The 69,622-nt window shown below is 33.7% G+C and overlaps 12 protein-coding genes and 1 long non-coding RNA gene across 14 annotated transcripts; 8 read left to right on the top strand and 5 right to left on the bottom strand.

Annotated features, from left to right (window-relative positions):
* Positions 1-3,600: 3,600 nt before the first annotated feature.
* LOC123908246 (lysine-specific demethylase JMJ25-like) lies at positions 3,601-6,104 on the bottom strand. Of its 2 annotated transcripts, XM_045958821.1 has the most exons (5): positions 5,876-6,104; positions 5,212-5,742; positions 4,924-5,076; positions 4,376-4,439; positions 3,601-4,296 (listed from the first exon to the last, which is right to left on the bottom strand). In XM_045958821.1, exons 2-5 carry the CDS (start codon positions 5,300-5,302, stop codon positions 3,678-3,680), a joined length of 927 nt encoding a protein of 308 aa, XP_045814777.1. In that variant the 5' UTR covers positions 5,303-5,742; positions 5,876-6,104; the 3' UTR covers positions 3,601-3,677. The 2 variants fall into 2 exon arrangements, with proteins under 2 accessions (XP_045814777.1, XP_045814779.1); XM_045958823.1 differs by having other exon boundaries at positions 4,924-5,070; positions 5,212-6,104.
* Positions 6,105-8,060: 1,956 nt separating this feature from the next.
* On the top strand, positions 8,061-10,596 carry LOC123908247 (lysine-specific demethylase JMJ25-like). Its single transcript, XM_045958824.1, has 6 exons — positions 8,061-8,377; positions 8,512-8,848; positions 8,958-9,041; positions 9,183-9,327; positions 9,835-9,898; positions 9,978-10,596. The coding sequence occupies exons 2-6, from the start codon at positions 8,843-8,845 to the stop codon at positions 10,594-10,596; spliced, it is 918 nt and encodes a 305-aa protein (XP_045814780.1). The 5' UTR covers positions 8,061-8,377; positions 8,512-8,842.
* LOC123908248 lies at positions 8,842-14,285 on the bottom strand. The gene is made up of 4 exons (XR_006809593.1): positions 14,003-14,285; positions 12,163-12,231; positions 11,799-12,059; positions 8,842-11,525 (listed from the first exon to the last, which is right to left on the bottom strand). It is a non-coding gene; the product is annotated as an uncharacterized LOC123908248 (long non-coding RNA).
* Positions 14,286-18,479: 4,194 nt separating this feature from the next.
* On the bottom strand, positions 18,480-21,200 carry LOC123910031 (probable RNA-dependent RNA polymerase 5). Its single transcript, XM_045961056.1, has 8 exons — positions 21,082-21,200; positions 20,721-20,943; positions 20,413-20,639; positions 20,028-20,176; positions 19,508-19,679; positions 19,224-19,362; positions 18,998-19,131; positions 18,480-18,918 (listed from the first exon to the last, which is right to left on the bottom strand). The coding sequence occupies exons 3-8, from the start codon at positions 20,530-20,532 to the stop codon at positions 18,679-18,681; spliced, it is 954 nt and encodes a 317-aa protein (XP_045817012.1). The 5' UTR covers positions 20,533-20,639; positions 20,721-20,943; positions 21,082-21,200; the 3' UTR covers positions 18,480-18,678.
* Positions 21,201-27,462: 6,262 nt separating this feature from the next.
* Positions 27,463-30,629, top strand: LOC123908964 (glucan endo-1,3-beta-glucosidase 13-like). Its single transcript, XM_045959717.1, has 5 exons — positions 27,463-27,582; positions 27,897-28,145; positions 28,437-28,442; positions 30,084-30,332; positions 30,503-30,629. Exons 1-5 carry the CDS (start codon positions 27,516-27,518, stop codon positions 30,535-30,537), a joined length of 606 nt encoding a protein of 201 aa, XP_045815673.1. The 5' UTR covers positions 27,463-27,515; the 3' UTR covers positions 30,538-30,629.
* Positions 30,630-30,970: 341 nt separating this feature from the next.
* LOC123909480 (pentatricopeptide repeat-containing protein At4g16390, chloroplastic-like) lies at positions 30,971-33,351 on the bottom strand. Its single transcript, XM_045960321.1, has one exon. It carries the CDS (start codon positions 33,268-33,270, stop codon positions 31,201-31,203), a length of 2,070 nt encoding a protein of 689 aa, XP_045816277.1. The 5' UTR covers positions 33,271-33,351; the 3' UTR covers positions 30,971-31,200.
* An 11,432-nt stretch (positions 33,352-44,783) lies between these two features.
* LOC123904632 lies at positions 44,784-45,545 on the top strand. The gene has a single exon (XM_045954268.1). The coding sequence runs from the start codon at positions 44,784-44,786 to the stop codon at positions 45,543-45,545; it is 762 nt and encodes a 253-aa protein (XP_045810224.1).
* A 1,615-nt stretch (positions 45,546-47,160) lies between these two features.
* Positions 47,161-47,880, bottom strand: LOC123904631. Its single transcript, XM_045954267.1, has one exon. It carries the CDS (start codon positions 47,878-47,880, stop codon positions 47,161-47,163), a length of 720 nt encoding a protein of 239 aa, XP_045810223.1.
* Positions 47,881-51,078: 3,198 nt separating this feature from the next.
* LOC123910050 lies at positions 51,079-51,857 on the top strand. The gene has a single exon (XM_045961077.1). It carries the CDS (start codon positions 51,170-51,172, stop codon positions 51,734-51,736), a length of 567 nt encoding a protein of 188 aa, XP_045817033.1. The 5' UTR covers positions 51,079-51,169; the 3' UTR covers positions 51,737-51,857.
* Positions 51,858-53,902: 2,045 nt separating this feature from the next.
* Positions 53,903-54,915, top strand: LOC123910051. The gene has a single exon (XM_045961078.1). It carries the CDS (start codon positions 54,025-54,027, stop codon positions 54,580-54,582), a length of 558 nt encoding a protein of 185 aa, XP_045817034.1. The 5' UTR covers positions 53,903-54,024; the 3' UTR covers positions 54,583-54,915.
* A 710-nt stretch (positions 54,916-55,625) lies between these two features.
* On the top strand, positions 55,626-57,358 carry LOC123908940 (peroxidase 7-like). The gene is made up of 2 exons (XM_045959686.1): positions 55,626-55,913; positions 56,423-57,358. Exons 1-2 carry the CDS (start codon positions 55,638-55,640, stop codon positions 57,170-57,172), a joined length of 1,026 nt encoding a protein of 341 aa, XP_045815642.1. The 5' UTR covers positions 55,626-55,637; the 3' UTR covers positions 57,173-57,358.
* A 1,134-nt stretch (positions 57,359-58,492) lies between these two features.
* LOC123911091 (two-pore potassium channel 1-like) lies at positions 58,493-61,461 on the top strand. The gene is made up of 3 exons (XM_045962437.1): positions 58,493-58,825; positions 59,841-60,812; positions 61,082-61,461. Exons 2-3 carry the CDS (start codon positions 59,902-59,904, stop codon positions 61,227-61,229), a joined length of 1,059 nt encoding a protein of 352 aa, XP_045818393.1. The 5' UTR covers positions 58,493-58,825; positions 59,841-59,901; the 3' UTR covers positions 61,230-61,461.
* Positions 61,462-63,772: 2,311 nt separating this feature from the next.
* Positions 63,773-67,536, top strand: LOC123909739 (microtubule-associated protein 70-5-like). Its single transcript, XM_045960620.1, has 11 exons — positions 63,773-64,078; positions 64,692-64,777; positions 64,904-64,969; positions 65,064-65,234; positions 65,315-65,485; positions 65,564-65,719; positions 65,811-65,957; positions 66,112-66,183; positions 66,264-66,839; positions 66,980-67,128; positions 67,233-67,536. The coding sequence occupies exons 1-11, from the start codon at positions 63,982-63,984 to the stop codon at positions 67,249-67,251; spliced, it is 1,710 nt and encodes a 569-aa protein (XP_045816576.1). The 5' UTR covers positions 63,773-63,981; the 3' UTR covers positions 67,252-67,536.
* Positions 67,537-69,622: the final 2,086 nt, after the last annotated feature.

Below are 69,622 nucleotides of genomic sequence, written 5' to 3'. Positions count from 1 at the left end.
CCAAGCACATTGAATTGGACTGTCATGTAGTTAGAGAAAAATTGCTAGCAGGACTTATCCATTTATTACCTGTTTCATCCAAAGAGCAGGTGGCTGATATATTGACTAAATCCCTTCATCCTGGCCCTTTCCACACGCTTCAAAACAAGCTTGGAATGATTGATATCTATTCCAGCTTGAGGGGGGATGTCAAAGTTGAAACTTCAAGTCAACATAGTGATTACTTGGCACACAAGCAAGCTTCACAATCCACTTGATGAGATGGCATAACTGCCATAACTACTTTTGTTTCATCCTATGTAGATTAGTTATTTTTCTGTTTTGATCTAATGGCTAGGATTGCTAGATCAATTAGTTTGTTAGATGATAGTTACACTTTGAACTTGTATATATAGTGTAACTCACCATTGTAAACATTCATTCTAGTTTTGTGTGAATAAAGCAATTTACTTTCTTCCCTACATAGCTTAAGCTTCATCCTTCATTTTGTTCTTCAACAATGGTGGTTAATCATCACTTTTCACACCTAAACTCATAATTTTGTTTAAGGGGCTATTTTACATGTTTATTTATGTATAACTATGTTCATTTTGTAGTATTGTATTGTACTGGCTATTAAGTATCACTTATTTTACTAGTCTCTAGACACATGTGTTTAATTATTATAAAAATATATTTAAATGTGTATATATATTAAAGTATAGGTATAATTTTTTACCTATATAATTTTCCCTAAATAATTTTCCCTAAATAATTTTATTAAATTATTTAAGTTTTAAATCCAATACCCGAACTAAAAAAAATTACAAATATGGATATATTAAGGTATAGTTATAATTTTCCATAAGAAATTTTTTTTAACTTATTTATTTAAAAAAAAAACCTGATCTACCATTATAAATAAAAAAAAACTTATTTATTTATGCATTTTCAATTTCTTTCTCCTTTCTAACTCTGTCGAATAATCTTTTGATTCAAGCGGAAAATGCAACTGCCTGCTACCAGTGGGAATGAAGCGACAAATGCAACTATTTTAATAACGTTTCCCACTAGTGGATGATTAGTACAAAACCGGACCAAACACATACAAAAATATTTACCTTGTGTATCATATATCAAGCGGAAAATGCAATTGCCTGCTACCAGTGGAAATGAAGCAAACAATGCAACTGCAACTATTTTAATAGTCTCCCACTAGTGGATGATTAGTACAAAAACGGACCAAACACATATAAAAATATTTACCTTGCGGGCGGCCCGCGGTCTATTTGGGCCAGCCCATATATTTTGGGGTTTTATCGGGCCGGGCTAAAAAGATATTAATTCGGGCTAGATTTTCAAGGCCCAACCCGGGAAAAAAGCGGGCCATTCGGGCAATATTAATACACTATGAAATTGAAAGTAATAATAGACTAATAGTAAATATACTTGAAACAAATATTTTTGATTGTGTATACAATATTAATACACTATGAAATTGAAAGTAATAGACTAATAGTAAATATACTTGAAACAAATATTTTCGACATCAAACAGTCAAACGTGAATTGCCAAGTGATAGAAATAAAAGTTTAAACCCACTATGAAATAAAAATACATGGTACAACTCTCCATTTGAAAATTTGATCCCATGCTCATATATACTGAGGTGTTGCCCATGGCAAAGCATACACAGATATATTTTTTAGTGAAATTGAAAGGCTAAGAAGAATTTTTAGCTTGGACGATTACCTTTTTTATGCGTTTATATATAGGTGCAGTGCAGAGATACCAAAAGACACGATTATATACTCTTTTACTAAAAAAAAATGATTATATAATTTTTATTCTAATTATAATTAATTGGAGTCCAATACACTATAGTATATCCTGTTCAGCTTGTGATAGTGAGGAGAGGAATATGAAAGAATGTGTGTAAATTCATTACTATGCTCAATGAAAGAGGTCTGAGCTTTAATTTTTTTTCTTTCTTTCTATACCTTAATATTTCCTTTCTGAGTATCATATAAACATTTGGTGTCCATAAAGGCACAAAAGACATAGTTTCTTCTGTTATCACTGTCCAAACACTAATCACGTCCATGACAATAATTTTTTACGGGAAAAGCGTGTCTTGCTTTAAGTAGACGTTGATGTTCAAAATGTCCTTGGAATTCTTATGAATTATAAAACGGATAAGGAATCTGTTTTAGACAAAATTTGGTAGGTGATACTCATTGGCCTATATAATTCATAGGTTGACTTTGGATATAGATTGTGGCATACTTGTTGAAATGGACCTATATTCATACTAAAAAATGGCTTCTTTTCTCCCCGCCACCCCCACCCCCTCCCCCTTTTGCAACTAAATAAAAAAGTTGGAACACGTTTTTCGATTTGCCTTGAATAAAAATTTCAAAACGTATTTTCTGGAGTTTTTATTCAAGGGCATCGATTATCTTCTGCTGCCATCTATTGCAAGAGAGCAATCAATAGTTGTTGATTGGTTAACTATTAATTCCGTACATCCATCTGTAATCAGGTGTCAGCATCATGTACCCAGTATATGGACCGAAAAGGGTTTAGTTTGCGGTTGCATATTGCAAAATGCTTTGGTTTGTACTCCACATACTGGGCGTACTTACATCACCACTGATATATTGGATTTGGACGGAAACTCACCACTGGTATGTTACCTCACCACCTTCATAATCAGATCAAATATCGTACCGTAGTCGCCCCATTGTTTTGCTTCAATTATGTGGAGCATCATCATCCAGATCTTGTAGCAAAACAATTTGAGGCCCTTGATCAAGTTGACTTGAATGATGTTGGAGCTGATCTGACAGAGATTAAGTTCAAAGAAAATAAAGGCGATAAACTGATCGATTTCCAAAAACATTATAAAAAAGAGATGCTTCAATGGAAGGGAATTGATAACCGGTTAGTAGAAAACTACCATCCTTCTCAAGCATCTTCTCCACAAAATGCACATAACAATGGGGATGATCCTTCTCAAGCATCCTCGCCACAAAATGGAAATAACAATGGGGATGAAGATGCAGGGCGGAATGTCAATGCAGCAAATAACAATGGGGATGATCCTTCTCAAGCATCCTCGCCACAAAATGGAAATAACAATGGGGATGATGACAATGCGGATGAAGATGCAGGGCGGAATGTCAATGCGGCAAATAACAATGGGGATGATGACAATGTGGATCAAGATGCAGGGCGGAATGTGAGGCCTCGGAAACATCGTGGCACAGCGACTCCTCCATCAGTTATTTTACATGGCACAAGAGCAAACCGGGGGGTAAACAGATATAGGTAAGTTTAATTTCCTAGTTTTGTGTGTTGCGTTGTGATGTTTTGATTTGCACAAGAGGAAATATAATGATAGAGTAATGATTACGGAGTATGGTAATTAGTCTATTACTACAATTTATAAGTAGTATAGGGAAAGCATGATGACAATAGCTATTTTGAATTAGAGCTCTCTCTTCTGCACTCAACCGGCAACTCAAATTAAAAATGCAAAAATTACTATTTAAAGATAATAGAACAAACCAGATATGATTTACCCTAGTCTGGAAAAAGAAAAAAATAATAATGGAATTTTTTGGGATGCCAAATGTGTGGAATTTTTTTTATTTTTCTTGAGAATGATAATAACATTGAATGTCAGGCAAAATATCTCAATGTTTAGATTGAGAAATCGCACAAACCTCCATTAGACTTAAGCAATCAGTGACCTTCACTTTTTTGTGCTTCAGACAGATTGCACGGCTCATGCCTGATGGTTCCCATAATGAATTAGATGCACCTCCAAGCACGTTCCCGACAATTACTGGCTCCCCTTTTCTCCAGTGCCATTGAAAATGTAGTAAATCCTCAGGATGTACATTTTTAGCCTTTGGACAATATATATCGTTGTCGCTTGACTCTTCACGAGATGCTGCCTTACGATTCAAACATGAATGCAAGTTCTTATGAGTTTTGTCTACAATCATGTAATGTTTGTATTTGTCTACAATTTTTTCTGCTTCATCTACCAAATCAACAATGTGACTTGGAGGATAGAAACTTTTCAGTTCAAGAAACCCATCACAGCAAACTCTGTCATCACTATCCTCATGCCTATCAGATCTTGGGTGTTTGTGAACCCCAGGCTTGACAGTAACACATGACTCAATTGGATCAGCACCATCTCGAAGCTGTGCATCACAAAAGTCATGACAACAGGCGATACAAAAGTCACATTCGCATGTCTGACAGTGTTTGTGGAGGGCAAATATTGACGTCTTGCAGTTGTCACTACAAAAGAAGGGTTAAATAAACAACTATAAAACATGAGGATAACTACAAGACAACAATAGATTAAATAATTCCCAATCAGTACAACCGCTCTCCATCCAAGTCATCTAGCTTTGATATACTTAGCTCCGAGAGTGAGAGCCCTGTAACGTACATCCCAAAATCAGGTTAAAAACTGAATATATATGGGATGAAATTAATAATGCTTAGAAATTAGCATTAACTAGGGCATAAGATTAGAGACAAACTGGAGCTATAATCCAACAAAACATACAGTAAAAAGCAGGATATCAAATAGGTAAGTAATCCAAAGGCACACAGACATAGGGTTCAAAAGTCAAAGTTTATAAAACAGACAATTCTACTGGTAGGTGGTTATAACCCGATCAAATTTAGCTCAATATCAGCATCATTTTCGGTTGCCTTCACCTGACAACCTACGCTTTGGGGATAGGTGGTTATAGACATGGTATCAGAGCCTCTTTGACTAAGTGGTCTAGAGTTTGATACTGGTCACCCCCATACTTCTAATAAAATTTGATTGAATTTCAGCACAAGGTAGGTGGCCTGTGCAGAAGCCACTACATTTATTCACGAAACAACATAGATCCATACATGAAAATATACCTTGGTTGCTAGCCTCTATCTCAATTTCAGTCATTTCTTTCTGACTCAATTGTTTTAAATATGGAAGAAGTTCTTTAAGCAGATATAGGGAGAGCTCATCGTCAACCTTCATATCTTCATTGGTTTTTGCATCTTCATTGTTATCTCCTGCATCTTCAATACAACCACTCATGGTGACATAATAGTAATGAAACGCATCGTTTTAAAGATAAAAAAAAGAAAGAAAAGGGTGATTAAATATTATGATAATAAAAAAAAGGATTAGCGAGGTAAATGAAAGAATTATACCCTCCTCATGAGCAACTTCACTTTCTTTTGAACTCCATACACATTTTCTTTTCCTTCCACAATGCTTCTCGTGATTGTCCACGACTGCCATATAATGGATGTAAAGCACAATGTAGTATAAACTGAAGTAAATTGCAGTTTCTCACGAGTTCCTCTAAACCCTTAGGTTACTGGTGTATAGAAAAGAATATTACCATCATCCAAATTCTAGTGTTCCACCTCAACTGGTTCTTTCATTAGAACATATTGCACTCTTTCGGGTATTATACCATCATCCAAATTATGGTGTTCCACCTCAATTGGCTCTCCTTCTGGAACACCTTGTACTCTTTCGGGTTGCCGTTTCTCTGAAAAAAGAATTATTTTAAGTAATTTGTATCAACACAAAGTAGTTAAACTGAAATAAATCTTAGTTTCATCATCCAAATTCTGGTGTAGAGAAAAGAATTATACCACCATCCAAATTATGGTGTTCCACCTCAATTGACTCTTCTACTGGAACACCTTGTACTCTTTCAGGTAGCCGTTCCTCTGAAAAAAGAATTATTTTAAGTAATTTGTATCAACACAAAGCAGTTAAACTGAAGTAAATCTTAGTTTCATATAAAGACAAATGTACAAATACAAAAACTATATTGTTTTAAAAAAAAAACTGTAGACATACCAGGTTGTGGTCTTTCATGTAACCAACTGTTGTTCGAAAGGTTGATATATTTTTTATGACTTTTCACCACTTGCCAATTTTTCCCTTTTCTACCACTTCTTAAGTACAATTTCCATTTGGGTCTTCTTCTATTCCCGGCACGTGCATTAGAATATTGTTTTTTAAATTTGTGGGGTTGAAAAAATGCAACCTCATTAAAGTTGATGAGGTAGATTTGTTCTAAGGGTGATATACAACTCGAAAGTTGAATATGCTTTCAGGTCCGGGAATTGAAGATTATGATATGGATTGTAGTTAACCTACAAATGCAACACAATTTTTAATTCCTAAATTGATTAAAGCTAAAATTTCAAATAAAAATATTGGCGTTCTTAAATTACAAGGCTTACCTCTTTAGCAGTAATTGTCTTAATTAAATCCGAATAATCTACCTTTTTACTTTTGTTCAAGGTAAATTGTTGTAAATGATGTGACCAATCATTGATCAACGGAAGTTGTTTATTTGCAAAATTTATACTCGATAGCAAGCCCTTGATCTTTGTCAGATGTAGGAATACAAAGACCTATCAAATCACAACAAAAAGAAGTGACACTTATTTCTCAATTGTTAAAAGGAAATACTTTTTTAATTGGAGAACAGAAATATAAAATAACTTTACCTGCAGGGACAATGCAATACCGTGCATATGCTTTATACCCACTTCATTAATATTTTTCATAGAAATATATAGGTGTGCAAGAGCAGCAGCACCCCAAGCATAATCTTTTATTTCTTCAACATGATAAAGCAATGGAAGATAGAGAGTATCAACATCCGTCTTCCAAGAACTACTGAATAAGGACGAACCTAGAACATATGCTCTAGCATGTCGATCTAGTTCAACTTGAGTTGCATTTGGCGGAACTTCCATAAACTTTTCTCTAAGAACAGATAACTTGATGGCTCCTCGAGTTGCACTTTGTTTTTTAAAAGTCAAATCTTGTCCAAAACATTTGTCGGACCAAAAAGCCGTGTTACCATCGATCCCGGTGACAGGCTTGCCAGTAATGTTGAGCACATCTTTCAAGCCAAAAACTAATTCTATATCACCAAATTCTAATCCACATGTCTCGGAATTGAAATGGGATACCACACATTCCAAAAGCTGGTTATCATGTTGACACTTTGCAAGTTCGCTTAAATGTGTAAAGAACAAAATGCTTACTTGTACTGAGCACTTGGAAAATTTGCAAAACTGGACATTAGACCAAAGAATTAAAACTCGTCTAGAAGATGCCGGTTTTACACATTTAAGCGAACTTGCAAAGTGTCACTGTCAACATGATAACCAGCTTTTGGAATGTGTGGTATCCCATTTCAATTACGAGACATGTGGATTTGAATTTGGTGATATAGAATTAGTTTTTGGCTTGAAAGATGTGCTCAACATTACAGGCAAGCCTGTCACCGGGATCGATGGTAACACGACTTTTTGGTCCGACAAATGTTTTGGACAAGATTTGACTTTTAAAAAACAAAGTGCAACTCGAGGAGCCATCAAGTTATCTGTTCTTAGAGAAAAGTTTATGGAAGTTCCGCCAAATGCAACACAAGTTGAACTAGATCGACATGCTAGAGCATATGCTCTTTATGTTCTAGGTTCGTCCTTATTCAGTAGTTCTTGTAAGGCGGATGTTGATACTCTCTATCTTCCATTGCTTTATCATGTTGAAGAAATAAAAGATTATGTTTGGGGTGTGCTGCTCTTGCACACCTATCTATTTCTATGAAAAATATTAATGAAGTGGGTATAAAGCATATGCACGATATTGCATTGTCCCTGCAGGTAAGTTATTTTATATTTTTGTTCTCCAATTAAAAAAGTATTTCCTTTTAACAATTGAGAAATAAGTGTCACTTCTTTTTGTTGTGATTTGATAGGTCTTTGTATTCCTACATCTGACAAAGATCAAGGGCTTGCTATCGAGTATAAATTTTGCAAATAAACAACTTCCGTTGATCAATGATTGGTCACATCATTTACAACAATTTACCTTGAACAAAAGTAAAAAGGTAGATTATTCGGATTTAATTAAGACAATTACTGCTAAAGATGTAAGCCTTGTAATTTAAGAACGCCAATATTTTTATTTGAAATTTTAGCTTTAATCAATTTAGGAATTAAAAATTGTGTTGCATTTGTAGGTTAACTACAATCCATATGATAATCTTCAATTCCCGGACCTGAAAGCATATTCAACTTTCGAGTTGGAAAGAAGGGTTTTTTGTATATCACCCTTAGAACAAATCTACCTCATCAACTTTAATGAGGTTGCATTTTTTCAACCCCACAAATTTAAAAAACAATATTCTAATGCACGTGCCGGGAATAGAAGAAGACCCAAATGGAAATTGTACTTAAGAAGTGGTAGAAAAGGGAAAAATTGGCAAGAGGTGAAAAGTCATAAAAAAATATATCAACCTTTCGAACAACAGTTGGTTACATGAAAGACCACAACCTGGTATGTCTACAGTTTTTTTTTTTAAAACAATATAGTTTCTGTATTTGTACATTTGTCTTTATATGAAACTAAGATTTACTTCAGTTTAACTGCTTTGTGTTGATACAAATTACTTAAAATAATTCTTTTTTCAGAGGAACGGCTACCTGAAAGAGTACAAGGTGTTCCAGTAGAAGAGCCAATTGAGGTGGAACACCATAATTTGGATGGTGGTATAATTCTTTTCTCTACACCAGAATTTGGATGATGAAACTAAGATTTACTTCAGTTTAACTACTTTGTGTTGATGCAAATTACTTAAAATAATTCTTTTTTCAGAGGAACGACAACCCGAAAGAGTACAAGGTGTTCCAGAAGGAGAGCCAATTGAGGTGGAACACCATAATTTGGATGATGGTATAATACCCGAAAGAGTGCAAGATGTTCTAATGGAAGAACCAGTTGAGGTGGAACACCAGAATTTGGATGATGGTAATATTCTTTTCTATACACCAGTAACCTAAGGTTTTAAAGGAACTCGTGAGAAACTGCAATTTACTTCAGTTTATACTACATTGTGCTTACATCCATTATATGGCAGTCGTGGACAATCAAGAGAAGCATTGTGGAAGGAAAAGAAAAAGTGTATGGAGTTCAAAAGAAAGTGAAGTTGCTCATGAGGAGGGTATAATTTTTTCCTTTACCTCGCTAATCCTTTTTTTTATTATCATAATATTTAATATTTAATCACCCTTTTCTTTCTTTTTTTATCTTTAAAACGATGCGTTTCATTACTATTATGTCACCATGAGTGGTTGTATTGAAGATGCAGGAGATAACAATGAAGATGCAAAAACCAATGAAGGTTGACGATGAGCTCTCCCTATATCTGCTTAAAGAACTTCTTCCATATTTAAAACAATTGAGTCAGAAAGAAATGACTGAAATTGAGATAAAGGCTAGCAACCAAGGTATATTTTCATGTATGGATCTATGTTGTTTCGTGAATAAATGTAGTGGCTTCTGCACAGGCCACCTACCTTGTGCTGAAATTCAATCAAATTTTATTAGAAGTATGGGGGTGACCAGTATCAAACTCTAGACCACTTAGTCAAAGAGGCTCTGATACCATGTCTATAACCACCTATCCCCAAAGCTTAGGTTGTCGGGTGAAGGCAACCGAAAATGATGCTGATATTGAGCTAAATTTGATCGGGTTATAACCACCTACCAGTAGAATTGTCTGTTTTATAAGCTTTGATAAACTTTGACTTTTGAACCCTATGACTGTGTGCCTTTGGATTACTTACCTATTTGATATCCTGCTTTTTACTATTTTTATTGTAATGTTTTGTTGTTGGATTATAGCTCTAGTTTGTCTCTAATCTTATGCCCTAGTTAATGCTAATTTCTAAGCATTATTAATTTCATCCCATATATATTCAGTTTTTAACCTGATTTTGGGATGTACGTTACAGGGCTCTCACTCTCGGAGCTAAGTATATCAAAGCTAGATGACTTGGATGGAGAGCGGTTGTACTGGTTGGGAATTATTTAATCTATTGTTGTCTTGTAGTTATCCTCATGTTTTATAGTTGTTTATTTAACCCTTCTTTTGTAGTGACAACTGCAAGACGTCAATATTTGCCCTCCACAAACACTGTCAGACATGCGAATGTGACTTTTGTATCGCCTGTTGTCATGACTTTTGTGATGCACAGCTTCGAGATGGTGCTGATCCAATTGAGTCATGTGTTACTGCCAAGCCTGGGGTTCACAAACACCCAAGATCTGATAGGCATGAGGATAGTGATGACAGAGTTTGCTGTGATGGGTTTCTTGAACTGAAAAGCTTCTATCCTCCAAGTCACATTGCTGATTTGGTAGATGAAGCAGAAAAAATTGTAGACAAATACAAGCATTACATGATTGCAGACAAAACTCATAAGAACTTGCATTCATGTTTGAATCGTAAGGCAGCATCTCGTGAAGAGTCAAGCGACAACGATATATATTGCCCAAAGGCTAAAAATGTACATCCTGAGGATTTACTACATTTTCAATGGCACTGGAGAAAAGGGGAGCCAGTAATTGTCGGGAACGTGCTTGGAGGTGCATCTAATTCATTATGGGAACTATCAGGCATGAGCCGTGCAATCTGTCTGAAGCACAAAAAAGTGAAGGTCACTGATTGCTTAAGTCTGATGGAGGTTTGTGCGATTTCTCAATCTAAACATTGAGATATTTTGCCTGACATTCAATGTTATTATCATTCTCAAGAAAAATAAAAAAAATTCCACACATTTGGCATCCCAAAAAATTCCATTATTATTTTTTTCTTTTTCCATTCTAATGCTAGACAGACTAGGGTAAATCATATCTGGTTTGTTCTATTATCTGTAAATAGTAATTTTTGCATTTTTAATTTGAGTTGCCGATTGAGTGCAGAAGAGAGAGCTCTAATTCAAAATAGCTATTGTCATCATGCTTTCCCTATACTACTTATAAATTGTAGTAATAGACTAATTATCATACTCCGTGATCATTATTCTATCATTATATATTATCATTATATTTCCTCTTGTGCAAATCAAAACATCACAACGCAACACACAAAACTAGGAAATTAAACTTACCTATATCTGTTTACCCCCTGGTTTGCTCTTGGGCCATGTAAAATAACTGATGGAGGAGTCGCTGCGCCACGATGTTTCCGAGGCCTCACATTCCGCCCTTCATCTTGATCCACATTGTCATCATATTTAGAATAATAAGAAACAGTACCTTTCAATTCTAAGGCATATACATACTTGGCTTCAGCATTCTTCAAGCCTTGCAACTCTCCCTTAATACTATAATCAAGAATGAGAGTGATGGATTCATCGTTTAATCCCAATTTTGACAAACAATAGACACAATCTTCATAGGGATTAACAATACCAAAGGTCGGACTGCAACGTGATGTCGTGGCAGCACTAGAAGGAGTAGTAAGGGTCGCTCTGGGATACCACCCACTAGAACTAGAGAAGATTCCTGGATACTGCCCACTAGAACCTTGGATATCATTCACACTCTCAGTCATACCAGCAGGTATAGACAGCTTATTCCTCCCCTTAAACAAAGTCGTCAATTGTTCCTCAAATTCATATCCCGCCAGGTTGATTTTATCCTGATAGAATAAAACTTATGATGAATATCTCTATTCCGTACATATCTGAGTTTTTTTAAATAAATAAAACATGGAGTTTTTGGAATTACAATTGATCTCTTTATTTTTTTCTTATTCGTTTCTATCATAACAAGATGGTCTTTGCCTAGACTAATAATGGATCAACTTTGTCTCAATTGTTTTCACCGTAAAACATTGATCTTTTAGATTCATTACTTGTCTCAATTGTCATGTCATGAAGATGAAGGAAAAAAACAGAAAAAAGAACCTTACCTTCTCAACTTTTTTTTAAAAAAATTCAAGTCTGCAGCTCAATTCTGTAGCAAGTTTCCACTTATCCAAAAACTGACAATGGGGATCCATTCGTTGGTTGAATTGACGTGCAAGTAATTCCCATCCTTTAATGTACTTCAATGGTGGCTTCGGATTATAATCAAACCAGCTCAAGAAGTATCCTTCTACTTTATGGGCATCAACTGTCAAATCAAGAAGTTGCTTGTCCAGATTGGAATTCCATCCCGGTTGTTCGAAAACCTTCAAAAATGAAATAAATAACTAGTTTTTATTCCCGTCAATATAAAGAAATTTCCAAAAACAATATTAGTACTAATATATATTAATTAATTGTCTCAAATACCTGATTCATTGCGGGAGAACACGAAGACCACGAATGGGAAGATGAAATAGGTTGCAATTTGCACTTCCTCTGAATGAAAAAACAAAAAGAATCACATTTTTTGACAATAATTTTCCATTTTCACAGTTCCAAATTGATGTTGTCTTTGCTCACAATTTTCCATTTTCACAATTCCAAATTGATGTTTGTCTTTGCTCACTCTCAATAGAAAAATCACCACCGTTTCTACATTTCGTGTGTTGCTATCATTTACAAAGAAGAAAGACAACATGAAGAAAGACAACATGCAGCAGGTAGGTGTGACAAATCTGGGTAATGAGTTTTGGTAAGGGCAATAAAGGAATAACAAAAATTAAGGGCAGAATTGATTTTGAAGTCAGAATCAAGTTTGTTTAGGATTTCTAGCTTATGTTAGAATCAAGTTTAGAAGTCAGAATCACGTTGTTGAAGTGAAAACCAAACATATTGGCAAACGAGTTTGGTTTGGCGGTGACAAGAATTAAGTTTGACATAATTGAGTTTGGCAGAATTGATTTTGTTTAAAAGTGAGTTGAATCAAAATTGATTTATGTTTGGATACATTTAGTAAAGTGATTCTCACAAATTCACGTTGTTTGGATAATTTAAGTCAAAATTGCTTTTGAATATGTAATTACCAAAATGGGTTTCAAATATATTTAAAATAAATAAATAACAACTCAATAAAAAAAATAGTTTAGGTCTTCATAATAAAATAAATAAATAACCATTTTAAAAGTATTTTTGAAAATGTAATTCTCAAAATAAAATCATTATTTAAAAAATGAAAAGTATTTAAAAAAATAAAGACCATCACTTCTTTTTAAAAGGAAACTAGTAACACAGCACAACTCACAAACAATATAAAAGATATAAATTAATGGGTTAAATAAGTTTTTAGTCCCTCTAAATATAATAAATTTCATTTTTAGTCCCTCAAAAAATTTTCTTCCAATTTTGGTCCCTCTAAAATTTCAGTTTTCAATTTTAGTCCCTTTTTTTTTAAAGTTCGTATATCATGTTCTAAATGGCGGTTTTTAAAAATATATCATTATTAAGACCTTAAAATATTATTAGTTTGCTTATTTAACTATTTAATCTTTAGTTTAACAATTTAATCTTTAATTTGAAGTTATAAATAAATTAACAAAAACTAAAGACTAAATAGTTAAATTATTAAATTAATTGTGTTTTATGGTCTTAATAATGATACGCAAACTTTTGAAAAAAAGGACTAAAAATAAAATTTGAAATTTTAGAGGACTAAAGTTCGAAGAAAAATTTTAGAGGACTAAAAATGAAATTTATTATATTTAGAGGACCAAAAACATATTTAACCTTAAATTAATTAATAAAAAAGATATAGATCAATTTAATTTGGGTGGGCCGGGTGACAAAAACAAATAGCCCATGATATACCTTCTTCAACCTAAGGTTTTCCACCTAATGTAAACAAACCAGCCGCACAAAAAAGACTAAAAGAGTGAGGGGTAACAGAGGAAGATGTAAGATATACATGCCACATACACTTCCAATTTCTTCAAAATCGATTTCAGCAAACATGAAAGCTCCAAATAGTAGCTTCATCTAGACTTGCGTTTGGAGAATAAAATCAATTCTCTGTCAGTTTGCCAAACATCATGTAAAAGAGAAAAACCACGTTTGGGAGGTTGAAACGTACGTTTATGGTGTTTCAACGCCCAACCAAACATATACGAAGAGAATTACCTTTTTTGAAAACGTGAGTTTGAGGACCAAACATGCAACCAAACATACAAACGAAATTGAAAATCAAACATGATCAATTGCTGAAAAAAATTACCTTTTTTGAATCCGGGTGAGCGGAGGTTGAAGAAGAGAGCGGAAGGGCTGAAGAACGTTTTCTTCCCCTTTTATGAATACTCATCTTCCAAGATGGGGGGTTGGGGGATTGGGGATTTGACCGGAGAATTAAGAGGGACGTTGGGAGAGTTAAGACGGGGGAGTGCTTTTCCCAAAACCAAGAAATTCAAAGCATTCATCTTATACGCGCGGCCATGATTCAAAGCTGAAGAAAGTTAAATCTCAGTATTGACCGTACGATGACTATGATTTGTAACCACAATAGAAACTTTTAAATTAAGGGTCATGCTAATTAATGTCCCTGGGGTACTTGTTAAGGAACTAAAAAGGGAAAGAAAAGAAAAAAAATTTCATCGAAAAAACAAAAATTTAAACTTTTAATATGTTAATTTCACAAGTTTCAAGATAATAATACTATCTTTAGTTACCTTAACCAGTGCCCGGGGGCACCGGTTAGCATTTTCCTTAAATTAATAGTTGGTAAATTAATAAACTCTTTAAAATAATAAATTTATCCGGTCCCGATTTGGGTCAATGTAAAAAATTGAAAAATTCGATAAAATAATAAGATAATAATTTCTCGGGAGATCCTTTATAATTTTCGGTCCCAAGAAAATCATAAATTAATAATTCATAGAAACTGAAAAAAATATATTACACTATTGAAATATGATTCAATAGTTGTCTGTTTTCCTTTAAAATTCAAAAGTCATTATTGATTTTCAATGCATATGAACACAGTAGTTACTAATTTACGTTGAGTCTCAAGGTTCGCTGCAACGTAATTCTAAGGGACATAGACTAATTTGCCTTTTTGTTTGGTATGTACAGTATAATTACTTAAAAACCCTTTAAATTAATAATTATTAATTTATCGATAAATTAATAACTCTCTAAATTAATAAATTTCTCCGGTCCTAACATTATTAATTTAAAGAGTTTTCACTGTATTATGTTACTCGTTACTTTTTTTTTGTCAAATAGTCTAGTGGTCAGACTCTCACACATTTAAAAGTGAGTTGAATCAAAATTGATTTATGTTTGGATACATTTAGTAAAGTGATTCTCACAAATTCACGTTGTTTGGATAATTTAAGTCAAAATTGCTTTTGAATATGTAATTACCAAAATGGGTTTCAAATATATTTAAAATAAATAAATAACAACTCAATAAAAAAAATAGTTTAGGTCTTCATAATAAAATAAATAAATAACCATTTTAAAAGTATTTTTGAAAATGTAATTCTCAAAATAAAATCATTATTTAAAAAATGAAAAGTATTTAAAAAAATAAAGACCATCACTTCTTTTTAAAAGGAAACTAGTAACACAGCACAACTCACAAACAATATAAAAGATATAAATTAATGGGTTAAATAAGTTTTTAGTCCCTCTAAATATAATAAATTTCATTTTTAGTCCCTCAAAAAAATTTCTTCCAATTTTGGTCCCTCTAAAATTTCAGTTTTCAATTTTAGTCCCTTTTTTTTTTTAAAGTTCGTATATCATGTTCTAAATGGCGGTTTTTAAAAATATATCATTATTAAGACCTTAAAATATTATTAGTTTGCTTATTTAACTATTTAATCTTTAGTTTAACAATTTAATCTTTAATTTGAAGTTATAAATAAATTAACAAAAACTAAAGACTAAATAGTTAAATTATTAAATTAATTGTGTTTTATGGTCTTAATAATGATACGCAAACTTTTGAAAAAAAGGACTAAAAATAAAATTTGAAATTTTAGAGGACTAAAGTTCGAAGAAAAATTTTAGAGGACTAAAAATGAAATTTATTATATTTAGAGGATCAAAAACATATTTAACCATAAATTAATTAATAAAAAAGATATAGATCAATTTAATTTGGGTGGGCCGGGTGACAAAAACAAATAGCCCATGATATACCTTCTTCAACCTAAGGTTTTCCACCTAATGTAAACAAACCAGCCGCACAAAAAAGACTAAAAGAGTGAGGGGTAACAGAGGAAGATGTAAGATATACATGCCACATACACTTCCAAGAGAATTACCTTTTTTGAAAACGTGAGTTTGAGGACCAAACATGCAACCAAACATACAAACGAAATTGAAAATCAAACATGATCAATTGCTGAAAAAAATTACCTTTTTTGAATCCGGGTGAGCGGAGGTTGAAGAAGAGAGCGGAAGGGCTGAAGAACGTTTTCTTCCCCTTTTATGAATACTCATCTTCCAAGATGGGGGGTTGGGGGGGGTTGGGGATTTGACCGGAGAATTAAGAGGAACGTTGGGAGAGTTAAGACGGGGGAGTGCTTTTCCCAAAACCAAGAAATTCAAAGCATTCATCTTATACGCGCGGCCATGATTCAAAGCTGAAGAAAGTTAAATCTCAGTATTGACCGTACGATGACTATGATTTGTAACCACAATAGAAACTTTTAAATTAAGGGTATGCTAACTAATGCCCTTGAGGCAAGGAACTAAAAAGGGAAAGAAAAGAAAAAAATTCTATCGAAAAAACAAAAATTTAAACTTTTAATATGTTGACTTCACAAGTTTTAAGATAATAATACTATCTTTAGTTACCTTAACCAGTGCCCGGGGGCACCGGTTAGCATTTTCCTTAAATTAATAGTTGGTAAATTAATAAACTCTTTAAAATAATAAATTTATCCGGTCCCGATTTGGGCCAATGTAAAAAATTGAAAAATTCGATAAAATAATAAGATAATAATTTCTCGGGAGATCCTTTATAATTTTCGGTCCCAAGAAAATCATAAATTAATAATTCATAGAAACTGGAAAAAATATATTACACTATTGAAATATGATTCAATAGTTGTCTGTTTTTCTTTAAAATTCAAAAGTCATTATTGATTTTCAATGCATATGAACACAGTAGTTACTAATTTACGTTGAGTCTCAAAGTTCGCTACAACGTAATTCTAAGGGACATAGACTAATTTGCCTTTTTGTTTGGTATGTACAGTATAATTACTTAAAAACCCTTTAAATTAATAATTATTAATTTATCGATAAATTAATAACTCTCTAAATTAATAAATTTCTCCGGTCCTAACATTATTAATTTAAAGAGTTTTCACTGTATTATGTTACTCGTTACTTTTTTTTTGTCAAATAGTCTAGTGGTCAGACTCTCACACATTTAAACGTGGAGAAGTGTGGAATCCGGAGATAGAACCCCTGCCACTCCAATAATTGTCCCTGATAGCTACCATTTAAGCTACACTTATGGGACACTCGTTACTTGTTATAAGCAACAATTACCTTTATCAAAATTCATTTTTTTTCAAAGTCATGCATTAAATACATTACATATCCTTATAAAACCATCTACTCCATCCGGTTCTAAATATAAGGGAAAATCCAATTTTTAGATTCATTGACAATCTAATGTATTTGATCTATATTATAGATTAGATACATTAAATTATCAATGAATCTAAAAAGTAGATTGTCTCTTATATTTAGGACCGGAGGGAGTACAATGGTTTTTCCATTCAACACCCACTTTTTCACTCCACATCATTTTCTCTTTCTTCCACCTAATCATTCAACACTCATTCAACTTTTACCCTCTCCAATAATTTTTCTATTCGACACCCTACCCCACCACTTTCTCTACCCCACCACTTTCTATTTCATATTTTTTTAAATTTAATTTTTTGTTTTTATGATTAAATAAAATTATAATTATCGATTAAAATTAAATTAAAATAATACACTTAACAAAATTTATTTAAATAATTTTTTTTTATTTTCTTAATTTAAAATGCAATACATCACCATTGGCATATTGTCAAACTAGTTTTAGACTGCGATTCTGTAAGACAATATTTTTTTTGAAAGCTGAAACAATAATATCCCTATGATGAATGTAGCTTTTATTTGAAGTCATTGGGAATCAATCCTGATTTCATCCCTATCATTGTAGGGTATATTAATGCTTATCATATATCAAGCGGAAAATGCAACTGTCTGCTACCGGTGGAAACCAAGCAAAAAATGCAACTGGAACTATTATAATAGAGTTTCCCACTAGTGGATGATCAGTGCAGTTGCATTGTTTGCTTCATTTCCACTGGTAGCAGGCAGTTGCATTTTCCGCTTGAATCAAAAGATTATTCGACAGAGTACGAAAGGAGAAAGAAATTGAAAATGCATAAAAAACAATGTATACTGATATACTCCCTCCGTCCCAAAATATAAGAGTCAGTTTGATTTGTGCACGTATGCACAATTTTGATCATTAATATTTTAAATTCTATGTTAGTAAAAGTTATAAAAAAAGTTAATTTTTACATACACTCTTGGGGTGGTCCAATTATCATATTGTTTCACAAGAAGTTAACTGAGAATATCAATTGCAATATAGTACGTGTATGTTGTGATAAATAGACATATATAGACATATTTTGAACATAAAAAAGTTATTTTGAACATCCAAGTACTAATACAAATTTCATTACAGCTTTGCAAAGTACAAGTACTAAGCAGAAACAGGATATATAAGTTGCACAAGCAGCTAAGGCACGCGCAACGCCACAAAAACAAACACAAAATCACAACAAAAGTCAAATGCCAACAGGGAGAATATACACACAAAGCACAACAACAGAACCAAACAGTATCATAGAACCAAGTCGATGCGTTTCAAGAACCAAATATCTCACGCAATGTAGAAGAACTACATATGAGAGTCTTCTGATTCTGTTTTTCTGCATAAAATCTAACAAGAACTGAGCCAGCAACCTTCCATGCAAAGCCACATTTCCCAACATCTTTTTTGAAAATGGCATTGTCATAAGTAACGTGATACACAGCCAAAGCCTCGTTATAAATATCAGTGATACCCTTTGAACCATTCTCTATGTTAATAGCATCATCAAATTTCTGAAAGAAAAAAAAGACACCAATCAGCACCTCGGAGAAATGAGAACTTCCAGGGAACAAAAAACTGAAAAATACTTACCTTCTTATACATCTTAATGACTTCATTTGCCTCTTCATTACTCATAATATGACTATACTCAAGATACAGTTTTTCCCACACATGCTTAAAGTGCCCCGGTATATCAACATCAAAGCAGGGGAGTTTTCTAATTTCTGATGGCACATAGATAAGAAGAAAAAGGTTGTTAGCTGATGAAGGTGAATTGATAATTAGCATAGCATGAGAGTAATATTGGAGTACTCACCAATCCCAGATATATCAGTTATTTGCCATCTGCAAACCTCGTCAAATATTGAACCTAAGATAGAGGTTGAAGTGAAAGAGTTGTTCCTATCCATGTAGTGCGGGTACAATTCTGCAGTCAAATCCATTGGAACTTGGATCTGCAGTTGAAAGTTCAAGTTAGGCAAAGTGGTACTCCGAATTGCAGATTCCTAAGAATTATTCAAAGTAGACAAAGGTCATCATGGTAATTGTGGTCATCCTGGTAATTGTAAATGTAATAATGTAATGTAATATAGAACCAACCTTTCGTCCACCTTTCTTAGGAGCATCTAATGCCTTGTAGTATAAATCAGACAATTTAAGGATATTAATTTTAACTTGTTGCACCTCCTTTTCATTTGTTACGTCATTTCTTAATATCAAAAGGCGGTCCATGAGTGCCATCCAACTATCAGCTGCAACACGTATTGTGCTACTGCAAAGAGGAGAAAATTCTTCTGTTAAGGGTCATAAAATTAAAACTAAGAAAACTGTTACTACCCTACTTGACTAATATCTGTGACAATTTATGTTCCTCTTGATAACATAGTATATATGGTAAAAACACTACATTGAAATGGCACTTCAAAGGCCAAATGTCTATGCTGATGATCTTACCTAAATTAACTAGTCCAAACAACATCATATACAGGCCTAAATATTATGCACAAAATTTTACTTTAGGAAAGCATGATGACAATAGCTATTTTATAAACAGCAAGATTGCATTATTTGATACTATTTCATATACACTTCATAGTAACATTACTGTCATAACACCCACCTTTGTTGGAACCGAGTTTCCAGACATAGCTTAAAAAGTTCTTCCTCAAGTTGCTCATGTGAAAGTTCACATGGCTTTATGACACAAGAACTCAATCTGATAGCTGGTCTTTCAATCCAAGGGTCACTCTGTCTAAAATATTGCAACAGCTGAAACATTTCAAAATACAGATTGTTAATATAAAAGAACATTTAACTACTAATTCAAACAGTAAGTGCTTTTATTATATAAAAAAAAAGTAAGTGCTTCCTAATAAGCAAACACCAGACAACAAATATATATGAGCAACAGTTTTGTGAAAATAAATCAATTTGTCTTTTTCCCCACTGCACAATTTCTAGTAAAAACACAAAGAAAGGTTTAAAACTGAAATTTAAATTGCAACCTGAGGATTTTTTGAAATCCAATATATGTAACCGTCAAAATCACATCCAGCTATCTCATGTGCAACGGAACGAGAACCGACACAAGGGAAAAAAAATTGCAGATTTTCCATGTCCAACATAAGATTCTAGTCCCTCCACAAATGTGGCCTGCATTATGTGAATGTCCCCAAAATGTAAACCTGGATTTCGATAAACTAGCACATTCCCGGTAATTTGGACATTTTCACTACAAAAAAAATAAAACCAGTTAACACAAAACTGATAATTTAAATTCCAAGCAGTAGACAGATGCAATATTTGTGCTTACTGAATAATACAAACTTGATTGGGTTTAAGGGAACAGGTGGGATCAACAGTCCCCATCATGTAGAAACAATCTTCCAAGTATAGTTTCCCTTGACTAAGCTTGTTCTTTTCCACTTTTACAAGTTTAGTCAAGTGATACTGTAGAAATGATTCATCAAGAGGGATCCCACCTAAAATCATTGCTGCTGCATTGAATCCATCCATCTCACCATGGTCGACAGAAGCTGCAAGTGCATCAACAAGTGAAAACCACTGTTAAGGGGATTCCGACGTATTTAAGGCACTAGAACAATTAAATTCAAGTCTCAATAACCAACAGCTTATCTTAAAATGATCAATGGACATATTAGTAAGAAAACTACCTGTGAGGGCAGTACCCAATTTGGTATAGATATGGTCTGCATCTTCTAAATTTCTTTTAAGTACATCCATGAAGAATTCATTTGGAACTCCTTCATAACTCAGCAATGCGATCAAATATTTAGATTATATTCAGGAACTCCGAATACCCCCTACTTAGATCAGTGGTTCGACCAATGAATCAGTACCTCACCGGTTTGATGTCCGGTTCGGTTAAAGTCATTAAACTGCAAATTTTATATTCTTTAACTTCTAGTTCTGATATGCAAAAAACAACATTTTTTTTAACTTGTTCAAAATTGTTCATTAACATACGTGCACCGTCAAACAAAGTCTTATATTTACGTTTAGGTCAGGGCATCACCGTATGGTGTTGCTACTTCCAAAAAAATATTATGGTCAGTTCATCACCGTACGGTATTAATACTTCCAAAAATTATTCTAAATTATTATTGTCAGTGCATCACCGTATGGTGGTTCACCTTCCAAAAAATATTCGAAATTCAAATATATTTTATGGTCAGTGCATCACCGTATGGTGTTTCACCTTCCAAAAAAATATTCGAAATTCAAATATATTTTATGGTAAGTGCATCACCGTATGGTGTTTCACCTTCCAAAAAAATATTCGAAATTCAAACATATTTTATGGTCAGTGCATCACCGTATGATGTTTCTACCTCCAAAAAATATTCTAAATTCAAATTTATTTTATGGTCAGTGCATCACCGTATGGTGTTTCACCTTCCAAAAATATATTCAAAATTCAAAAATATTTTTTTTAACTTGTTAAAAAAACAAATATTATTTTTTGCATATCAGAACACAAATTCACTTAGGTTGGGAACTCAAATTCCAAAAGTTGCTCTAAAATGTGCAACTCGGTTAAAGTCATTGAACTGCAAATTTTATATTCTTTAACTTCTAGTTCTGATATGCAAAAAACAACATTTTTTTAAATTGTTCAAAATTGTGCATTAACGTACGTGCACTAGTCAAACAAAATCTTATATTTACATTTAGGTCAGGGCATCATCGTATGGTGTTGCTACTTCCAAAAAAATATTATGGTCAGTTCGTCACCGTACGGTATTAATACTTCCAAAAAATATTCTAAATTATTATTGTCAGTGCATCACCGTATGATGTTTCACCTTCCAAAAAAATATTTGAAATTCAAATATATTTTATGGTCAGTGCATCACCGTATGGTGTTTCACCTTCCAAAAAATATTCGAAATTCAAATATATTTTATGGTAAAAAAATCATAAAATATATCCCAATAGTAAATAAGTATGAGTTTCATACCTTCATAGATGAAGGTATGAACCAAACTTGAATAAATATAGTACAACCACGGAGTTGAATAGCATAAATCATGATTTGGGATACCTTCATACCTTCATCTTAATGAGGGGAAGTGGGTTGACAATAGCTATATATTCAGGAAGTGGGTTGCCATGTGCATCAAAGTTTGGTTCTTCCATGTAATCAAAAACCTTAAAAGCATACTCCAAGTAACTACATTTTGCATACATTTCAATTAGGGAAGTTTGGAAAATGCGTGGAAAAGGGAGGGGGTCATGTGTTCTATGGCAATTCTACTGTGTAAATCACATTTTCACACTTTCTTGTGCTGCCCAGTTTTTAAACAATAATAATTCAAAGGTGATGCGTGCATAAAAATAAAACAGTTGCAAACCATGACACAATTTTTTTTTGTCAAGTAGCCTAACAACTTGAAATTTTATCTTAAAAGTGAATAAGTATGGTGTCTAGAGTGCGATATTCATATTCCTACCAACCGAATTACGCTCAGGGCGACATCACACCACTTTTCTATGATCACTATAATTTGGAAAATAAACGCCTTTCCAATCATATTTCAAAACTACCCACAATAATGCGCTTAGATGTGTGCATCATGAGCTGTGAAAACTTTAAATAACTAGTCATTTGATGCTGCAACAATTGTCAGCCAGCCAGTTTTTTTGGAATTCAAACACGGGTGATCAGTACTATATCGACTATGAATAAATTAAATATAACACATGTATATTCTCAATACATTAAAGTTTTGGATGGAGACGTGTCGGGTGTTGTAGCAAGTGTAAGATGAGGTAAATCTAACACTATTTAAAAATGTGGAGGTTTAACACTTTATATGCATCTCCAACACGTTCACGTACACACCTTTGAATTTGATCCAGAAAACTACATGCGGCAGTGGCAAATTAATAGAAACAATGAAGCAAATGAAATCCAAAGAAACCATTTTTGTGAGAATATCATTGGGTGAAAAAAAATTGAAAATAAGGAAATAAGAGAATCAAAGCAGCGTTAAAGAAATCGAGAAATACGGTGAAAAGATTGGATTTTAAAGAAAAAATCTTGAATTGGATTTAAAAATGTGGAGGTTTAACACTTTATATGTGAAAGAACTCGTAAACTTAATACTTATTTTGGGTAAAAGTCTTGGTGTCCAACTCATTTGTATATTTGTTCTAAGCTCAAGGGTGGATGATCTAACATTGAGATCTTTTAATTGTTTTGACTATTAGTTTTTGTTGCTTCTGGCAAACACTTATTATTAGAAATGAAAAATGCCACTCTATAACCTCTTTTGAAGCAGCAGCTACTTCTATTCAATTCAAACTAAGCCCCAACCAAGTACCTTTTTTCTTTATTGGGCATAGCATAGCATAGCAAAACACTAGTGACAGCAGCAGCACTAACAAGCCAACACTATTCTAGATAGATATAACTCAATGCGTACATACATATATATCCATTCAAGCAAAACGTGCTTTTAACTAACTTAATGGCCAATCAAAACATAATAGAATTTTTAGTATAAATCTCAATAATCAGTCAACACGTGTTTCAAACATCAAACACCTATAGACAAAATAAAAGGTAGTACTGTATATGCTGCATAAAAGAAAGTACATAAGCATATTAATTAGTGGTATCTGCAGCTTTCATTTCTGCATGCCATTCACATCCAAACACTTTAGGACAAAGTACTTGCATAGATAATATGAAGATAGAGAGAGGAAAGAATGTTGGTATGTTTGTCTTTGTCATTGGATCAAAGCATTATCACTTGCCAAGGTAATTATTCCTCCTCCTTCTATTTAAACTTGTATCTTTGCTTTTAATTTACACTGCCCCCAATTCCTTCTTCTCCCTATGTCCCAACAAAAGGAAAAAGTTAAAAGAGTATTATAGGAAGAAAGAAACAAATCCAAAAGGGAGTTAAGGAAAACATAAATAATATATATGATCGATCATATGATAATATCCAAACAAGAAAAATAGACAACTTTTGCGACAACTTTTTATGTGCGTTACTCCTTTCCAATTAATCAAGTTCCGTAGATGCTTAATGGAGATACAAGATGTTGTAACACATATCCGTCTCGTATGCAGTCAAGATAGATCTGATAGGTGATCGGACGTTCCAGATTGAAAGAACATTTGATCGGATTACATGACTATTTTAAATCTGACAACATACAGTTTTGACTGCATGCAATCCAAATCCGTTGTAACACACTAACCAACAACATCACTTTATCAATAGTGAATTTAGACTTCTTTAACCATAATTTTATGTGTTCAACTATATGAAGATATGTACATCTAAAAGCCATGGTTAATGAATTTTGCCACTTTTTATCTACCGAATGTAAGTAACGAATATTTGAACCATGTTAACCACTTAAAAATTGTAGCGAAAGTCGTCAAAGTTTAGTATTTGAGATAGTAACATAAGAATCCAAACAATGGGCACCAAAAAACTCCACCAACCCCAAAGGTAAAAGAAAAGTGATTTTGGACAGTTTGGCTTAACATCACACGACTGAATATTCTTCCAAACACACCCTTCCATGTGCTAAGTTCCGACATTCCCTTGGATTATTGTGAGAGTCTCTTTCTGCTTTACCAATGCATTTGCCTCTTTGTACCGAATAAAAAAACAGGACAGATATGCTTATGTAATCACAAACACACCAAGTACGAAATATAATCTGTTAGATTGCCCAATCAACTTCTTCTGTTTGGACTTTTCACCTTAACTGCCGATTCTCATTCCTTTGTTTTTTAATCATTCACAATTTCATCGAATGACTCAACTTAATAAATTAGTAATAATCTACTATATTACAATATCTTAGCCATGTCATTTCATCACTCTATAAATACATACGTAAAGCAATTCATTCATAGCATGCACCTTTTGAGTTAAGCTCATTCTTTGCTAGTAACTTATAATGAACAGAAAAATCCATGACACTGCTATGGTTAACTCTTCCATTGCTTTGTTACAGGAGAGATTTAGACAGTTACAAAGAGTGAAAGAAATGAGAGAGAAGAGAGAGCTATTGAAAATACTTAGTAATGCCGAAACTAAACATTTCAATTTCAATTCTTGTATGAGTCATGAGCCAATTACTACAAGGCTATTTTTTCATCCTGAATTGATCAACATCAACACATCATCAAGGTCATCGCCGCCGCATGTTTCTCTTTCACTATGGCCAACAACATCACAGGGAATGCAAGATGGGATTAACAATAACAACACTAGTACTGTTGTTGAGACCCCTGTACTTTTCAAGAACTTATGCTCCAAAGATTGTACACAAAAACAACCTCTGCAGGCATCATGGAACAATGTCTATGACTCTGGTGTTGATACTTCTCTTCACCTGTAGCATTGTATAATAATCAAGTTTTAGCTATATTATATAACACTTAATTTTAATGGCGAATATCTACCTATCTATATATAATGTATGAACCATTTATGTCTCGTTTTATGATGGTTGTTAGGTTATTTTCTTTGATATTCTGTCTAAAATCAAGGTATGTATTGTTTTTAGTTAGCATCATCCTTATCAATCTGCTAAGTAGTCTTTTTTCGTTAAAGGGAATCTGTATATGGAACGAAATCGTGCCTAAGTGTGTCATTAATTTTTTATAATACCTGTGATTTTTGTTGGAGATTTAATAAGGGACGGAGAGATTAATGACTAAATGATGAATTTTAGGGTGGGAAATATCTCATGTGGTCTACAATCAAAACTAATCTTATATTTGTGTTCTCTTATTTTATTGAATCAATACCAATTATGTCATATTCTCTTCATCTTAAGGATGTAGAAGATCAAACTTCTACATAAATGTGGCAAATTAGCAGTCATCGAAGTTTTAAGTGATTTTCAAGTATCATTCCACCGTAGACCACATGTGACACTTCCACGCCATAGAATTAAACCACTAAAGATGACTTCAAAGCTCAATGAATCCAATTTGTCTTTTTCTGTATGTCAATTTGTGTATGAAATGAACTCAAAAAGGCCAATCAACCTCAACAATTTCACATTTGCAATTAAACTAGTATATAACAATCTTTTTTTCTATATTTGTTTTTTTGAGTTTATGCTTTTCAATATGTATATATTCATCTTAGTGAGGATGAAGTGCATTGATCCACAATAATTATGGAGAATGGAAGAAACTTTTCAGGGTGTTTACACCTTCAAATGCATGCATGAGAACCTAATTACTCAACAATTTTTAATGGAAACTGACTGAGAAGGTTTGGTATTATTTTTAAAGTTTGTGTTTGTCTATTGTGCTCCAAACAGGATAAGCCTCTGCTCAGGTTTTTATGTTTGCACCTTATTATATAGCTTTTTCTCTTTATCCCTTGTGACAAAGAAAAAAACAAGCCATGTAATTTAGATGAAAAAGGTACAAACAAATAAAAGGAATTTATTTATTTATTTATTTATTTGCAATTCCTGTAGGGATACCTAACTTATGCTTTATATATAGTCTCTTAATTATACCTTGCTTTAAAAATTAATCATCTAGATTCCTCTTTGCAAAAGGAAATATGTTTGGATTGGACCTACAAGACTATTTTTCTTGAGATATTGTACAATAAAGTATAAACAATAAAATCAGAATCTAAATCAAAATAATAATTATTTTCAAAAAAAATTCAAAATAATAATTATATAATTTGTTTGACAGATTATTTTATCCCTTTAAGTACTATTGTGGAGGTTCTCTGAATTTACTTTCAGTAGCATGTGCAATTATCCACTCTTACTTGTGAAGTTATCAATAGATTAAAAAAAAAATCTGAGATACCATATTTGGAATTTCCAAACCTAAGATCTGGATATAAGAAAAGGAAAAAAGTTTAGTATAACAAAATCATCATGATAGGGACATTCAAGAGAGGAAAAATGTTTCAAATAAGTTACCGTGACACTGAAGGAACTGAAGTAGGACCAAAAGTTGGTATTTCAGACTTTAGAAAAAATAAATAGTCTCTATCATAATCTTAGCTTTTTCATATCTAGGACAAACCATATAAAATGTGTAACACTTGTAAGAAAATACTCCTGAAGAACAATGACTTCTCCAATGATTAAAATTTTGATAGCTATGTTACTTGCGACCTTATCGTTTCAAGCATCAGGTAAAATTAGTATCAAATTTGCATGCATTCTTGTAGTTGGAAGATTTGAGGCCATCCAATTAAGACCGGATGGTCAAGATTTTAAGATCGGATTTTATTTTGAAATTTGGGCCGTCTGATCCTGATTGGACGACCACATATCTTCTAATTGTAGAACTACATGCAATGTTGATTGCACTCAGTCCAGATCTGCAAAATCAGCATTTCCCGTGTTCGTGTTTGGCTAACTTAATAAAATGAGTTAAACTAAGAGTATATGTTTCATTATGTAATTATATGTTATTTGATTATGATGACTTATTGTGAAATTTCAGGACAATTCATGGAATGGTGTATAGCTGATGAGCAGACTCCAGATGATGAGCTGCAGAGGGCAATGGATTGGGCTTGTCATGTGGGAGGAGCAGATTGCAGCAAGATACAAGTGAACCAGCCCTGTCACCTTCCAAATACTGTGAAGGACCATGCCTCCTATGTCTTCAACAATTACTATCAGAAGTTCAAGAACAAAGGAGGATCTTGCTATTTCAACTCTGCTGCAATAACCAGTGATCTTGACCCAAGTAATTATAATCTCTCATGGCTTAACTTATCTTACAAGTTATCAATTTCAATGGTTTATTCTTCCATGTTACAGCTATAAAGCACAGACAGCGTGTCTGACACCGACACTTACAATGAATTATGTCATTTCTTTAAATTATTATCGGTGTCGGTGTGTCAGTGTCCGTCTCTAAACAGTAGTAACAATTAGTCCTTTTTGGATTGACTTACATGACATGATTAATTGTTTCAGTTTATCTGATTTTGAAACATTATCAGTGCAAATGATGTCTTTTCTCTTTGTTATGCAGGTCATGGCTCTTGCAAGTTTGAGTTTGTCCCTTGAATGAAGTTTGGAGTAATTTATTAATATTTTCTCACAGTGAATACAGCACTGAAGTCAATGAAATGTTCTGTCCGTGTCTCTTAAATTCCTGTTGTTTCATATTTTGATAAGAAAGATTTCCATGGCAAAATGACATTGAATTCTTCTTTACCTGCAATTTCAACGGTTGAGAAATTATTATATTACAATGTGAAATGTGAATGAGCAATGCAAAATGTCAATTGGATTTTCTCACATTTTTAATGTCTTTACAGAATTTATACCATAATTTGTATACACCGATTTTGTAAAACCGTTTTATATATGCATCCGATCAAAATCAAATTGCCCTCCGTAAATATTTGTGAGATATTTTATAAAGTAAGTTTAGGATGACGACCAAAATCAACTATAATTTATGAATCACATATGTAAATTTTATTGTATTTTGAGTTGTAATAAGCACAAAGTTCTTCATTAAAAATTGGATTACATGATTTAAAAATACTTTAAAATAATGTTAAGTTCAACAAATCAAGAAATCAAAGAATCATGAAATCAACAATAAATCGACATTCAAAGAATAAAAAATTCAACAATAATAACACAATAGAGAAATCAAGAATCAAGAAAACGTGAAATATATAAAATAAATCAATAATCAAGAAATCAACAACAACAACCTAACATTCAACAATAACAAATCAAGAAATCTATCCATTTGAATGAATAAGTATTTTTTATTTTTTTTTTGCATTTATACACATACTAGTAAGGTTATTTTTGGGTTCATTTATTAAAGTAAGAAAACTTAACAAATATGTGTATAAATGCAAAACAAAAAAATTACAAATAAGATAAATAAATCAAACGCAAACTTTAGTCAAAGAAAAAAAAAAATCAAACTCAAAGTTTACTAGTATTTTTAAAGAGGTCAAATTCACCGTTTTAGTTAGAAAGTCCAGGCCGTCCATTCGTTTTCACAAGTCAAAGTCAAACTGTAAGAGTATCTTTGATCGTCAAGATAAAAGAGCCATAATAGGATAAACAATCATATCTTGTCTTCATAAACTACTTGGTGCGCAAGCATAATACGATAAATCAATCTTATCTTAATTGAAAGCTTGGGGAATTGAAAATTATTATTAAAGGGTCAAAGACGGCAATAAATGATCATTTAAAGATTGCTCAAAAGAGATTTGAACTTCGTCCCTTAATTCACAAAATCAGACTCTTTTGCATATGAACAAAATAATAATATATTATGGCATTATGGGAATATATAGTTTAAGGATACCAGTATTACACCAACAAAAAAAAGTTAGATACTAGTAGCTCCTGAAGAACAATGGCTACTCCAAAGCTCAAAATTTTGATAGCTATGCTACTTGCGACCCTATCATTTCAAGCATCAGGTAAACTCAGCATTACCCTGATAAGTCTATCACTTTCAGCTAGAGTTTACTTAGCAATGTTTTAAAATGAGATAAACTAAAAGGATTTGTTTCATTATGCTTTATAGGTGGCTACCGTTTTTTGAGTGTAAAAACAACAATATATTTACTTAATTATTATCTAATCAAGTATAGTGCAATATCTTATTAGATCATGGTGAGTAAATGGTAAATTTCAGGACAATTTATGGAATGGTGCATAGCTGATGAACAGACCCCAGATGATGTGCTGCTGAGGGCAATGGATTGGGCTTGCCATGTGGGAGGAGTAGATTGCAGCAAGATACAAGTGAATCAGCCCTGTTTCCTTCCAAATACAGTGAAGGATCATGCCTCCTATGTCTTCAACGATTACTATCAGAAGTACAAGCACAAAGGAGGATCTTGCTATTTCAACTCTGCTGCAATAACCAGTGATCTTGACCCAAGTAAATAATCTCTCTTAATTTAAATCATATTAATTTACAGTAAGACAGTGAATCCCAAAGGGGACAAAAGTCCCTTCAGTACATGACATTATCACTTCAATATTATCTTATTTTGAAAAAATATCAGTTCAAACTTCAAATGATATATTTTCTCTTTGTTTCAATGGCAGGCCATGATTCTTGCAAGTTTGAGTTTATCCCTTGAATGAAGTTTGGAGTAATATATTTTCGCAAAGTGAAGACAATAATGAAGTCCATGAAATGTTCTGTCTGTGTATCTTATATTGTTGTAAAATGACATTGAAATTTTAATTTTCTGCAATTTCAATGGCTGAGAAATAATAATCGGCAATACTGTTTGTCAATTGGATTTTCTCACATTTTTAATGTCGTTATAGACTTTTACTGGATTAGTGTAAAATTTAACAGTTAGTTTAGATTAAGGAACACATCAACTAATAAATCAAAGTTTAGTCAACCTAAAGTTAAAAAGCTCTCAATTAGTTTAACAATTTGCTAGTGTTCATTTTCATGTTTTTGGTTGAACTCATTTATAATCCCTATTTCCAAATGTGTGCAGTGGACCTCTTAATAGACAAGGAGTGTTTAGCAATTTGTGCACATAATATATTTAGCCATTAGCAGAATTTATAGTTTTCCTATATTACACAATTGCATAGAAACCAGGCGCCACCAAACAGGATAGTATACACTAGTATCAGGTCTTCATTTACTCTATAAGGCATCCAAATAAAACAATTGATACTTATGAAGCTAATACAAAATTTCCTAAAAAGACAAGGAAAAACTATATTATCACCAGATAAAAGCCGGTGTTAGAACATCTAACAACCATGTAGTTCATTAGTTATGCAGCAACTAATTCAGATGAACTCCTAGACTTCATCCATGACTTGACTGCTACCCGTGTAGTCAAAAACCAGCCAGCCTTATCAGGAGACTCCCGAAATGGAGCATTGATTTCCTTCATATGTGAGTCAATAACACTTGCTAAACCTTTCTCGGAATACCTGTGTCTCCCATGACCGGTATTGATCCCGAACAGTGGCGGAAGGTCCTCCTCTCCTGATTCCAAAGCCTTAGAGAAATCGTTCATCCAAACATGGAACGCAGTCAGCGCAGCTCCAACTGAGAGACCCTTTAAGTGCAAAGACCACTGAGTTTGAGACCTGGATTGTATATCAGTATATATCTCAAGTGTCAACCCAAGGTCAAGAAGCACACATGCTTTGTCCAACAAATCCAGGTTGATACAAAGATCAATCAGAGAATTGCAAAATGCCCTCTTTACTCCATCGGTAACTGAACCGAAGAGTTCTAATGCTTCTTTTCGGAACTCTCCATCACCTTCCAGCCCATCCACCACATATCTTACCACAGAGCCTAGCTTTGGATTAGCCTTTTTGACACAATCCGTTAACTTACCAAGTTCTTCTTTTGGTGTTTGGGTCATAACATTCAGAAGACAACCGCAAAATTGATCATCCGGTGCAAGGCCCATATCCAAGAGCTGATGAAATGTCTTCACAACATCGTCAGTGCGCTTGGCTTTTCCATAGCACTGGACGAGCGAAGTTAGAACAAAAATAGTAGGCTCAGATCCAGATTCAATCATTTGATTCATCATTCTCTCAGCCTCTGAAACTTTCCCAATGCAGGAATATATGGTAATCAAGGAAGAGAATGTCCAACTATCGGGACTGCAAGTATCGGAACTTTTCATGTCTTCAAAAATTTCAAATGCCAGGTAAGTGTAACCAACATCAGCGCACATAGCTAAAAGGGTATTATAAAGATGGGTATTCAAATCCATTCCTTGTGCCTTCATTTCCCTATATACAATGAGAGCATCCTCACAAAACCGTGCTCTACCATAGGCATGTAAGAGAGACGCATAGGTTGATCTATTTGGCAAAATTTGATTATTTATCATCTCTTTATATATAGTTTTGGCCTGCCACGGCCTCTTTGCTCTCCCCATGGCATCCAAAAGAGTGTTATAAACAACCAAGTTAGGCTTAACACCAAGAGCCTTCATTTCTTCATAAACATTTAAGCATCCATCATAATTTCCAGAAATCCCATACATCTTAATCAACGTAGAGAACGTCACATGATCAATGCGCCATTTCTCGGTTCTAGCACGATCGTACAAGTGCAAAGCCATATCAATATTACCAGCCTTTCCATAAGCATCAATCATAACACAGTACGTAATATCATCAGGTTCACAACCAAATGATGGCATCTTTTCAAACCACTCGACAGCCTTTTCGGGCAAATAACAAGACCTAGCACAGCTAATTATAGTTGAAAAAGTAAAATTATCAGGCTTCACCCCTCTCTGAAGCATTTCAACAACCACCTTCTCTGCACCATCCAAATCCTTACATTTTTTAAACACCTTGAGAGTAACATTGTAAAGAATCACCTCCCTAGTGGGTCTAATCTTCCTCTGAAGATACCGAAGAACAAAAGGTACAACAACTGAATTCTCCATATTGTTGATGATAGTCACAGCGTCATGCTCAACAACCTTATCTCCTAAACGGTCCAAAATTTGAGAAACATCATGTTGGTTGGGATGACATGAATCCAAGGAGTTGGAAAACTTGACAAGATAATTGTACCTTGCATCATAAGATTTCTTCCCAAGTTGTTTGGCTCTGGGGCTATTGGGATTGACCCATATGTAACTGCTTTTGGAGGAAGTAGATTTTGCGTCATTTTCGGAGTTAACATCTTGTTGTTGCTGTTGCGGAATGGGTTCTTGAAGGGAAATGTGGAGAAGAGTTTTGGATTGAGAAGGGTTTTGAAAGGAAAATGCAAGGTTTCGAAGTTTGAATTTGGAGGAAGAGATGAATGGTGGGTCGTGGAAGAGAGAGGAAGGGGAAGAAGAGCAAAGATGGTAAGCCATTTTTTTCAACCTCTTATGCTCTGTGTGTGTGTGTTGCTGCTGCTTCTCCAACCTTATCTTGCAAATTCAGAAAAATACATACAGTATATCTTGTTTGGATGCGCATGTTAGCATATGGATCGTATCACATGGTAGTTGATTTCAACCGTTGATTTGAGGTTGAATGTTTTAGATTTTAGATTCAAACTTACAAAATAAAACAATCTCAAGTTTGGTTAGCATACAATATTTTGTTGTTGTTCTGGGAGTTTAGCTTAGATGATAGGTGATGACAAATCGTCACACTCTCTAATCCATGCCTATTTTAGCAACATTAGATACATTTTAGTAGGTTTTTAGCAATAAATATAAGAGAAATCTAACCATTAGCTTGATTACTTGTTTTGCAAGAAAACAGGAAAAACTGCAGGATTTGAATGATTTTCACTATGCTGGGGGCGTAGCCCATCACGCGCCGCGTGATGGAGCTCACAGAGAGCCAAGATTTTGACTCTGATCACGCGCCGCGTGATGCCTTACCACGCGCGGCGTGAAGCTTTGTTGAAGATGAAGATTGCTCTCTGACTTGATCACGCGCCGCGTGATTCTGTTACTACGCGCGGCGTAGTTGATGAATTTGCAACCACGCGCGGCGTGGTAGATCTGGCGCGCGGCGTGGTTGCCTTCTGTATATATAGTTTCTGCATAATTCTGTTTTCGTTGGAAAATTCTGCAAAATTGATCTACATTCTGGTTTTGGAACTTCCAGATCGCGATTCAAGACTCCAGAGGATAGCTCCAAGCACGTCGGGAGCATGGATTCACAAGCCATGGCGATGAAGCGAGGAAGCGAACGAAGCACGATGAGGAGCTAAACTCCTTTGAAGGTAGAATCTAGGATAGTTTAGGATGTAGTTCAACTGAATGTAATCTGCAAATGTTGTAAGAATTTACTCTCTCTATAGTGTTCATCCAATGCAAATCTGTTTTTAATGCTTTATAATCCTTCATTAGTGTTATAATGATTTCGAGTTAAGTCACGTGCGAGAGTATTGATTTAATTTCTGAACTGAATTGTATTGAGCACTCGAGTGTCTCCGGTCGAGAGATTGAGGCATAGAGTGTAGCGAACGATTGACGCGCGTTAATATCATTCGTTGTAGGTAGCTTCCGCCCGAGAGATCGGGGGAGTATCGACAACGAATAGAGTGAATTTTGACAAGAGATTGTGATTCACTAATTTGTCGATCTAGTTGTGAACACTTGAGTAATTCTTATGACATTGTAGGTTGCATGCGGTTAGCTATAGACTAGATGATTCCGATGATTCTACCTCGTTTTTCCATTATTCTCTAAGCATTCGTTTTCTACCAATTGATCACTCAATCAACCCCCATACATGTTCTGTTTTTGCATAATGTCTATGAACACGATTCGACTAGTTTAATCACACAATCCCTGTGGATCGATATTTTTATTACTACGTGGTAATTCGTTCACTTGCGAAAATTATCCATCAAGTTTTTGGCGCCGTTGCCGGGGATTGTGATTGATTCGACAAGGCGATAGTGTTCATAGTTTCTGTGTTTTCCTTATTTTTCTGTTTTATATTTTTCTCCCGGAGCGTTCTACTTGTGTGTTTCCTTGTGCATGCGGAGAACAGGTCCAATTAAGCTGGAATTCGATTCTGAGATTGAAAAAAACAGCACGAGCAGATCGTAAAGCGGAAGGAAGACATGTTTGAATCATACAATCAAGAGGCACTCTTAACTAGTTGCAAGTTCAATAATGTATTTCTACAAATCATTACCAAACAACTAGAAGCTCAATGTTTGGTGCAAGCAACCTCTCAAAATAATCCTCATTTCAACACCTTCAATCTTGGAGTGAAGAATCACATGAATTGTTCTTATGGAGCTAATCTGAATCAAGCATTTCCTCAAGATCAACATTATGAAGATCACCTTGAATCTTTTGAAGATACTCTTATCTTAGCCATGAAGATGACTCAAGGCAATTTTGAGGTGATGAAGGCAAACCAAGAAGTGTCAAGCGAACGTCATGAAGCCTCCATCAAAAATCTCGAAAATCAAATTGGTCAACTAGCAAGGCAAGTCTCTTCTCTACAAACTCAAAGTGGTTTTTATGGAAACACCACGGATCTTCGTAATGAAAGTTGTAATTCCATTAATTTGAGGAGTAGAGAAGTTTCATCACAAGAAGTAGTGGAGAATCCTAAGAAGGATGAGAGTAAAAATGGTGTAGTTGAAAAGATGAGGGATGGTGTAGTTGAAGATAGAAAAGAAAATAAGGAAGAAGAAAAAAATAAGGAAGAAAAAGCTTATGAGGGTGAAGTTGAAAAGAGAGTGGAGAGTGAGTCTAGTGCCAAGAAAGGCAAGAAACCTCTTGTGAAGGGCCCCAAGTTTCAAGTTCCTTCACCATATGCTAGAATGCCTTATCCTAGGATGAAGAAGGTCAATAACCAAGACCTTGAATTTTGTGGAGTGGTATCCGAATGTTTCAAAGTGGAAGTGCTAGAGGAAGTGGTAAAAGATGAGAAAGAAGAAGAGTGGGATCATGAGATTGAAATTTTTCTTCAAAACTTGGATAACCCCCTAGAAGAGGAGAAAGAGCCAAAGGCAATAAAAAAGCCACCGGAATTGAAAGAACTTCCTCCTAAATGGAAGTATGTGTTTTTGGGTGGCGACTCTAGGAAACCCGTGATCATAAGTGATTTGCTCACTCCACTAGAAGAGAATGACTTGTTAAAAGAAGCGGAGAAAGTGAATGACGACCTAGGATGGGACTTGGATGGTGTGGTTCCTATCTATTGTTTGCACAAGATGGCCAAAGAAGAAGAGCCCGATCCGGTTGTCAATCCTCAAAAGTCTTCCACTTCAACATTTAAAGCTTCGGTGAAGAAAGGTTCTAAGAAATCTCCATCACGGTCTAGTAAGAAGGAAAGAACCAATTTGAAGACCAAAGGGGAAGATCTCAAGAGTGATTCGGGAAGTGTGAAATCATTACCTATTGATATTAATATTGCTCCTTTGAATGAAGAGAACAAGAGGAGCCGGGTTGAGTCAAATTTGAAGTATCCTCCCTAACTTGGGAGGATGAAGCGTCAAGCTAATGACGAGAAAGAAGCGCTTCATGGGAGGCAACCCATGAGTTTACGGTCTTTTCTTCCCTTTCACTCTTATGCTACTTTACTTTCGTTGGTTTGTAATAATAATTTGATGTTGCTTGGAATTGGCTGGATGTACTATTTTAACTCTGAATTTGAATCTTCTTTTGTATGATTATGGAATGGTTTTTACTTTTAGAGTTTGTTTCAATACTTTGGCATGTTCCTTCTAGTTACTTGAGTATCAATTGCTTGATTGTCTCCGCGTGTGATATGTGAAACCTGCAGTGCAATAGCTTGTTGCACTCATGTGATCAAGAGGCAAAGGAAGGGAACGCACACTTTTTGACCGGTTCTTTGATTCGACCCAACCGAGAGGTATTGAGCCAAACACTCCTTTTTCTTCTATGTGTGATATCCACTCATGTATTGTCTCTCGATTTTGCTTGTCGTCTTTTTATTTGATTGGTACTTTTGTAGCACACACGAGGCATGTTCCTTGGTACCTTTGAGCCTTTCTATCCACCCTTACTTATAATTATCCTTTGCTTAACCAATTTGAGCTGAAAGAAAATGTTATTTTTTGCAAAACCTTAAGAAACTTTTGATGAAAAAAAAAGGATGACTTTCTTGGAGGTTAGGCACCTAATTAGTGGTTGATGCGCATTGCTCACCACTAAGTTTGGGGTTGCTCTTTGGAATTAGCAACAAATAAAGTTTGGGGTGAGGGTACTAGAGAACTTATAAAAGTTTTGATCGCATACTTTTTCAAAAATTTCAAAAGTTGCAAGGCAAAAGAGAAGAGAAAAGAAATGAAAAAAAAAAAAAAAGAAGATGAATGAATGTGAAAAATCAAAAAAATAGAGAAAAGAAGTGATAGCCTTGAATTTAAAGAATTGCAAAACTTTGTTTGATGTTTTGAAAAATTTCTCTAGTCCACTTTATTTCAAAAGGGTTTTGGGTTATGAAAATGTTCTTTGACTAATAGGGGGATCTAACTCCAAGTTTTTCTACTACTTATCCAAAATGTCACCATCCACCCAAGCCAAGCCACGTTATAACCCTAAAAGACCTCTAATGTGTGTGCACAAAGTGAACCGAATGAATTCTTAGACTACTTGCAAAATTATTGTTGACTGGCATTGATGTGTTGATTTGAGTGAATTACCAAAACTGAAGAGAGCATGTGAGTGGTGTGATGAAATCATAGAGCCTTGGTCGAAAAGTGTGAACTACTTGAAAATGTCTTGCGGGAACGGTTGTGCAATTGAGCATTGTTTGCAGGTGGATCATTGATCATCAGGTGAGTCTCACGTATGTATGATTCGAGTGAATTTAAGGAAAATGCCAAGGTCTTGACACGAAAGCTTGAGGTAAAAGTTGTTTCCTTGAGGACAAGGAAAGGTTTAAGTTTGGGGTTGTGATGACAAATCGTCACACTCTCTAATCCATGCCTATTTTAGCAACATTAGATACATTTTAGTAGGTTTTTAGCAATAAATATAAGAGAAATCTAACCATTAGCTTGATTACTTGTTTTGCAAGAAAACAGGAAAAACTGCAGGATTTGAATGATTTTCACTACGCTGGGGGCGTAGCCCATCACGCGCCGCGTGATGGAGCTCACAGAGAGCCAAGATTTTGACTCTGATCACGCGCCGCGTGATGCCTTACCACGCGCGGCGTGAAGCCTTGTTGAAGATGAAGATTGCTCTCTGACTTGATCACGCGCCGCGTGATTCTGTTACTACGCGCGGCGTAGTTGATGAATTTGCAACCACGCGCGGCGTGGTAGATCTGGCGCGCGGCGTGGTTGCCTTCTGTATATATAGTTTCTGCATAATTCTGTTTTCGTTGGAAAATTCTGCAAAATTGATCTACATTCTGGTTTTGGAACTTCCAGATCGCGATTCAAGACTCCAGAGGATAGCTCCAAGCACGTCGGGAGCATGGATTCACAAGCCATGGCGATGAAGCGAGGAAGCGAACGAAGCACGATGAGGAGCTAAACTCCTTTGAAGGTAGAATCTAGGATAGTTTAGGATGTAGTTCAACTGAATGTAATCTGCAAATGTTGTAAGAATTTACTCTCTCTATAGTGTTCATCCAATGCAAATCTGTTTTTAATGCTTTATAATCCTTCATTAGTGTTATAATGATTTCGAGTTAAGTCACGTGCGAGAGTATTGATTTAATTTCTGAACTGAATTGTATTGAGCACTCGAGTGTCTCCGGTCGAGAGATTGAGGCATAGAGTGTAGCGAACGATTGACGCGCGTTAATATCATTCGTTGTAGGTAGCTTCCGCCCGAGAGATCGGGGGAGTATCGACAACGAATAGAGTGGATTTTGACAAGAGATTGCGATTCACTAATTTGTCGATCTAGTTGTGAACACTTGAGTAATTCTTATGACATTGTAGGTTGCATGCGGTTAGCTATAGACTAGATGATTCCGATGATTCTACCTCGTTTTTCCATTATTCTCTAAGCATTCGTTTTCTACCAATTGATCACTCAATCAACCCCCATACATGTTCTGTTTTTGCATAATGTCTATGAACACGATTCGACTAGTTTAATCACACAATCCCTGTGGATCGATATTTTTATTACTACGTGGTAATTCGTTCACTTGCGAAAATTATCCATCAATAGGAACATTACATTATATAGGTAGGTGGCTGAAGTTCGAATGCCGATCATCCTACACTTATGTGGAATTTCTAGCCACCAAAATACTTGGACCGGAATTTTTGTTGTTTTTATTTGTTATTTGAGTAACCTTAGTTTAGTAGAATTATGCTCCCCTCCTACTCTCACCCTTTAATCTCTATTTGAATTTCTTATATATTCACGGGATCGGGGTTGGAACCTTGGTTATCCCACTTATCTACCTTAAGAGTAGAATTTTTAGCCACTAAACTACTTAATGTTTACCACAAATATTTGCAATTGGGGATATCTGCATGGAAAATTAAGTATTACTACTACAACGGAAAAAGATTCCCTGTTGTAACTGTGTTGACGCAGTTACGGTGTGAACCGTCCGATCATAATGAATGGTCAGGATTATTTTAGAGTATATTTAATCAAAACCGTTTGATCAAAAATCAGTGGTAAAGATTCATTACAGTGTTAAACTGTGTGGTTTTTCAACTGTAGGAAATTCAGGTCCCTACTACAACCTCATTTTTTTTAAGACACATCAATGTTTATTTTAACAAAATAGGAAGAAAAAAATGACAATATTGTGCACAATTTAAAAGATAAATGATTTAAACTGAAAGAAAAAGTACTTCGTAGGAATTTTTGACTTAAATATATGGAGTTGGAATCAAATGCAGATTGTTCCTCCTAGTCACAGCGGCTCCAAAGGCTTCAGTCATATCCAAGTCCTCTGCTTTCATTCCATTAGGAAGTTTCCAGTCAAAGTGGTACAATAATGCAGATGCTTCCTTCAGCAAACACAAAAGTTCATCTTCGTATTCACATTTTTTACCAAATGCTGCCCTTGTAACAAAAGTGCTTACCAAAGAGAAAATTATTTTAGTAAGATTAAGTACAGGTAGTGATGAAAGTGAACCTTCAGAAATGGATTGTAATGTATAAGATTTTGTACTTCATCTTCTCTAATGGAAGTAAAAGATTGAACCCTTTTAGCACTAAGAAGTTCTGATGTACATATTTTTCTCATTTGTCTCCAATAATCACCATATGGAGCAAAAGCGATGTCGGTGAGTTCATAGGCTAGTATTTTAGGACATAGGAGTTGTGTCCTCTATTAACAAAAGAAAGATCATGTGTTTTCATTATTTCTTTGGCTATATCAGGAGATGAACAACCACTGCTGAAATTTCACCTAGTTGAAGATGCATAAGAGGTCCATATTTTTGGGAGAGATTTCCAAGTGTATGGTGTGGAAGTGATCCTGCTAGTGCCAGTTGATGCAAGTTAAATCTCTCACACTTACTTATCTAATACTGTATTCCAAAGTCTTAGAGAAATCATTCATCCAAACATGGAACGCAGTCAGCGCAGCTCCAACTGAGAGACCCTTTAATTTGAAAGACCACTGAGTTTGAGACCTGGATTGCATATCAGTATATATCTCAAGTGTGCACTGTTTAGAGGTGAAAATGTACGTACTAGAGATTCGATATAGCGATGGGATACTCACATTACTATTGTCAGGATCCAACTTTTCATTTTGTTGAACATATTTCGATAAAAGTTTGCATCTGCATGCATCCTTATCCTTCACACCACTGATTTATAAATCAAAAGAAAATTCATTTCACAAGGCCTAGGGTTAAAGTTAAAATATTTTTGGTCAATATCTTTTATCTTTTTTGGTGAATATATTTTATTTGAAAATTCTATGATACGCACTTATTTAGACTGTTTTGGTGCAGTCTTAATCTGACCAATGAGAATGCAATATTGACTCACTTTTAATTATATGGTACAAATCACCTATATGGTACCTACCATGTATCTTTATATCAAATAATATTTCAACTAAGTCCCTACCATATTAAAAGTTACAAAACTACCCTAATATTTAAATTGTTTTTAATTTTAATTGTGATTGTAAATCAATTAAAATAAAATTACAACTAAAATTGAAACAAAAAACAACAAAGTCACAAAATCACTAAAATTGAAACTTCTGCGTTCATCACACCTGCGTTCATCACTAAGTCACAAAATCACTAAAATTGAAACTTCTCTATTCATCATCTGCGTTTATCAAAATCACTAAAATTGAATCTGTTTATCACCTGCGTTCATCATCGTTTTCGCGAACGGAATTCCATTCAACGATGAGATTGAAAAAGAAGTTTGTGTGTGGTCATATTTAAAAGACAGTTGCTAAGATAAATACGAAACTGAAATATTTGTTATATTTATGTGTAATTATTTATTAAGAATCAATTTGATTTCAATTTGGGAATTAGGGTTTATGCTTTAATTTGTAGGAATTAGACTTCAATTGGAATAAATAACCAGTCACGAAGTAAGTAGTTTCCTGGTACACACAGTATATCAAAACGAAGCATTTTTGTCGTGTTAGTTATTACTAATTTTCGTCAAATGCTTATAGTAATGTCAACTTATGTAATGTTCCAATGGTTCAATGTCAATAATACAGATTATTATTTGTTTACATATTCTGAATCATATTCTAAATAATTATGTGCTAGTCCATGCTTGTTCATGACATGAAGTTTCCTTTTCATATTCAATGTTGGTTTTGGCCTCATTCTTTTTTTGATACATCAGAAAATAAAAAGCAAAAAACAGAAAGCAAACTAGGCTCGCAGGCGAGCAACACCTGAAGCATCAGCTATCAAAACATTACTAAGCTGAGGAGGACAGCTATGCCAAATCTTTAGGGAGACATCTGAGGTAGCGCCCTTCTTAGCAAGCCAATCTGCACACTCGTTGCCTTCTCTAAGAGTATGATGGAAAGCAATAGTCCAATCCATGTTTTGGAATTGTCTAATTTTCTTGATGAGAGGAGCATAAGGATGAAGAGGAGAGATATCATGTTCCACCAAACCAATTGCAATTGTAGAATCTGATTCAATAATCACATTGTTGAAACCTCGGTCCATTGCTAAGCAAAGACCGTTGTAAATGGCATGAAGCTCGGCTTGTAAGCTAGTAGCAATCCCAATAAATCTAGAAAATCCGAGTAGCCAATTACCCATACTATTGCGCATGATACCTTCGAAGCCGGCTCTACCAGGATTGTTGAGGGAGCTGCCATCCACATTGACTTTGATAATGTTTCCTAAGGGAGAAATCCAAGCTACATGACGTAACGGCTTCTGCAAATGCGATGATTCAAAAACCTGCAAAAAAGTGTCAACAGAGCAGTGGATTTGGCTAAGACAATGCCACTTGATCCACCTGTTATTATTAAACACAAAGTCATTCCTAGACTTCCAAATAAACCAACAAGTTACCATAAATAGAACCCCATTGGAAGAAGTGGCATGTATGGTAAACCAATTCGTAAATTCAGTTGTTGAATAAAAAGATGGTGCAGAGAAAAGAAGAGCAACCCAAATAGAAGTAGAATCGGGACAATCCCTGAATAAATGTAAAAGATTCTCATCGGATGAATGACACCTTTTACATGAAGAATCTGTGGTCATGTGCCGCATAAACCTGAAGGCATTAGTGGGAAGGCAATTGTGAAGAACCAACCAACAAAAGTGTTTAATATTTTCTGGAAGCTTAGATTTCCAAAGCCAAGTCCAACTATAAGTAGAAGAGGAGGCTGAAGACAAGTTAGAAATTTGAGAAATCCAATGATATCCCGACTTAGCTGAATAAGTACCAGAATTAGAATGACCCCAAATGATGATGTCAGAGGATTCTGTATCGATAAAAAGGCTTTGAATTTTCAATTGAATATGAATGGGAATATTAGTTGTTAAAGAATTAAACATCCAGGAACCCTGATGATATATATCTTGAAGCAGCATAGTAGACTCACTAATATGAACATAAGGCACCAAATTACAAAGACAACCATCGTCAAGCCAGTTGTCATACCAAAGCGACACTGCACCTTTGCCAATTCTAAACTTAAAACCCGGCTTCAAAACTTCCACTGCTTTGATTATAGAATTCCAAATGCAAGAGGCTCCTTGACGTTTAGGGACACTAAGTATGTGGTCTTGATGTAAGTATTTTCCAGTAAGTAGCTTCACCCACAACTTATCTGACTGGTGTAAGAGATCCCAAATAAGTTTGCCAAGAAGACTAGTATTGGAATGTCTAGCTAAACGAATACCAAGACCTCCCTTAGATTTTGGCTGACTAATAGTATTCCAATTCACCCAATGGCAATGTTTGCTGCCCTAAATAAAATTTCTAACTGAGGCATCAATTTTGTCACACACTCCCTGAGGAAGCCAAAGGTTTTGCATTGTATAAATGGGAATAGAAGTTAAGACAGATTGAGCTAAAGTAACCCTGCCTGCTCTACTGAGAAGTTTACTCTTCCAACCATCAAGTCTACCATTAATTTTATCCATGATAAAAGAAAAGTCAGAATTCTTAATTCTTCCTGAAAGCATAGGGAAGCCAAGATATTTTCCAAGCTGCGAATTGTGGTTAAAATGTACAATAGATTCAAACTTAGCCACCTTGACCCTTGAAATGTTGTGAGATGTCATGAATCTAGATTTTTGAATGTTCACTTTAAGGCCTGAAGCATGACAAAAGGATTGGAGAACCTCTTTAACCATGTGTGCTTGGGAGGACTTTGCTTCAGTGAAAAGGAGACAATCATCTGCAAAAAATAAATGGGAGATAGCAGGTCCATTTCTAGAAATCTTAACAGGTTTCCAATGGTTGGATTGGACTTTCTCCTGAATCATTAAAGACAACTTCTCCATGCAAAGAACAAAGAGATAAGGAGATAAAGGATCTCCTTGTCTCAAGCCTCTGTAAGGGGAAAAACTAGGAAGTTTCTCGTTGTTCCACTTCAAAGACAAAGAAGAAGCAGTTATACAATTCATAATAAGATTAATGATAGATATAGGAAAACCAAAGTCCTGAAGAGTAAGCTTAAGAAAATTCCAATCCACCCTATCATAAGCTTTTTCAAAATCAATTTTAAATAAAAGATGACCTTTTTTTCCCTTTTTATTATGCATGTAATGAACAATTTCTTGAGCAATAATAGCATTATCAGATGTACTTCTACTAGGAATAAAACTACTTTGAAAAGGACTTACCAGACTATTCATGTAGGGCCTAATACGTCGTACAATGATTTTGGAAATCACTTTAAGTAAGACATTGCATAAACTTATAGGCCTAAAGTCTTTCAAAGTAGTAGGATCATTTATTTTAGGAATGGGAACAATAAGCGTTTCAGCAAGTTTAGGAGCAATAGTACCTGAGATAAAAGCCGTAGAGATGAGCTGAAAAACATCAGGAGCCACAATATGCCAAAATGTTTTAAAGAAAATAGGCTGAAAACCATCAGGGCCAGGTGCCTTATATGAGTCCATAGAAAACAAAGCTGATTTGACTTCATCCATTGAAGGAAGAGAAGAAAGACAGTTGAACAAGTCAGTAGTGATTTGAGGGAAATAGTCAAACTGCAAACTAGAAGGATTAATAGAATCTCCCTGTTGAAAAATGGACTTGAAATAAGAAAGAGCACTATTCTTTAAAACATCCTCGTCTGTACACCAAACTCCATCTATGTTCAGGCCCACCACCATGTTCCTCCTGCTCCTAATGATAGACTGGACATGGAAGAATCTAGTATTTTTGTTACCGTACTTGACCCATTTCTCCCTTGATTTCTGATACCACATCATTTCTTCCTGATTCATAGCATGCACCAATCAATCACTTTTTCTATCTCCCATGGCATGGCAAGGTGGCACTGTTCGGCTATCTATGCTTCTCCAACTCACTCCATCCGCGTCAAGCTATGGGATCATCTTATGGATTTGAGAAACTTAATCATAGGACCTTGGTTGTTATTGGGGGACTTTAATGAGATTAGGAGTTGCAATGAAGTTGTTGGAGGTGATTTTATTTCTTCACGTGCCAATTCTTTCTCTTTTATGATGGATAATTGCAGCGTTATGGATTTGGATATTATCGGTGGCTTTTTCACTTGGAGGAGAAGTACTCGTTTTGGAGGTCATTTAAGGAAAAAATTGGATAGATGTTTGGCTGATGTTGATTGGAGGATGGCTTTCCCAAATTCTTTAGCTGAGTTACTCCCAGCTCATGATTCTGACCACAATCCTATTCTTGTCAGTTGTATGAAAGCCAATAGTAGAAGACCTAAGTCTTTTCATTTCCAAGCAGCTTGGCTTTCTCATCCAGATTATGAGCCTTTAGTTCATACTACTTGGTGTCATGCACATGGTGATGTAGTTACTAAGTTGTGTGCTATCCAGGACACTTCCATTCGTTTTAATAAGGAGGTGTTTGGTAATATTTACAAGAATAAAAGATTATTAGAGGCAAGAATCAAGGGCGTTCACATTCAACTCGATTCTTGCCAATCCTCAGACCTTGTTAATTTTGAGAAATTTCTTCAACAAGAGTACAATAAAGTTTTTGGCCTCATTCTAAAGCTACATCTTCATAAACAATATCTTCATGAAACATCTTCATAAACATCTTCATGAAATTTGTTGGAACGAAGCTTGAGGGAAGGACTGAAGGTTGAACGAATTCGAAAAAACTTTGGAATGAAGAAGATGAATTCGTCGTTGTTCATTAGTTGGTGGATTGCTTGATAGCGCAACTGAGTGAGTTAAATAGATAGAATATCTGATGGGAACAAATGTATATAAGGTTAAATTTTGTCGTGGGTTTTTAGAACAAGAAGATGGAGAGGAAGAAAAAGTGGAATTTGGGATCTAGGGTTTTCAATTTTATTTTTAATTTGGTCAAATAAAAATCATTTTAAATTATATTATCTGATTTGTTATAAATTGAAATAAAATTTGTTTCTTGTTTGCATATTGTAAATGAATATTTACTTGATGAAGGACTCATATGCAATAAATAAAAGTTTGTTAAAAAAAAAGACTTACCATATACTTGCGCTGATGTGAGAATTAAATTGAATTTTATTGGTTAAAGAAAAAGAATGTACCAAAACAGTCCAAAAAAGGACTACACCGTATAATCTCCCTATTTTATTTTACTCATTGAAATTCATATCTTGCTCCGAATTTCTAGGTTTTCATGGTTATTAATTACCTATCTTCTCTCAAATGGAAACTAATTTTTATTAGATTCTATCAGTGGTATTTTTTACTAAATTTTTTTTATATTTATTTTATAATCTACATACTCTTCCATCTCATATTATAAGAAAAAAAAACACTTATTAAGAAAAGTGAAATGTGATAATTTGAAGTATACTTTTTGTGTTTTTCTTGAAAAAAGTTTCATGGGAAGATGTAAAAAGAATTTTGATTGGTTATTGATTATGGAAAAAAGAAGAGAGGGCGTAAATTAAATGCAATTTGCATTAAATTTCATAAGAATAAGTAAAAGTAAATCTTGAAAATGATAAAAGTTGGTTACTTTTGCTTATAATTTGGGACAAGAAAAAAAATGATTTTTTTGGTTTATAATATGAGACGGAGGGAGTACTACAATAGCAACATGATATACTCACAGTTGCATGACCATGCACTTAGAGCATCTCCAATAAGGGTATCTAAGAAAGTTTCATAGACTAATGATACAGTACCTTAACTTTTTTATCATTGGAGTTTCATGACGTGACACAGAGGGTATCAAAATTTAATGTTATTCTTATTTTTATTTTTGGTATGCCATAAATCTAATTTAATAACTTCCATATATGTCAAAATATTACCGTTTATCATTAATGTATGATACTCAAAAAGTGTATTACCATTGGAGTAAAATATGTATGAGTTGCATAAATATTACATGACATTGTAGGACCACTTATTTATAATATATGAAACCCAAATTAGTATGACCATTGAAGATGCTATTAGTGAAATGAGATCCCTTAATTTTAGCATTAAACATATCAATCAACTAATATGTGTTAGCTACCGTAAAAGATTAATATGTATTAGCTGTCTCTTACTACTTATAATTGTACATTCAATTCTTTCCTTAAAAAAAAAACAAATTGTACATTCAGTTCAATTAATGTGGTCCATAATTTATTTATTTTTTTGAAAAAACTTATGTGGTCCATAATTTTTTTTTTTTTTGAAAGGAGACACATTATATTAATCAAAAAAAGGAGGGAATTACATTGCTTATTTCTTTTTGGATAATAGGCCAAATACAAGAGGGGAAATTTGAAGTCCAATCCTTATTGGGCTCAACTTCAACCCACCTAGCCATTTCATGGGCAGCTTGGTTAGCCCTCCTAGGGACCCAATTGATATCAGATCTAGGGTTTGTACTGAGGAATTGTTTGCATCGCCGCACAGCTTGTCCCCAATTTCTTCGAATCTCTCTTTGCTTCCTGACTGCATTAACCACAACTTGTGAGTCGAGTTCGAAAATCACATTTCGTTCCCCCATCTTTTCAATCCACTCTATTGCATCCAATAAACCCCTAGCTTCACCCGTGACAGTATCCATTGCTCCATCGTGAGTCCTAGTCGCAACCCCGACGGTGCTCCCATCCACCCGTCTTAGAACCAACCCCGTCGACCAATGGCCATCACTGCTTAGGTGAGCATCCACATTGATCTTAAGGGTGCCCCTAAGCGGTGGACTCCAGCTGATGTCGTTGCTGCAACTTTTTGTTCTCACCTGGGGCTCGTGGATTTCCTGTTCAAAGTCATGAAGTTGGTATTCTTGAAGCTGCTTGGTGGCTATGGAGCTGATCTCTTGAGGTGGTAAGAGTTTCTCCTGAAAGACAAGCATATTTCTCGCATACCATATACCATATATGATAGCTGTAATTTGTTCTATGCATTCCTTGTTTGTATTGTTAATCATGTATCTGATCCAGTCATAGACATCAGTGATCTGATTTTGCCCTAGATTTAGGTTTAAGGATGAGGCAAACCAGACTTGTTTCGTCCATTCACAATCTAAAAACACATGGTTGGTAGTTTCTAGACAATTAGTGCAACGAGGGCAGAGGGGGTCACATCTGACACCCCTTTTGAACAAATTGTTCTTAACAGGTAGGGCATTCTTTAGGACTCTCTATAGGAGATGAGTGTGCTTGGAGGGCTATGTGGTCCATAATTATTAAGAGATATTCTCTCTATTTTTTTTATACTATAAAAGATATTCTCTCTGATTACAAAAAAAAATAAATAAATAAATAAATATTTTCTCTAAATATTTAACGTTACACGAACAACAATATATAGAAAAATTATTTTATTTCTCTAAAAAAAATATATATATAGAAAAACATTTTGATTAACAAATTTTTTTTTGAAAACTTTGTTTGGTTGAGAGGTTTGATGGCACCACTTCACTACTCAAGAGGGTAATTTAACCTTAAGAATAGTTATCATACTGAACAAGTTACATATATTTTGGTTTTCAAAAAAAAAAAAAAAAGTTACATATATTTTGAATGTTTTGCTTTTGCATAATAAAATAAGAGTCAGGATCCGTTGACACCAACTAGTTTGACACCAAATGTTACACCTCTCAATAACGTTTTAACCGATATAAATTTTATAAAATCCACCGTTTGATTGAAAGTTTACATCATATAGATCATTTGTGTAAAATTTCAGATAAATCCAAAATCATTTGATATGCTATTGAGACACATAAAGATTAACGGCATTTAAAAATATACAAAAACCGTTAATTTTGATGTATCTCAATAACATATCAAATGATTTTGGATTTATTTGAAATTTTACACAAATGATCTATATGATGTAAACTTTCAATCCAACGGTGGATTTTATAAAATTTATATCGGTTAAAACGTTATTGAGAGGTGTAACATTTGGTGTCAAACTAGTTGGTGTCAACGGATCCTGACTCATAAAATAATAATGTTAGATATCTTTTTTATCATATCTTTGAATGATTTTTGGATATCTTTTTTAATAACAAACAAATCCTATCTTAAATCCTAATCATATATCTTTTTAAATATAAATATAACATCTTCAAAAGAAATATAAGACATATTATTTTCAACAATTAACCCAATTAATCACAGTCTTTCCTCAAGTGTTTTCAACTCTCTCTCGGTTCATCTTTCTTTCTCTCAATTATTGTGTGTTCATCCTTTAATTGAGTTCCAACAATGACAAGATCTTTCCAAAAATCATCATGCAATGAAGAACAACAAGACCTTTCACTTAAATTGTCAACATTGGTTTTTCAAGAAAGAAGTATCATTCAAGAAGTCAACAAGAACGATAAGCCACATGCGGTTGAATTGGGTGATGCAGCTGTGGGAAAGAGGAAAAGGATCTCATGGTCCTTCCCTGTTTTTTCTTTTCTTTTTATGACTGACTGATCCTCTCTTTCTTTTAGTGTCATTACTATTACTATTAGAGCAATCAAAAGATTTATTGTGTTATTTTTTCTATTTTATTAACCATGCAATGTAACATTTGATTTTAGAATTTGATGAATTTGTAGAATTGCTGCTACTTTCCTTTACCTTAAAATCAGCCAATTTTGAGGGTATTTTGTGTTTGTTTTTAAATTGGATATGTTTCAAGAAGAAAAAACTGTTTGTTTTGAAAATATAGAATGAGATTTTATTTTATTTTAAACAAATTTATATTTTTACATATAAAGAAAGACGTGTTAAACGAAAAACATGAATATGAGAGAGGGGAGATTCAATTAAGATTTATCGGCAACACACGTCAGGGTTTGAGAGAGAGTACAATGAAAGTTTTTTCTTGATATAATTCTACAGTTGAGCAAATGGTTATAGAATCCACTTTGCGAATACTAAATCATTAAGTTTTTTGTTCACATGTAAAGATTCGAAAAAAATATATATAGAATTAGGATTGAATTGATTTTGGAATCTCTATGTAACGAAAGTTATTAAATCATTGGAACGAAAAGGTTATATTGCTCTCTTCCTTGGGCGTAAGTCATTGTTGGGTGAAAAAATCATCGTGTTCTTATTATTATTATTATTATTATTATTATTATTATTATTATTATTATTATTATTATTATTATTATTATTATTATTATTATTATTACTGTACTATATTACTTGGTTATTGTCGCTAGGAGAAACAACTTATATTTGATTCCAACCCCATTTATTTAAAAGGCAAAAATTCTATCCATCTTTTATCTTAAACTTTAGCCATTTATCTTTCTTTTTATTTTATTTTATTTTATTTAAGTCGTTTATCTTTTAAACCGCTTACAATATTATCGTTCAATGTCCTGATTAGTTGATATTGTAATTAATACTAAATGAGAGAAATTTTTGTGTCAAAATTAAATAATATATATTTTTTTTTTTTTACAGTTAAAGTGTTTTCCTTTAAATGACTTATCATGAGGGTAATAACTATGAACCAAAAATAAATAAATAATAAATAATAGGGAAATGGTCACCACACTTGGGATATGCAATGCAAGATAGGCCAAGTCTAACATGTACAAGCTACTCATGTTGTGGATGGTGCACAAGTCTCTAATAACATTATAACGAATACGAATTTCACAAAACCGATCATTATATTGAAAGATTATATCATATAGATCATTCATAGAAATTTTTAGAAAAATTGAAAATCATTTGATAAGTTAGACCCATCAAAATTAACGGTTTATGAATTTTTTTTGTAACAGTTTGGTCCTTTATTTTTATTTTTTTGTAACAGTTTGGTCCTTTATCTTTTTTTTGTAACAATTTGGTCTTTTATCTTTTTTTTTTTGTAACACTTTGGTCCTTATTTTATTTATTTATAAAAAATAAAGGACCAAAGTGTTACAAATAAAAAAAAAGATAAAGGACCAAACTGTTACAAAAAAAAGGGACTAAAGTGTTACAAATAAAAAAAATAAAGACTAAAGTGTTACAAATAAAATATAAAGGAACAAAGTGTTACAAATAAAATATAAAAAATCAAAGTGTTACAAAAAAAATAAGATAAAGGACGTGTAATTTTGCCTAAAATAAAATATAAACAAATGAAGATAAGGTTTTAAGATAGAAATTGCTATAAACGTCACTTACATCCACAAATTCAATAGACTTAAAAGGTTTGCTATCTGCATATGTGAGTGAGTGAGTGATATCTAGATTTGAGCAACAAAAAAGATGATGAAAAATCTCAGCCTGAAAATAAAGCTTCAGCTTCCAAATTCCATAAACCCTTCATGTTCTCTTTTTACTCCAAAAACCCCTCAATTAAGTCTCAAACCCATCAAAGTATTAGGAATCAAAAACTTGAAACACCCATCATCAAAACTTGCAATAAAACTTAGAGAACAAACACCAACATTGGAGGATGTACAAAGAGCACAATCAATGAAACTTGCAGTTCTTGAAAATGAGAAGAAATCAAGAATTGTGATAATAGGAGCTGTTTCTGTAGGAATTTTGTTGCTTCTAAGTGGAATGGATGAACAAAAGGCATTGGCTTTGGGACCTGAAGGGCCACTTGTGGAAGAGTTTTGGGACAACGTGAGAAGGTATGGATTGTATGCATTAACTGTTAGTACAGGTGCCATTTACACAATCATGGTGCCTATATTTGAGCTTCTCAAGAATCCAATTACTGCAATTCTCATCCTTGTTATTTTTGGAGGTGGCTTTTACATTGTTTCTCAAGTTCTTTCTGCTATGGTTGGTGTTTCTGATTTTAGTTACGATTATGCAAACTAGATATAGTTTAATTTGATACATAGATTGCTCCAACTTCTTCATAAATTTGTTTGGTTTGTACTATAGTAAACTTGTTAAAAGTCCTATATCGAATTGAATGAGATATAAAGTCTTTTGAAAATATGTTTATAATCGAGAGATATCTCTTTTTGCAATTTAAACATCATCAAATGAATTACAACATTAATCTATTTTTGCAAAAACCCAACATAAAATTGCTTATAGCTCACAAAATATTAGAAGAAATTTCTAACACTCTCCCATTTGAATAAAACCAATTGTGTATTTTTAATTTGAAGGAAATATTTTTAAAACGAACTAGTAAGAGACCCGTGTTACGACGGTATTTTTTTAAGTTATAGTTTGGTAATCAAAATTGGTTGTACTTATAAATATTTAAATTGAAAGAAACAATTACATAGAACATATTAATATATCAGTTAGAATTTATCTCGTGTAAGATAGTTTTTTTGAAATTTTTATTAGTAAAATCTTGTCACACATATGATAATTATTTTGAAATTTTTATCGGTGATAACTTGTCCCATATATGATAGTTAAAATTTATATCAGTTAAAATTTATCCCGTATAAGAACTTGTCTCACACATGAATTTGAAATTTGAATATCATAGTTTGCCTCCAAAAGATAACTCATGACAACTTGCAAAATAAAGGACATTGTCACATGCATTTGTTTTCAAAAGTAACTAAGTGGCTTGTGGCTTGGTTAAAATGCAATTATGTTCTTTAGTAAAATAACATTTGCACTCACAAGATAAAATATAGCTTAGATGGCTTGGTTACTTGTATACTTTCAGTTAAGTTATCAATTTTTTTTATACCAATTGCCCTTATTTTAGACACATGACAACATCTTAAGTAAGAACAATTAAGAGTTTACCAGAACAATCAAATTATATAGATTTCGAACGGATAGCATATTTTGTAATGAGACCACTAAATAAATGATTCCAAGATACTACCTAATTAAATGATGTTGAATCATGGTGATAGTTTTGTTCTTTATACAACACATTTCATGGATGTCACCAACTCCGCCAACTAGTTATCTATGTAGAGTGCAACAAGAAAATAGTTTGCCACAAAAAAAAATGTGTATAAGAGAAGAAAAAAATTGTGTGTAAAATGATCAGAGAAAATTTTAGATTAAGCAAAACGTGTGTTAGAGAAAGTGAGTGTTAGGATTTAAGCACATTTCGAGAGTCTAATCCAAAAGACTAGTCCAATATGTGGGAAAATCTTATGACTTAAATACCACATCAAGCTTTTTGATATACTCGATGTGGACTCCTAACATTGTCATACCCATTAAGAGTCGACGTCCACGACGGCTTTCACACTATCAGCATTGACCCGATGGTAGCTCTTTCCTTTTCGGCGGTTTCACTTAGTATTCGGTGGAACACTTTAATCCAGCCTATACGTAGTCCTTTTTGTGGCCTAGCTCTCAATGAAAGCACCAATTGTTAGGATTTAAGCACATGATGAGAGCCCAATCTAAAATATTAGTCCAATAGATGAGAGAGCCTCGTGACTTAAATACCACATCAAACTCTTTGATATACTCGATATGAGACTCCTAACAGTGAGAGACCGAAGTGTATGGTATATAAACAATTATGAGGGGTATATATAAAATACTGTATTAAAGCTTAGTTCGGAGGGACATAAGCCCAATATGAGGAAACCCAATCAGTTCGAAGAAATTCGGGCCACAAAGAGAAAAATTTACGAGAGTTCTCTTCCCCTCCCTATGACACTCTTTTCCCCCAAAGTTTGTATTTTTGTCCTTGAATAAAATTTTCTAAATGCGTTTTTTAAATTTTTTTGCTGTTAAAAATAATATTTGAAAATAATGAAAATTTCAAAAAATGAATTTCGAAGTCATTATTAAAAGCGCATAATAGGATGTTAGTTGTGTATCTCGATTGTATTGTAGCCGTTAAAAAATAGTAAAATTTCTTTAATTTCTTAAGAAGAAAAAGAAAAACCAATTTCTACCAAAAAAAAATGAGAAAAAAGAAATAAGCCTACTCTGTTTCCATTTGATACGATTGCATGGTATCGACAAAGTTAGTTTTGGAAAGTTCCATATCACACCATCCTTATCCATATCCGTTGTATTCTATGATAATACAAATCACAGGTCATTTTGGTAAAATACATCAAAAAGAAAAAAGTTAAGTTCTTACTTAATATAAATAGAAGGGTAGGTGTTATATATCTCAATATCAAGATCATAATAATATTCAAAAATAAGAAGTCATGAGCAAGTACATTATTATTTTAAAAAGAAGTATGCAGTTAATTTTCTCGGTTTCTATATTTGGTTTGTTTGTGTTCTACTCTTGTGGATTTTGCTATGTATACCCCCTTGATCAGTCAATATTGAATGATTACTTCTCAACAACGTGGCTTCTCTCCATGCTTGAAAGGAAATACATGTTTCTCATATGTAATATTCTCATTGTTTTTCTAGCCAAAACCTCTTCCACTTCTTCCCTTGATCACTCAGAGTACTCTCAATATTCTAAACCTTCCATTAGTGCTAAGGATCATCATGAACTTGTGGTTGATATTGATCAAGAAGAACATGATGAAGAATTAGTAGTAAATGTGATGAAAAAGAAAGAAGAATTTTATGGAAGATCATCAGAGAATGAATTTGCTCCAATTGAAGAAGAAAAAGAGGTGGAGGATGATGATATTGATGAGATATTTACAGATCTAGAGGAACTCAACAGAAAGTTTGATGAGTTTATAAGGAAAATGAAAGAGGAGATTAGGATTCAACCCCAAACACTACACCCAATTGGAGTGTAGCTATATCTAATAATTTTTTTGCGATTTTCACATGCTCATTGAACCGTCTAATTTAGTTCAGGATCAGTTCTAACATTAAGTGGTTTCAGCTTCCTCCCGATTGCAGTTGAAGGGGATCGAATATCTAAGTAATTAAGTGTACATACTACATACAAATAGTATAAATTTTTATTTCATCGTGAATGATAATCATATGATAATCAAATAAAAATATATAGCAGCTAGCTAGCTAAAATAATTAATATATCAAGTGCTATATAGCTCGATCGAGTATTACTCTTAAAATTATACATTATTTATTTATAAGCCACATATAGTAGTAGTTTTTTCTTTAATTATCCATTTTTTCTTTAATTTTTTCTTTTGTAATCAAGTCAGAAAAATTGGAGGCAAAATAATGTAAATTTACTAAGCAAGCAAATTCGTTTTAGATGAACTATTACTGATTTATAAATATAAACATTGTTCATACATGGCAGAAAGATTGACAAATTCGTTTTGTTCACACTGGCGGAGCGGCAACAAAAGTGCAGACTGATTAGTTAATTTTAGTCTTTCTTCTATTTCTTGGAATTTTGTTTATTATGAAGTTTCCTCCAAGTGAGCTTAGGCAACTCCTGTTTGATGATTTTTCCGGGACTTGCATGCCTAAGAGCGTTGGCTTAGTTCCTTAGTTTTTTTTTTGGGCTTCGGCCTTTTTTTTTGCCAAAAAAAGTAAAAAATAAATATAAACATTGAAATTTTGAATTTGATGAATTATGTGACTTTAATTAATTAATAATGCTAAACAACTGAAGCCGGCTGTCACATGCATTAGACCTCAATATCTTGTTTAGTTGTTTAGTTCTTCAGTCTTCACCAAGTAAAACCATCTTTGGTTGAGACTTTGTTAAAATATTATTGATATTATATATAGCACAATGTGCCACATCAACGCGTTGGTATGTTAATAGTGCTTACCACGTTTTATTATTATCAAAAAATCTCAACCTTAAATACGTGCATGACATTCTCACAATGCATCAAACATTGCTAGCTATAGCTTTTGAAACATCATGAAGCTCCACTACCTTAACTCACTGTTTCTTCTTGTGATCATCTTGGATCTAAGTACCAATATCTATGGTCTCTCATCATCACAACTCGTGCCCAAAAAAATATTGAAGCCATTATTACCACCTCCTGAAGCCTTGCTTTCAATTGGTCACTATCATGGAACATGTCCAGATGCTGAAGGCATTATCTCACAAAAAGTTGCTGCTTGGATTAAGAAGGACCCTACCTTGGCCCCATCCATCATCCGTTTGCATTTCCATGATTGTGCCATCAGAGTAATCACATAACTCAATCTCTCTTTATATTTTACAAATTTTTTTCCTATACTCATTTTTTGATACAATGTTGCTAATTTATTGCACATTTCCCTTAAAATTTAATTTCAAACGCGCGTGATATGTTTATTTACTTGTTGTGCCTATATTTAGTATCACGATGGATTTGCCAAAATCGTTGTGCACCATGTTATGTACACTTATACTAATTATGGTTTAATATTTTAATATAAGATTTAATTTATATACATTGTATATAAATTTTTTACACCGTAAGCCAATTATAACCGTTCAATTATTAAAAAGCTTGAATTTTATCATATCCAACTTAAAAGTCGTATAAAATATGGTTTGTGATTTATTGAAAGTATAAATGGTGCATAAAAAAAAATTTAGTAAAAAAAAAAAACTTTTCAATATATTAGATTTGTTGATCGATCCCTTGAAGTAAATATGAATTAAAATTGTTTTCTTTAATTAATGTCATTTTCACTTGATTTAAAATGTAGGGATGTGATGCATCAATTTTGCTTAACCACTTAGGGAGTGAGAGAAAAGCTTTTGAGAGTAGATCCTTGAGAGGTTTTCAATTGATTGATGAGATCAAGGTTGAGCTTGAGAAGAGGTGTCCTAGAACAGTGTCATGTGCTGACATTCTCACAGCTGCTGCAAGAGATGCAACAATTTTAGCTGGAGGACCATTTTGGGAAGTCCCATTCGGACGAAAAGACGGCAAGATTTCAGTAGCCAAAGAAGCAAATTTGGTTCCACAAGGACATGAAAACATAACAGGTTTGATTGGTTTTTTTCAAGAAAGAGGACTTGACATGCTTGATTTGGTTACTCTCTCAGGCTCACACACAATTGGAAGAAGCACTTGTTATTCTGTTATGAATAGAATTTACAATTTCAATGGAACTGGTAAACCTGATCCTTCACTTAGTATCTATTACTTGAAGATGTTAAGGAAAAGATGTAAAAAAGATTTAGATTTGGTGCACCTTGATGTTATAACTCCTAGGACTTTTGACACTACATATTACACAAACCTTAAGAGGAAAGTTGGTTTGTTGTCAACAGATCAATTGCTGTTTTCAGATGTAAGGACAGGTCCTTTTGTGGAAGCATTTGCAACACAACCTTTTCTTTTTACTAGTCAATTTGCTGTGTCAATGGTGAAGCTTGGGAATGTTCAAGTTTTGACTAGGCCTAATGAAGGTGAAATCAGAGTCAATTGCAATTATGTCAATCATGTTTGATTGATTTTTCTATTTAATGTGTTGTTGATTTTATTGTTACGATGTTATATTTGAGTTTTGTAAGGGTACATTTATTGTATTCCTTTAAGAAACTTAAGATTGAATACTTATAAGACTTAGAGGAACATTTTGTATCAATAATCTTTTAAGATAAAGGGATCAGATGTAACTCTTGATTTAAGAGTGAAGTAGTATAAATATACTTAACGATATTGTTTTATACATTATTTTGAAATATATTTTTAATACCTTTACTATTAGAAATGAGTATTGGGTCTAACTCATTCTTACAAAACTGGCTTGTAAGGTGAGGATTGCCTCTACTGATTTTATATTATTTCTAACATTTACCTTCATATGGTGATACCCTGCACAATTTTATAAGGATTCGCCTACATCAAGAGGGGGTGTGTTTAACCAGTCTAAATTGAGTTTTTCAAAAGCCAATTTGATCAGATGATGGGCCACTCGGTTCCCTTTGTTTTTCATAAAAGCTAAAGAGTTATTCTTTTCGTGCCCACCATTTCTAACGCATGCACCCCTGAAATGACTAAACTACTCCCTCGCTATTTAGGTGGTGAAATCCGTTTGCATCCTACGTAGTGAGTGGAATTATTTTTTTTACTCAACCCCAATGCCTTCACCCTTCACACTCCCCATGAATGAAAATATTATGAAAAAACACATTTGCTTACTTAGAATGCGAACTCAATTTGTACTTTAACCAGTGAACCTTGTAAAAAATTGGCCAACGTCAAATACCATAAGCGGTTGTGACAGTATGGACTAACACACACATAATGTATAATTCTATAAATTGAAACCCTTTTTTTTCTTTTCATTTTTTAACCACTATACAATCTTTCATTCCAAATATTTTCTTGGAGTGAAGGAAGGGTTCACACTTTAACTTGCGAATTGTGTTTCATTCAAAATTGTTTCGTGAGAGGTGGGTTGAGAGAAGGGCGAAGAGGATAAAAAAAATTGATTTTTATAAGGTTCGGATCCTAGGTAGCGAACTCAATTCAGATCTTAGGATGCAATTATTTTTTTTTTCTTTTTCAGTTTTTGCAATTTACACTCACTACCTAACATGTGAGGGGAGTAAAATTGAAAGTTGAGGGACGCTTGAGAAGCTCATGGGATGCGGTCATAAGCGACAGTCAGGATCATTTATATTGGACTTTAAAACAATCATACAAGTGAGTTGGACATGGGGACCCCACATTTTTACTCTAAATCTCAGAAAAACCTGTTGGTACCCTCAATAATTTTTGGATAACTTAGAAAAACCTTTAAAATTTAATATGTTGGGTAAACTATTGATCTTGGACATGGATACAATCGTACAACATGAAATACTGGTTTTAAGGTTTAACATGGTACTCGTATCGTATGTATGTATGTATCTTAGTGGCATTTATCATGGTAATGGATATGGATGAGTAGGGCCACGTGCGTCATATAAAAAAGGATAAAGCAGAAGCCGAGCGTTTTAAGGTTTTTAGAATGTCCGTCCATTTTTGGAAGCATCAGAGACATTATTGCCAATGATTTCGGAACTTTCTACTTTCTGGTTACTAATCATTCAATTTCTTTACAGAACAACAACAATTTGATCTACTCCAACCAACCTTCCTCTCAGCTCCTCAGGTATTACTTATCATATCATAGCTAACATTTTCTTAAACTACTTCTCTCTGTGTTGTCTGCCTTGTAAAATTTCAATTATTGATTTTCCAACTGCATCATTACTACGTCTTAATAACAATTAGGAATGTATTATTGATGTATATTGCATTGCATTGCATTATTATAGCTTATATAAGTGTTACTTTCTGTTTTTTTCAAATTAGTCTGTAAACACATAAGTTTCTTCTATATTGTTATTGGTAAATCTGACTGATGTACTAATTCCATGGAGAAAATTTCCAAAGTTTTGTTAATGAAGATTACAAAACAGGGAAGAACAAAGAGAACAACTAAGGCTGCTAGGGTTTCCTAAGATTACCCGGGCATTAGAAAATAAGGGTTACAGAAAGAATATATAGCAGATCTAAAATGACTAGACTGCTAACTTAGAAACATGAAACATAAGTCCAATATCTTAAGCCCAATAATATTATTATCTAACAAAGGTATATATAACAAATCATTAGGTCATTGGGAATGAATGAAGGAAATGGTTTGTGCAACCAAATGTACTAAAGATCACTGAAAATATGATTATATGAATGACCATGCATGCATATATCTAAGAATTTGGAAAAGATTAAATTGTTTGTTGTGGGAAATACTTCATTCTATTATTGTTGTCGTTGAAATTTGAAAGAAACTCTAGTACTACTTATTAATTCCTTGGTTTCTACTACTACTTTCATAAACATTTTAGAGCTTTGGAACATGATAGAAGAAAACTAAGGGTTTGTCTGGATTGATTTATTTGAGCTTATTTACTGAGATTGTTTGAGAGAGCTTATGAAAACAGCTTATAAGATGTCTATAAGTTGTTTTCAATTTATTTCCATAAGCTCTTTAGAATGGCTTATGAAAATAGTTTATAACTTATATCAAACAATTTTGATTATATTTTATATTTTGTTATAGAAATGGATTATACATAAGTACTTATACGATAAGTGCATAATTAATCTGTTTATCCAAACAGGGCCTAGTATCTTAGAGCTTCAACTATTCAAGTAAGGAATGAAGCATTAGTAAATAAGTTGATGGGCAGTAATGAGGCGCAACAGTTATTGCTTTCAAATTCAATGGAACATTCTCATCTCAATGAGAAGAGTGACCTTCTTCAGAGAAGAAGACCGCGGCGTGGCGGCACTTCAGAGACAGATATCAATATGCCGCAAGAACAGAATGGTGTCCTCCAAACCCCTTTACTACCTCAATGTATAGATGAAAAACAAGAAGCAGAATTTAATTTCAGGCCAGTGTTTTTGTGTTTAGCAGCTTACCTAGGTACAGGTACCTTATGTTTCTTTCTCGCAAGTTACCAAATTCAGGGCATAAAAACAAATGGATTTCTTGATGCCCTTTATTTCTGTGTTGTGACAATGACTACTGTTGGATATGGAGATCTTGTTCCTAATAGCACTATAGCAAAATTACTTGCTTGCATTTATGTCTTCGCTGGTATGGCTCTAGGTGGCTTAATTCTTAGCAAAGCAGCCGATTACATTGTTGAAAAAGAAGAAATATTTGTTGTTAAAGCCATGCACAAAGCTGAAAAATTTGGTCCAGAAGAAATTTCTAAAGAACTTGGAACTAATAAAACCAAATACAAGTTTGTGCTAGCAGCATCTATTTTTCTTGTGCTCATGATTGTAGGGACTGTTTTTCTGTATTTTATTGAAAAACTAGATTTTGTGGATGCACTCTATTGTGTTTGTTCCACAGTCACTACTTTAGGTTATGGAGATAAGAGCTTCTCAACTGCTGCTGGTAGGACTTTTGCTGTGTTTTGGATATTGAGCAGCACCATCTGCTTGGCTCAGTCTTTTGCATATCTTGCTGAACTTTATACTGAAGATAGACAAAGATCACTTGTAAAAATGGTTCTTGCGCGAAAATTGTCACTCCGTGATCTTGAGGCAGCAGATCTTGATGGAGACAAAGCTGTCAGGTAAGACAATACGCTATGAGATGAACTATTTTGACCAGCACTTTCACAATTTCATGAATGTATTAGTCAATTTGCAAAGTTCAAGAAATATTTTGAACATCGCTTACAATTTCGATGACCAATTTCGTATTCACTCATAATAAAAGACAGTGCTAAGCTTATATTAATATTCATAACACGCCATCACCAGTATTGCATTGATAAATAGCTCCAATATTTAGCTATACTAAGCCTTTAAATACTGATATTGATCAACATTTTTTTTACAGTGCTGCAGAGTTCGTTGTATACAAGTTGAAAGAAATGGGAAAGATCAACCAAGAAGATATTACAGCTGTGATGGAGATTTTTAGAAAACTAGACTTTGATCAATCAGGAACTCTGACTGAAGCTGATATCAGAAATCCTGAATTCTAAGCCATCTTAACATTATAGCAGCCTTAGGAACCGTTAGATTTAGAGAGAAAATTTTGTCAAGCATTTAATGTGTCCACAATTGTAGCAACTCTCAAATAGGTGCCAAAGTGAGTTCAACAACACATACATATTCATTTTTCTTTCACGTTTTAGGTCTATTGTGGATGGTCTTAAAATGTAATAAACAACTAGATTAACGAATCTGAATACAAATTCGAGCTTTTATACTTTATTTTCATTCACGTGTTTCTGAAATTCTTTATACACATAGGATTGATGCAATTGTCATTTGAGCATGCATTTGAATACAGGTAACAATATATCATTGTTTTGGTCTCTATCTAACCAAAGCGCGAATAAGTGAAACTTGACCATCTTTCATGAATTAATTGAAGTTTTGAGCATCTTCTCTATGTTCTGGCATTCCTGCTACATAATCTAAGAGCCCTTCACCTGCTTTTTCATCAAGATCTTCAGCTGAGAATTTGGAAACGCCTCCGAATGCTATTATTGCAGCAAAGAACACAGCAGTGGAAGCAAACAAGGGCCAAAAATATGTCAGAATGGTCATTATTTGTGGAGGTGCATATAACAGAAAGGTAAAGGTTAGTGAAATTGCTATTGCTATGGATATTTGATATTTATATTGGAGAAACATTCCTTGTAAATCCATGACCTCTTGCTATTTGTGAGAGGAGGAAATAAGACAAGAATTTGGTTATTTATATATCTCTATGCAAGGACAAATGTTTTACTCCCAAAATGCATATACTTTTTTTTTTTTATTTTTTTATATTCAAGTCTAGAGGGTGTACTCAATGCTATAACTCGGTTGCTATGAAACACAAACACTGACATGTTGACACCAATAAAATTTTAAAAAAATGACATAATTTATTGTAATCATATGTGTCGGTATTGTGTTAGTGTGGGGCACTGAGACATGTTGGACACTGGAACACGCCTTTGATTAAAAGTGTCGGTCTAGGAAATGATAGTTTCAAAACTTGTTTGTTCTTCGAAGTATCTAAATATGTTTCCCATATTGTCCTCCACTCTTCCTATGATGTAATGTAATGCTTTGGTATGGTATAAGATACTTTGCCAATTTACTTCAAAGGTCGATTGGTGGTGTCCTTTTTTATGTTTGCTTTTTTAAGTAGTACAAAAAATGTTTGTTGTACCTGGTAATTTTTTTATTTTTCTTTTAGAAATTTGTATACCTGATTTTTTTTGGAGGGGTTTGTTGTATACCTGATATTAGTCTAAGATATTGTTGAGATTTGTCTATAAATAAATTGGATTCAATGTTATCTACATTTCAACCCCCCAAATAACCGACACGTAAGGACATAGGTTTGTTTATGTTATCGTATAAAATAAAGTATTTTAAATTATATACTGATTTTTTAATTTTTCTAGCAAATTGTATTTTTAATCTACCAAATCAGAAACAAACACAAAAATACATGTCATAAAGAAAGGACCACCTGAAGAGGTTAGGAACTTTCATTATCAAACAATGGTTAGTAGTAATAGGAAATTATATTAACAAATGATAAAGTTCAATCATATTTCATCAAAAAATTCAACTTTGATGGTGTATCATTATCATGGTTTGTGGTAATGCCTACTTCCAAACATCGACATTTGGCTGTGACCTTGTTTTTCAGAATCAGCTGGAGCCGTGGACATTTTTTCCCTTCTTCTAAATAACTAAATAATTAGTATACAATCATTAAGAAAATAAGATAAGACAAGGTATATGAATACTAATTTTATATTAAATTGTTTTATAATTCGAGTCATGTACCACCTCAATTATAACATTGAGCATTGAAAAAAAAATTGAAGCAAACGGGGTCAACAAATTGAAAAAATATTTTGCAATCCATGTCACCAGCTAATGTAATATTATTTCATTTACAGAAAATATGATTGATGCTCAACTTTATCGCTCTATTTGTACTATAAAAGAAGCATAATAATTATCGACAAACCAAAGTAACTTTTTGATTAATCTTATTTTAAGTCAAATCAAGCACAGATTATGCCTTGATTACCCCCTGCACTTATTGACGCCTTATTTACCTCCAATAGAGGGGTGGTTATGTGTAAAGTGCTCCTCACAATTGCTTTTTTTTTTTTTTACTGAATCTTGTCACAATTGGTAAAAACATGTTTTTGCTAATACTGGTCAAATGCTACACACATGAAGTAGAAGGATTAGCCGGCTTGGCCGGCCTGTTAACATTTGTTAAAAAATTCACTTTTTAAGTTTAACTGATGTATTTGTTTTATAGTATTATAGACTAGATACATAAATGAATTGTTCCAGTGAATATAACTCAGTTGGCAGAAATATTGCATGTAATATGTAGGGATTGGAGTTTGAGCCTAGTTGACAAAGAAAAAAAAGCATCAATGAACCTAAAAAATTAATTTGAAACCAATACATACACACACATTTTGTTCCTTTGAAGTTGAACATCTCTCTAATCTAATTGTTATTTAATATTATTATTTATTATTATATGTGACCCCTGCCTGAGAGGCTCCATTTGTTGTTTGTTGGTATGTATTTTTGGACTCTGCTGCCAGCTACTTTTTCATTTAGCACTACCCAAATACCAAACTATAAACCAGAACAAAACAAAACAACATTGTGCATATATATAACTATAAGCCAGTTTTGTGTTGTGTTGTGTTGTGCTGTGCATATAATCTGTGTGTGCTAAAAGTGAGGAGGGAAATGGTGAGGTGTGAAAAGCAATATGGAGAGGAGATTCCACTTGTCCTCTCAGACCCTATGGTGTTGGAGATTACTCGTTTGCAAAACCAAGTCAAAGGTTCTTTCTTATCTATCTTTCATTCTTCTCTGTGTTTCTATTTCCATCATCATAAGTTTGAGTTTGAGTTAGTTTCCATGAGGACATGTCTCTCTCACTGATATGCTTATGTTTTTATTGATTGACTTAGCCTATGCTCAATATAGGCCATTGTTAGGGTGAAGTAGTGCATGTCATGTTAACCTACGATGTTTGAGAATCGTTTGAAACTTTGGACTACAACATCGCCACATTTAATAAGTAGACGTTCATGCTCTTCCACGTCGTTGTGGACACATAGAGTGACTTGATCGATGTTGATTAAGCACAAACAAAAGCAAAGAAATATAAACTGAGTTTTGAGACACTATTATTCTTTTTTCTTATTTGTTAGCCAAATCGGCAATAATTGGATCATTTTCTCATAATACTTGAGGGCAAGTAATAGAGGCACAAATCTTCATTTGCATTTTAAACGATTTTCAAACATCAATCCACCGTATATCATATGATACACTTCTGCACCCTAGAAATCACCATGAATATAAGTTGAATACAGTTCAAGAACTTACGACTCTAGTAGCCTTAAGTCTAGTCACTATCTTCATATAACTCAGTGTGATCATTGTTGCAGAAAAAGTTAAGGAACTAGCAACTTATCAGAGTGAAATCAAAGCATTAAAGGCTACTGAAGTTCTGAAGGATAAGGCTATTGTAGAGGTATTTTTATTAAATTCATCTAATCCAAACTCTCAATTCATCTAACAATAATTACAAAATATATGAATTTGTAAACTAGACGAGAGAAATGATGTCAGTACTAATATCGTCTTTCTCCACTTCCAGTTGAGAAATGATGTCAGTAAACTAGACGAGAGACTTAGCGTTACAGAGGATCATCTTAAGCAAAAGGTGCACTTATTTGGTATACTTATACCAGTATTTCTTTGAAGTAGGAACCATATCCAAAATTGCTAGAACCTAAAACAAATTGTTTGATATGCAGAATGTAGAAATCAGGAAACTGGCAGATGAAAAGAAAGGTGCATTGGCTGCACAATATGCGGCAGAAGCAACGCTTAGAAGGGTACATGCAAATCAAAAGAATGAATATTCTGTTCCAATTGATACTGTCATTGCCCCACTTGAAGCTGAGATTAAAATGTATAGGAAGGAGGTACAATGTAACAAATAGTACAATTTCCAATAAGTGAATTTTGTGGACTAACAACACTAACATACAATTTGGCTTCATAGATTACAACACTTCAAGAAGATAAGAAAGCTTTGGAAAGAATAACAAAGTCCAAAGAAACTGCATTGATAGAAGCACAGAGGATTTTGCAAAGTGCGCTCGAGAAGGCTCTAATAATTGAAGAAGTTCAAAATCAACATTTTGACTTAAAGAGACAGATTGAGATCTTCCAGGTATGATTTTTTGTATTTCCTTTACTCGTCATAATGAAAATGAAAATGTTTTAACCAATTTACAACTAATATGAACAGGAAGAGAACAAAATTTTGGAGAAAACTCTCCGCCAAAAGACTATTGAAGTTGAAAAGCTTAGCCATACAATTCAAGAACTTGAGGAAGTCATATTAGCTAACGGCGCAACTGCTAACGTTGTTCGCGATTACCAGAGACAGATTATCGAATTGCAAGCAAGCATTCTGAACTTAATGTTGGATATATTGACTGATTGTTTTGTTGATCTTATGTGGTGGTAACTTGGTTTTGCATGTAATTTTTCAGGAGGAGAAAAGGACATTGGAGAGGGAGCTAGCAAGAGTAAAAGTTTCTGCCAATAGAATTGCAAATGTTATGGCTAATGAATGGAAGGATGAAAATGATAAGGTCATGCCTGTCAGGCAATGGCTTGAAGAGAGAAGGATTGTGCAGGTATGACTATGTATGAATATCTTTCCATGAACTGCTTCTATTAGCTCTCTTAAACAATCTCACAAGTGATTATGTCAGTAGATAAACTTAAAGAAGTCAATTCAAATAGCCCTAAATGAAATTTCTATAATCCATTATGTCCTTGCATATGTAGGCAGAGATGCAACGGTTGAAAGAGAAGCTAGCTATATCAGAGAGAACAGCTAAGGCAGAATCACAACTAAAGGTATTTATCTGACTTATTTGTATTTCTATGCAAGCATCTAAATCAATATTCAACATGTTATTTGGTGTTGTTTAATTCAGCAAAAACTAAAAGTGAGGCTAAATACATTGGAGGAAGGTTTAAAACATTTTTCAAGTTACTCCGCCACTTCAAATGTGTTTTCTTGGTCTCCAAAAGCAGAAAAGTCTAACATCAAAGGTTCCTTAACAACAAGTGGTGGAGCAAGAAAGAGATCCACATCACAACCAAGAGCCTCTTCTATTGGAAGCCCTTTGTTCCAGCAGAGAAATATTAAAACCAACACAAACACAGTTGGAGGGAATTTAAAACAGAAAAGTCCTATTAAAACGAAACATGCTTCTGCAGAAAACATGTTGAAGAAAGGGTTGTGGACTTCAAGAATTAAAGTTGCTGATATTACTGGTGAAAAGGAAAATGAGATGCAGGTGAACACAGACACTAATTTAAATAACATCAACGTCAAAACCATTGATGATGAAGATGAAGACTTCCAAAGCAAGAAACCAAATGATTCAGGCAGTGATGATGTGGTGTCAGGATTTCTATATGATAGGCTGCAAAGAGATGTCATCAAATTGAGGAATTCTTGTGAAACCAAAGACAGTAGTTTGCAAGCTAAAGATGAAGAAATTAAGGTAATAGTAACAGTTGTCCTACTTCCTCGAGCAATTTAGCACCGACACTTCAGATTGTGGAGTGTCGGGTGTTCAGTGTCAGTGTCTAAAACTAGCACGACACCTATACATGTGATTACATTCAACTACTTTCATTTCAGATGCTCATAAGGAAAGTTGATGCACTGACCAAGGCCATGGAAGTAGAGTGGAAAAAAATGAAAAGAGAAGCAGCTGCTAGAGAAAAGGAGGTTTCATCGATAAAGGCGGATGATAACAGGAAAAACAGAAACACGAATTCCTCCAAAAGGTTCTCTAACTTGTTTTGTAGTGTGGCTGACACCTTTTAACTAACAAGTTTGTTCTGTTTGTCTGAAAACTACACCATAATAACAATGTTATAAATTGATGCAGGGTGATGAATGAACGTTGAGGAATCTTTATTTAGAGATAGCTAAAGGCAATTTGTTTATAAACTGCATCTTGTGATTTTTCTTTGTAAATACAAAAGATTTGGTGAGGTTAGTATCTTCAAATAATAAATTTCCACTGGCAAAAGGGAGTTTGATTATTCAAACATATACAAAGTGTTCGTTGTAAATTTGTAATTGTGAGTTTTACACATTGCACTGTTTAAACTTTTCAAATGCATCAGCACATAATTGAACATGAGGAACACTCGAATAACCGGTAAATATGATTCTTGCCCCTTCCCTAATATTACAATTCCATTTCTGGTTTCACTCTATTATTAATAGCAATGAAATTGAAGTATTAATTCAATTCCATTGAAACCTGGGATCTGATACACAACAGCCTAGCATTTTACATCATACAACAATTTTTTATAAAGGATCTGTCAAATGAGTTGCGCGTCATGTCTAAAATAGTTTAATCAAACATAATTTATGTATATCATTCCAAGTTTCATATCATGAATCTTCTTACATAATTTATTTCTCGAGAGCAAAGAGAAGGGAGGGGTCAACATAATTAAGGGATGTTGATATATAATTTCTTAAATACTTTATTTTTGGAAAGTAAAGGGTTTCAACATTACAATCAAAAATCAAGGGGAGGCGTTGTTGCTGCCACTGCCAGCCGGCCTAAGGGTCAGTTTTTCCTCATTGCCATGGGCGTAAGCTTCCTGTATTATGCACTTCCCGGATATCTTTTCACCGTCTTAACATTCTTCTCATGGATTTGCTACACGTTACCGCATAATATCACAGCAAATTGGGCTGAGATTTCAGCTTATCATGGAAGCCCTCTTGTTGCACCATGGTCATCTATTGTTAATGTTGGGGTTGGATTTATCATGTTCATCTATATAATTCTACCTGTATGTTACTGGAAGTATAACACCTTTGATGCTAGAAAGTTTCCAATATTTTCTAATCAGTTGTTCACTCACAGTGGACAAAAGTATGACACTACTAAGTGTTAAGAGTCCCACATCTTTGATTCTAACATGGAATCAGAGCTTCTCCAAGATCCAATAAGCCGCCTGTTATCAGGTTTCCGCTATCGGGCCACCCACCGTTTATATCCACGCACCAAGCCCAATAGTGCTGGGCGTGAGGTGGTGTGTTAAGAGTCCCACATCAGTTGAGAGATGGTCTGACTAAGTGTTTATAAGCAAGTGGCAATCCTCACTTTACAAGTCGGTTTTGTAAGGATGAGTTAGGCTCAATACTCATTTCTAAGACTAAGATCTTAACCAAGGACTATGATCTTAACATTGATGCATACAACAAATATGGCAAGTTGTACCTTAGTCCTCTCTTCGGATTAGAGATCCATTTTCTAATAACACAGTTAAATACGTTGACAATAACATCACACAATTTAAGTGTCACGTAGTTAATAATCAATTTAAAACCATGGCTATTTCAAAAAAAATGGTAAAGATAATGACTAATTTGACGATAAGTTGAAAATATAAGGGACTGTTTTGAGTGGATAAAGACATGTTCGAGAATGACTGAATTAAAAAATGTTCGACAAATCAACAATGAATTGGTTCAAGTGATTAGGGTACAATGGAACTTGGTACTGTGGTTTGGACCATGGTTTATTCTAAAGAATGGATGAACATTTCTAGAAACCTTTGATGAAGGAGTAGAAAAACATTTGGGACTGAAATTGTTATGGGTTGGGTGATGGGTGTTTTGAATATAATATGGATTTTGTTTGGTTTGAATTGAAGCTTGTATAACTTATTATTTTTTAGTGTTGATGATGATAATTTGGAGAGGATAGTGAGAATAGAGAGGTGTATACAAGTTAAAGGGATTGTGTGCAAAGAGAGTAAATGATGTGCAATATAAAAGCTAAACTAAGCTAGATATCCTTCAACTTTCTTGCTTGTTCATTCCACTACTAAAAATGGGTATTTACTCTTTAGACCCCCAAGTTGCACAGAGGCCTCTCAAAAATATATTTTTACCTTTAAACTTAGTTTGAAAGTTACGTTATAAATTTAATGTTAGTTCATAATGTAACTTCTTAACCGATACAAGTTAAAAGTTGAACGGGAAAGAAAATTTGGATTGGTGCCAGATAAATCTAAAGATTCATATCATGCCACGTGGAATTTAGAAGAAAGAAAAAATTACAATCCTTCTCATGTTTTTCGTTCTCATTTTTAGAAAATAAAATCTTTAGAAATTTAAAATGACATGAATCCTTATTTTATTTTTTGCATATATTGTGAATTCGATTAAATCACATCAATTACTTTGATGTGTGGAGCAAATACGATTAAGCAATCAAATACGTGAGAACGGTAGTAATAATCAAAC

This window comes from Trifolium pratense, linkage group LG2 (assembly GCF_020283565.1).
Source record: "Trifolium pratense cultivar HEN17-A07 linkage group LG2, ARS_RC_1.1, whole genome shotgun sequence".
Classification (NCBI taxonomy): Eukaryota; Viridiplantae; Streptophyta; class Magnoliopsida; order Fabales; family Fabaceae; genus Trifolium; species Trifolium pratense.
This window is presented reverse-complemented; position numbering and strand designations above follow the sequence as displayed.

Excerpts from the sequence above, each read along its gene's own strand:
- LOC123908246 (XM_045958821.1), bottom strand. The coding sequence starts at position 5,302 with ATGGCAGTCGTGGACAATCACGAGAAGCATTGTGGAAGGAAAAGAAAA. Across the intron at positions 5,077-5,211 it reads TGAAGTTGCTCATGAGGAGG|ATGCAGGAGATAACAATGAA; the intron begins GTATAATTCTTT and ends GTTGTATTGAAG. Across the intron at positions 4,440-4,923 it reads GATAGAGGCTAGCAACCAAG|GGCTCTCACTCTCGGAGCTA; the intron begins GTATATTTTCAT and ends TGTACGTTACAG.
- LOC123908247 (XM_045958824.1), top strand. Across the intron at positions 9,042-9,182 it reads TGAAGTTGCTCATGAGGAGG|ATGCAGGAGATAACAATGAA; the intron begins GTATAATTTTTT and ends GTTGTATTGAAG. Across the intron at positions 9,899-9,977 it reads GATGGAGAGCGGTTGTACTG|TGACAACTGCAAGACGTCAA; the intron begins GTTGGGAATTAT and ends CTTCTTTTGTAG.
- LOC123910031 (XM_045961056.1), bottom strand. The coding sequence starts at position 20,532 with ATGTTGGACATGGAAAATCTGCAATTTTTTTTCCCTTGTGTCGGTTCT. Across the intron at positions 19,680-20,027 it reads GAAACTCGGTTCCAACAAAG|TAGCACAATACGTGTTGCAG; the intron begins GTGGGTGTTATG and ends TCCTCTTTGCAG. Across the intron at positions 19,132-19,223 it reads AACTGATATATCTGGGATTG|AAATTAGAAAACTCCCCTGC; the intron begins GTGAGTACTCCA and ends ATGTGCCATCAG.
- LOC123908964 (XM_045959717.1), top strand. The coding sequence starts at position 27,516 with ATGACTTCTCCAATGATTAAAATTTTGATAGCTATGTTACTTGCGACC. Across the intron at positions 27,583-27,896 it reads CTTATCGTTTCAAGCATCAG|GACAATTCATGGAATGGTGT; the intron begins GTAAAATTAGTA and ends GTGAAATTTCAG. Across the intron at positions 30,333-30,502 it reads AACCAGTGATCTTGACCCAA|GCCATGATTCTTGCAAGTTT; the intron begins GTAAATAATCTC and ends TTTCAATGGCAG.
- LOC123909480 (XM_045960321.1), bottom strand. The coding sequence starts at position 33,270 with ATGGCTTACCATCTTTGCTCTTCTTCCCCTTCCTCTCTCTTCCACGAC.
- LOC123904632 (XM_045954268.1), top strand. The coding sequence starts at position 44,784 with ATGGCAAGGTGGCACTGTTCGGCTATCTATGCTTCTCCAACTCACTCC.
- LOC123904631 (XM_045954267.1), bottom strand. The coding sequence starts at position 47,880 with ATGATTAACAATACAAACAAGGAATGCATAGAACAAATTACAGCTATC.
- LOC123910050 (XM_045961077.1), top strand. The coding sequence starts at position 51,170 with ATGATGAAAAATCTCAGCCTGAAAATAAAGCTTCAGCTTCCAAATTCC.
- LOC123910051 (XM_045961078.1), top strand. The coding sequence starts at position 54,025 with ATGAGCAAGTACATTATTATTTTAAAAAGAAGTATGCAGTTAATTTTC.
- LOC123908940 (XM_045959686.1), top strand. The coding sequence starts at position 55,638 with ATGAAGCTCCACTACCTTAACTCACTGTTTCTTCTTGTGATCATCTTG. Across the intron at positions 55,914-56,422 it reads TCCATGATTGTGCCATCAGA|GGATGTGATGCATCAATTTT; the intron begins GTAATCACATAA and ends TTTAAAATGTAG.
- LOC123911091 (XM_045962437.1), top strand. The coding sequence starts at position 59,902 with ATGGGCAGTAATGAGGCGCAACAGTTATTGCTTTCAAATTCAATGGAA. Across the intron at positions 60,813-61,081 it reads GATGGAGACAAAGCTGTCAG|TGCTGCAGAGTTCGTTGTAT; the intron begins GTAAGACAATAC and ends TTTTTTTTACAG.
- LOC123909739 (XM_045960620.1), top strand. The coding sequence starts at position 63,982 with ATGGTGAGGTGTGAAAAGCAATATGGAGAGGAGATTCCACTTGTCCTC. Across the intron at positions 64,079-64,691 it reads TTTGCAAAACCAAGTCAAAG|AAAAAGTTAAGGAACTAGCA; the intron begins GTTCTTTCTTAT and ends TCATTGTTGCAG. Across the intron at positions 66,184-66,263 it reads AGGCAGAATCACAACTAAAG|CAAAAACTAAAAGTGAGGCT; the intron begins GTATTTATCTGA and ends TGTTTAATTCAG.